Source organism: Bubalus bubalis, chromosome 4 (assembly GCF_019923935.1).
Source record: "Bubalus bubalis isolate 160015118507 breed Murrah chromosome 4, NDDB_SH_1, whole genome shotgun sequence".
Lineage (NCBI taxonomy): Eukaryota > Metazoa > Chordata > Mammalia > Artiodactyla > Bovidae > Bubalus > Bubalus bubalis.
Window position 1 is genome coordinate 62,379,287 of NC_059160.1, and position 66,938 is coordinate 62,446,224.

Below are 66,938 nucleotides of genomic sequence, written 5' to 3' on the forward strand. Positions count from 1 at the left end.
AAGAGTTGATAATATGACCTGATTCTGTTGGTTGCAATTAACTTCATTTTTCCTAGCCTGAGAAACTCCAGTTTTGATCACTGACCTTCCCTTTTCCCTTTAGATCTACTAGAGGTCACTAATGAAAACCAAACCACATTTACTGAGTTTATTTTGTTGGGCCTCACAAATCAACCTGAACCCAGGTGGTGATATTCACCTTTTTGTTCCTCGCCTACTTGCTAAGTGTCCTAGGAAATCTGACTATCATCATTCTCACTCTGGTAGACCCTCACCTCAAGACTCCCATGTGTTTCTTCTTCCAGAATTTCTCCTTCTTAGAAGTTTCCTTCACATCCATTTTTATTCCCAGGCTTCTGACCAGCTTGACAACAGGAAATAAAGTTGTCAGCTTTGCTGGCTGCCTGACTCAGTATTTTTTTGCTATACTCCTTGGGGCAACAGAGTTTTACCTCCTGACTTCTATGTCCTATGTCCACTATGTGGCCATCGGCAAACCCCTGCATTACCTGACCATCATGAGCAGCAGAGTCTGCATACAACTTGTGTTCTGCTCCTGGCTAGGGGGAGCCCTGGCTATCTTGCCACCAATTATCCTGATAAGCCAGATGGATTTTTGTGCCTCCAATGTTCTGAATCAATATTATTGTGACTATAGACCCATCCTAGAGGTTGCCTGCTCAGACACAAGCCTTTTAGAATTAGTAGTCATCTTCTTAGCTGTTTTGACTCTGGTGGCTACTCTTTTGCTGGTGACACTTTGTTATACATATATTATCAGGACCATTCTGAGGATTACTTCTGCCCAGCAAAGGACAAAAGCTTCTTCCACTTGTTCCTCCCACATGATTGTCTTCTCGCTATCTTATGGCAGCTGCATCTTTTTATATGAACCCATCACCAAAAAAAGGAGGGAATTTCGACAAGGAAATATCTCTGCTCATGACTTCAGTTAGCCCTTTGTTGAACCCCTTTATTTATACCCTAAAGAATTAACAGGTGAAGCAAGCTTTTAAGAACACCATAAAAAAAATTACAAAATTTTAATAATCATAATTTATTCTTTTAATTAATAAAATTAACAAATAATTGAGTCAATACATATCTAATAAGTGTTGACTATGTTTCAAGGGATATTCTGGGCACTGAGAATAGAAATACAAGAAACATAGCTCCCAAATTTCTAAGAACCTCCAGGCCAGTATCATAGAGAGATATAAAAACATATAAATTATAATGAAACTAAATAAATTATATTACAAAGAAATAAATGAGATGCATAAAAAATGATTTGAGACAACTTTGCTCTTGATATTATGATTTCTCGCTTTTGAGACATTTGATTTCTCACTTTTGAGACATTTGAGAGGCAAAAATGGTGTATAATGGAAACAGTAGGAGGATATTAATTTAGAGTGAATGGTAGGAGCCCAGTAGTGAAGATATTTATTGCACATTTAAGAGTTAACTAAGTATTACTGAGCCAAGAGAAATTATAAGAAAGTAATATATCAATTTTGCTTTATGAGGAATATAATAAAGCCGTGAATACATTAACTTTTACATACAAGATGAGTGACAAGCAATTACTCAAGAATAGCATTCAAGCAAACAATAATGAAGGTTTCATTATGGTCCATAAGATAGAGAGAAAGGACACAATTACAATCTCAATTCAAGCAATGTAGTGGACAGAGATGAGAAAGTTTTCCAGCTTGGAAGACTGCATGGTTGATAAAGCCATAAATCAAATGAAGGATTCAAGAGAAAAACATGTCTCAGCTTAATACTCACAAGTTATATTTAATCAAGTTTGTTTTGAAGCACAGATGAAAAAATAAATGTATGAGAAGTATTTGTTTATCAGTGTGCCAATGGACTCAGCTTTAGGAAATGTAAAATGTAAGCTTAATTTAAAGGTAAATTTGAGCAAGCTATCCAAGGAACAAGTGAGGCTTGGACATAAATGTCTGGCTTTTATCTCAGAGTGATTGAAGAGCACAGACTTAGGAAACAGTCTGAAAAATAGTTTCTAATCAAGGATATTCTGAAATAAAGTCTGCCAATAGTAGCCATCAGAGAGATGAAAGAGGAGGAAGAGGAAGGAGACAGTGGAAAGAGAAGAAGGGAAGGAGAAAGGAAAGAAGGGAGAAAGGAAATAAAGAGATATAGAAAAGGAAGTAAAACGTCCCCCTGGAAGTCAGAAATTATAGGCTTAAAAATTGTCAGAAGTGGAAGCAAAGCAGTCAAATTGACAGTGCTAAAAAGGTTCACTATATTTTCAAAGTTTTATAAGTCAAGTTCAAAATTATTTCAATCTAGTAATGCCAGACAACTAGAGGTCATGTAGAGAAGGAAAAGACTGTCATACCTAATTTTAAAATAAATTAAAGTCTTAGACATGCAAGGTAGACACTGAAGGAAATAATGAGAACAAGAAAAATCTTGAATCTACTTGCCTGGCAAGTGGAAGCATTTCACTGTGCCTCTTTTCATAATAATAATCCACCATATGTGCTGTTTGATATTTTCCCTAGAATTAGTGTCTTATGATTTCTTCTGAAAAGCTTCCTCAATTGTGTTTTTTAAATTTATTTCTAATTGGAGGATAATTGATTTCTGCCATACAACATTAACCAGCCATAAGTACACATACGTCCCCTGCCTCTTGAATCTTCCTCCCCTCCACCTCCATCCCACCCTTCTAGGTTGTCACCTAGCACTGGGTGACAGATCCCTACGTTATACATCAATTGTATTTTAAATGCACAGGTGGGAGACTTTGAACATTTTAAAGCAATTACCTCCATCACTCGGTCGTGTCCAATTCTTTTGCAACCCCATGGACCGTAGCCCGCCAGGCTTCTCTGTCTATGGAATTTTCCAGGCAGGAATACTGGAGTGGGTTGCCATTTCCTTCTTCAATAAATACAAGTGGTACCATACAATTACATTATTTTCTTGAACAGCTTTTTTAATTGTCTAGTGACACATAATTACCTTTTTATTTAACACTATTTGCCATATCTTATTTTCAAATGTTTGTCTGTTAAACATTCTATTGAGTCCTCTTTCATCCTAAAGACCTCACTTCTAAGGCTTCCATCCTCCTACTCCATCTGTATGAGTGGCCTTCTGTGTATGTTCAACAGTTGTCCTATATTCACTGTTGGTTAATGGATTAAAATGTGAAATGAAATGTAACTTTTAAGAGTAAAATGGGTTATAACCACTCAACAAGAATTACAACAATGGGAGAACATTACAAAAAGATAATAAATCAAAAACCAAGACTCAAAATACATTTGTATATCATAAAATTAAACAATAAGATGTTTCAACATGTAGGAACAATTCCTGAGACCCACAGATAAGGGTTATTCTTGGATAAGGATTATCTCAGATGCTACAAATACAGCAGGTATTATTGTCCAGAAAAAATGCCTTAAGATGAAGTGAGTTGTACCCACCAACAATTGAGCCTTTACCTAGCATATATCATCAACTGGGAGACTAGGTAATGTGAAATTTTGGAAATCTTTTATAATCATTCCCATAAGCTTATAAAGATTGGATTGTGGCAAACCAGTGAATGTCTGGTCCCCTCAAAGTAAGCAGAGTACACATACAAAATGTGTACATATCAATCCTGGAATGTTCTATGATTGCTACAAGAGTCCTCCAGTCATTTTGATCCACAGGAGAAAAAGTTTGCTTTGTGTAGTTGAACAATTTTTATAGGACAAGCTTGAGAGGTGGAGATTAAAATAAATAAACTAGTGTTCATATAATTGGTCCCATATTTGCCTCTTCTTCATTGGTTAATCCTGAGTTTTGAATTTGTCGAGCTATTTCCTCAATGGTATTATGTTTACCTAGGAGGACAAGAATGTTGCAAGGATGGTGCATAATGTGATTTCCTATTATATCTTCCATGGTTGGCCTTAAGACTTCTTTGGATTCTGGTTTTAGAAAGTATTATAAAAATTGGGAAAGATATTTAAACAGATTGCTCTGAACCTCAATAGGCTCAGCTCCAATCATGGTGCCAATGTCAGTGGAATGCCTGATTAATAAGGAATCTAGGGCTTCATGGAGCTCCTCCAATGTGTTTTACTTAGACATAAGGACAAACTATCTCAACTATTAAGGCAAAACAACCTTAGATTTCCTTCAGTCAAGAGAATGTATGTACCATTGTAAACACATCCTGCTGTACAATGACAAATTATTCTTACAAAATTAAACAATCTACATCCATATTTTAAAATATATAGTTATCTAAGGTAGAACCAAATAAATAAAAAAAACAAAGACATACTTTTGTAGCCCAGATTTAGAAATCCAGGACAATGACAATTTGCAAACTTTAATAGTAACCTTTATCTAAGTTTGTCTGCCTTACAGTACCTGATATGTGGTCTTCAGGATTGTAAAAGTCATGCAGTATATGCCATGGCAAGTGATTCAGCAACTGGATTATCTAATATAAAGAAATCAACAAGATCTATGCAGCAGGATATTGAAATGACTACTGTTGAAAACAGTGTATGATCACAGCCCACTCAACAGCAATACAGAACCAGCTGATCACACACACACACACCAAAAAAATGATCTATTTTGCATCACAGGCTGGAAATTAAATAGTGTGGATGCTACAGTTTTGTTATTCTTTTCAAAATTGTTTATACTATCCGAGTTTCTTTGCCTTTCTTTATATGTAAGTTTTAAAACCAACTTAGAACAGAACAGTCTTATGGACTCTGTTGGAGAGGGAGAGGGTGGGAAGATTTGGGAGAATGGCATTGAAACATATATAATATCATGTATGAAACGAGTTGCCAGTCCAGGTTCGATGCACGATACTGGATGCTTGGGGCTAGTGCACTGGGACGACCCAGAGGGATGGTATGGGGAGGGAGGAGGGAGGAGGGTTCAGGATGGGGAACACATGTATACCTGTGGCGGATTCATTTTGATATTTGGCAAAACTAATACAATTTTTTAAAGTTTAAATATAAAATAAAATTTAAAATAAAAAAAATAAAACCAACTTATCTATAGCTACAAAAAATCCTGCTAGAATTTTGACTGGATTGCTTTTTCTTGGTAAATATTTATTTACTAATTTATTTATTTGGCTGCACTGAGTCTGAGTTGTGACATACAGGCTCTTCGGGCTCTTTAAGTTGCAGTATGTAGAATCTAGTTCCCTGACAAGGAATCAAACCCAGGTCCACTGCATTGGGACCTCGGAGTCTTAGCCACTGGACAACCAGGGAAGCCCCAATGGAGTGCTTTAAGTCTAGAGATCACACTGAGAAGAATTTATTTCTTAACAGCATTAGAACACCTTCCCACTAGAGTTGTTATAGAGGGCTGCCACTACAGAAAATTGTGGTTCCCCAAAGGCCAGGACCCTTTTCCCCAGGATCACAGCAGAGAGTGCACTAGTCTGAGGGGGTTGGCCTTCAGACCTGCTGCAGGATATTGAAGACAGGAGCAGCACACCCCCAGGAGGTAGCAAATCAGCAAGGGTCCCCAGTACATGATCACCAGCATGTGAGTATTAGAACAAGGATCATTTTCTTCTCATCAGGTTTTAGAGAACTGAGAGCTAAATAGTGAACAGCAGTATACAGATTTTGAGAGCTGGCAGCAGCAAGAAGTCGGCCCAGATGCAATGGACCACAGGATAGCAACCATGCTGAAGCAGGGGCAGAATCTGAAGTCTCAAGGACTGTGGTCACCATCAGTTTAGACTCTGATGACCTAAATGGCTTCAATATTTAGGCTAACAACATGGGAAAACATACTCAATTTGTGCTGAATATCAGAGAGACCATTCTTATCATCAGTAGAACAAAGAAATGTGTTGGGCAACATTGTTCTGGGTCAGGCTCCCTTGAGATCATTCATTAATGCATGTATTTTCTAGCATAGTCTCTTGACAAACTACCAAGAAGAGCTTTAGTTCATTTTAGTAAAAGTATAAGAAGAGCCTCATTGAGGTCTGGTATTGTGGCTTCAATGGTAGCATGTCTGGAAGGAGAGGGGAATACTATTTCCAAGTGTCTACCATGATCCAAGAATAGTAACTAACAGCAGAGGGAGTCAGTATCTTCATAAATCTATTTGCCTCTGGCTAAGGGCCATCCCCCAGGGAGATAATCTTCCATTATATAGGCAGGGGCACGTTTTCCCTCATAAGATGCATGGGTTAGTCACTGTGTTATCTTATGATCCCACTGGAAAAGGGAAGTCCCTTTAATTCTTCTCAGGCCTTGAAAGCAGAGGCCATACTATGGACTGGCATTTCATGGGCCCACCAGAAGAGATTACTGGCATCAGATCTGAGACTGTACCAGTGTGTGTTTCAGAAATCCAAGCTAATTCTATCAGCCTGTGCATTGTAATGAGGCTCTGAAAATTGAATTTTAGTATGCAACCTTGATTTGCATTTTGGGTATCTGTGATGCAAGAAATTCCTGGAGTTCTTTACCCCAAAGGAGAGTGTGAAACAACTTCAATAAGGGATTGTTGTTGCTGCCATTAGCCAGACCATATGACCACATGGTCGGCAACAGACCAAGAGTCTATAAAAATGTGAAGGGGCCAATTGTTGGCCATCACATCCTCCAATATTAAGATGACTGTGCTGTGGTGCACTGGGATGACCCAGGGGGGATGGGATGGGGAGGGAGGTGGGAGGGGGTTTCAGGATGCGGAACACATGTACACCCATGGCTGATTCATGTCAATGTATGGCAAAAACCACTACAATATTGTAAAGTAATTAGCCTCCAATTAAAATAAAAATAAATAAATAAAATGACTGTGCTGACCCCTGGGTCCCACCTTTGATTAGGGATGTCCTAGTGCAGAAGATTTTCAGTGGGCTTCATCCCGTGTGATGTTGGTGCTGAATCTGTAAAGTATACAAATTCCATTTCCTGATCACTCAGTTAATCCCAAGAGGCTTCCCAAATGACCAATGGATATGGGGGAGGGGTGACCTCTTCAGGCACCACTGCATCTAGCAAAGGATTGAGGACATGAAAATCATTTCCTCCTGTGGGTGAGATTTGCCAGAAGGCCCAGGTTTGGCTCTCTAAGTAGCATTTTCATTTGAATAATGAGGCCTCTGTGGCCATGCCAAGTTTGTGGGGTGGTGCTTCAAAGACCCAAGGCATAATGAACAACTGGGTGCAGAGTCAAAGGTTCAAGAATTGTAAAAGCTCTTATTCCAAGAAAGATCCACTATCCAGCCATTCTAATGTTGTGAAATGTGCAGCCAGAGAAGGCAGTTTTTTGCGGCAGAAACCCATGAACAATGACTGATTCAGGGACTTTAAAAGGAACAAGGTAAGGTAGCCAAAGCCTCTCTAGTGAAGAAGTTTAGGGTGTTGGGACGGTTGAATGACACTGATAGAAGTGCCTGTTTTATTGCAATTTAGAGCTTTTTGGTTTGGGGTGGCAAGACATTCAAAGCAAGCCAATTTACATTCAGCCACTATGAAAAACAGTATAGAGTTTCCTCAAGAAATTAAAACTAAAAAAATCATATGATCCATCAATTCCACTTCTGGGTATTTATTTGAAGAAAATGAAAACACTAACTTGAAAAGGTGCCTGTGCCCCCACATTCATTGCAGCATTATTTACAATAGCCAAGATATGGAAACAACCTAAGTATCCTCTAACAGATGAATGAATTAAGAAAATATGATATATATAACTATTTAGCCATAAAAAAGAAGAAAATCTTGTCATTTGCAACAACATAGAGAGACCTTAAGGGCATTATGCTAAGTGGAATAGATCAGACAGAGAAAAACAAATAATGCTTGATCTCTCTTACATGTGTTCGCTGCAACACTGTTTACAATAGCCAAGATATGGAAGCAAACTAAATGTCCATTGACACAAGAATGAATAAAGAAGATGTGGTGTATATAGATAGATAGAAACAATAGAATATTACTCACCCATTAAAAAGAATGAAATTATGCCACTTGCAGCAATATGGATGGATCTAGAGATTATCATACTAATTTAAGTAAGACAAGCAGAGAAAGACAAATATCATATGATACTCCTTACGTATGGAATCTAAAAATAAAGTACAAATGAACATACTTTAAAAAACAGAAATAGAATCACAGATATAGAAAACAAACTTACGGTTACCAGGTGGGGTAAGAGGGAGTGGGATAAATTGGGAGATTGGGATTAATATGTACACACTACTACTATATATAATATAGGTAACTGCTGCTGCTAAGTCGCTTCAGTCATGTCCGACTCTGTGCAGCCCACCAGGCTCCACCGTCCCTGGGATTCTCCAGGCTAGGACTTACTATATAGCACAGGGAACTCTGTTTAATGTCATGTTTCAGCCTGGATGGAAGGCAAGTTTGGGGTAGAATGGATACATGTGTATATATGAGTATATATACATATATGTATGTGTATATACATATATGTGTATATGTGTATGTGTGTGTATATATATGTAGCTAAGTCCCTTTGCCTTGGTCTACCTGAAACTATCACATTAATTGGATATACGCTAACACAAAACAAAATATTTAATAAAAAGTAAAATAGATGACCATTAAGGACTTACTGAATAGCCCAGGGAACTCTACTCAATACTCTGTAATGACCTGTATGGAAAAAGAATCTAAATAAGAGCATATATGTGTTTATATATAACTGAGTCAATTTGCTGTACACCTGAAACTAACAGAACTGTAAGTCAACTATTCTCTAATAAAAATTTTTGTAAATCAATAAATAAAATTAAACTCATAGATACAGAGAACGGACTGGTGATTGCCAAAGGTGGGGGATGGAGCTAAGAGAAATGGGTAAAGAGAGCCAAAATATACAAACTTCCAGTTATAAAATAAATTAGTTATGGAGATGTACTATATAGTATGGTGACTATAGTTATTGGTACTGTATTGTATATTTGAAAGTTGCTAGGAGAGTCTATCTTAAAAAGCTTTTATCACAAGAAAAAAAATCTATAACTATGTACGGTGACAGATATTAATTAGACTTATTGTGGTGATCATTTTGTAATATATATATAAATATCTACTCATTATCATGTATTAATACAATGTTGTATTCAATTATGCTAATTCTGAAATTAATTAATTTTTTAAAGCAAAACAAAGTGACTCCATTTGTAAGAAGCAGCATAATGGACTGAAATCAAATTCCTAAATGAGGAGCATGTTGCTTCTGAGAACCAATTAAGCATGTAAACACTGAGACTCCTTTAAAATAGCAAATGCGGATAAAACTGGAGAATTGGTTCCTTACTACATCAGGTATAAATCATTCCTGGGCTGAGGAGTATTGTTCAGAAATTTTAGTGCAGTAGTGGGGCCTTGAATTTTATACGATGCAGTGGACCAATTCTGATTAGAAAGTTCTATGAAAAGTTTTGTTTAGCCCATGTGAGAGCATTGTTTGAATTTCCTTGCAGAAGGATGTTGTCAATATAATGTCACAGCTGTATTCCTGGAATAAGTTGGATGTGGTTAAGATCTTGCCTGCAGAGTTATGTGCAATAGGCAAGGTTGTTGGAATATCTCACAGGGAGGCAAGTGAAAACATACTATTCCTTCATAAGGTGAAGGCAAATAGCTTCTGCAAGCCTGTAGAACTCTAGAATGTATACATAAAATCAAATCTTCCATAGAAAAATATTTTCCAGGTGCTGACTGGATGGAGTATTAATTTCAGAAATAATAAGCATGCAGATCTTAATGGAGGATACCATGGCATTAAAGTTGTTGTTGTTGTTTAGTTGCTAATTCGTATCCAACTCTTTTGAGACCCCATGGACATAGCCCTCCAGACTCCTCTGTCCATCGGATTTCCCAGACAAGAACACTGGACTGGTTTGCTATTTCTTTCTTCAGGGGATCTTCCCAACCCAGGGATTGAACCCACATCTCCTGCATTGGCAGGTGGGTTCTTTACCACTGAGCCACCAGGGAAGCCCCAAGGTTGTGATAATCCACTGTGAAGTGACACTCATTTATATCAAGTTTGAGCACTGGCCAACTAGTTTATTAAAGGGAAAAATAATGGGAATAATGACTCAGGCAGACGCACCAATCCCCTGGGTTCTCACTCCATCACTCTCAACATCACAAACCTCATGACCGTGGCAGATTCTTTCATGACACCCTTATGGTCTCTCAGGAACTTCTCTCCTCAGCCACATGTTTACAACTTGTTCTCCAAGCTGTCAAATGAGGTTTATTTGCACCTTTTATACTTGGGTCCACAGGGCATCTTTAACTTCTTTAAGAAATTGATCCCCATGTGCCTGCTCTAAAAAGAGCAAATAAAATCCATGTCACTCTAATGAACACAGAAACTGCAAAGAAGCCCATCCATATCCTGCCTTCTAAGGACTCTGCAATAATCTTTCTTAGAAAAGAAACATTTTCAGCTTATTAAAGTCCTCTTTTTTAATTCTATTATTGCAAGGAGAAGGAGGTGGTTATTTGCTCTTTTTTTTTTATTATACATGTGAAGGACTCTATGTCTCAGAAACTGTGATTTGATTCTGATTCAGCTTCAAAGAATGGAAGTAATACACTTCCTTCCCAGTTAAGCCCTAAAAATTGGGTGCTTTCATTGAAAGAATAATTGAATGTGGATGGGAAGCCAATTTTTAAAAACACTAAATTTTATACAACTCAGAGACTCACATGGCACATCTCACCTTTGATTTACCTCTTGGGGACAACAAGGTAAACAGCCCACTACAGTCAATCAGATCAATGAGGGTGAGAATACTGAATGTTTTAAGTAAATGATGTTATTATTCTATAAATATGGATCGATTAAATCCTCCAACTGTGAAAATATGGATGAAAATGAAGCATTTGCCAAAGACCACAGGTTAGTACAGACAAGGAAGGCAGGGTTGTAGCAGGATACAGGTCAATACCTCCAAAAGCTATATGGAATAATGAGGAGGTTGACAAAAATGATTATCAAGGTCTAATTTTTCTTACTCTTACACTTGTGAATTAGAGTGGCATTTTACATTGTTTCTGCTTCTTAATCAGAAAAACCTAAAGAGGCACACAGGATACCACCAGTAAAATTTCCTTCCTTGGGGATTACCAATTTATGTACAAGGACTCAGTGTCAGAAACATGAATGTTCTTCCTGGGTTCTGTATGCCAAGAAAATTTGAAGCATGATAAATTTATCATCCTTGGTTTGCCACTGAGGACTCTTTGAGGCTTTGAGCAAAATCTACTCTGAGATGCTGTCTGTGGATCTCTCAAGATTTCTATTCTCAGAAATATAGTCCAAATCAGTGTATAGGAGACTTTGAAAATGGCAGAGAAATAAAAGTAAATGCTAATGAATATGATTTATTAATGCCTTAAACTTGCTCATGTAGTCAAAATAAAATGATAGAATATTGAACAAAAGGTCTTTAGGTCCAAAAGCACTGTTGCAAATGCACCCTACAAAAGAACTGGTATGTGCATGCTGTCATGACCAACTCTTTGTGACCCCATGCACTGTAGCCCACCAGGCTCCTCTGTCCATGGAATTTTCTGGCAAAAATACTGGAGTGGGTTGCCATTTTCTACTCCAGGGAGATCTTCCCAAACCAGGAGTCAAACCCGTATCTCTTGTGTATCTTGCAATGAGCAGGCAGATTCTTTACCAAATGCACCACCTGGGAAGGGGAGAGAGTCTAGAAATATCAGTTATGCATCAATATCTTCAGAATTATCTACTTGGGGAAATTTCTTTTTTAATTAAATTTATTTATTTTAATTAGAGGCTGATTACTTTACAATATTGTATTGGTTTTGCCATACATCAACATGAATCCGCCACGGGTGTACACGTGTTCCCCATCCTGAACCCCCCCTCCCACCTCCCTCTCCATACCATATTGGTTGCTGGAACAAGGGAAGTCAGAGATTTATATAGTAATGGAGATGAGGATCTGTGGCAGGTATCCATCTAAACATTAAATAGTACAAGGAGGGGGAATATTACAGGGAAGGGGAAACAGTATAGGAAAAGCACCAGAGGGAGAGGGAAGCACAGAAAATAAAATCAGATAGAGATATTTCTACCAAGTGCCCAAAAGTATGAGATTAACAGAGTCAGAGAAATATGACTTCAATACGGAGACTTTGTGAACATTTTAGAAGGAAAAGATGGGTACAAAAATGTATTCTTCTGAAAAAAATTAAGCAATTATTCTGTAATAATTCTCTTATGTGTGCAGGAATAGATCAACTTGAGGAATTACAAAGACTTTAGGAATAATGTCATTTACATGAGCAACAGGGGGGTTCCATGGAACAAGTCTAGTCCAATGAACACTGGTTTGGGCCAACTAGATGGAGAGCTATATATGATCTGATTCTGTTGATTACAATGAGCTTTATCTCCCCAGCCCCAAGAAACTTCAGTTTTCATCATGTTCACCTATTCCCTTTAGATCTACTGAAGGTCAACAATGAAAAACCGAACATTTACTGAGTTTATTTTTTGGGGGCCTCACAAATCAACCTGAGGTCCAGGCACTGATATTCATCTTTCTGTTTCTCACCTACATGCTAAGTGTCCTAGGAAATCTGACTATCATCATTCTCACTCTAGTAGATTCTCACCTCCAGACCCCCATGTATTTCTTCCTCCAGAATTTCTCCTTCTTAGAAGTTTCCTTCACATCCATTTTTATTCCCAGATTTCTGACCAGCATGACAACAGGAAATAAAGCCATCAGCTTTGCTGGATGCTTAATTCAATATTTTTTTGCTATATTTCTTGGAGCAACAGAGTTTTACCTCCTGGTTTCTATGTCCTATGACCGCTATGTGGCCATCTGCAAACCCCTGCATTACCTGACCGTCATGAACAGCAGAGTCTGCATACAACTTGTGTTCTGCTCCTGGCTAGGGGGATTCCTGGCTATCTTTCCCCCAATCATCTTAATGAGCCAGGTGGATTTCTGTGCCTCCAATGTTCTGAATCACTATTACTGTGACTATGGGCCCCTCCTGGAGCTCGCCTGCTCAGACACAAGCCTCTTAGAACTGATGGTCATCTCCTTGGCAGTTGTGACTTTGGTGGTTACTCTGGTGCTGGTGACACTTTCTTATACATATATTATCAGGACCATTCTGAGGATTCCTTCTGCTCAGCAAAGGGCAAAGGCTTTTTCCACTTGTTCCTCCCACATGATTGTCATCTCGCTCTCTTATGGCAGCTGCATGTTTATGTACATTAATCCTTCTGCAAAAGAAGGTGCTTTCAACAAAGGAATAGCTGTGCTCATTACTTCAATTACTCCCTTGTTAAATCCCTTCATTTACACTCTAAGAAATCAGCAAGTGAAACAAGCCTTCAAGGACACCATCCAAAAGATTGTAAAGCTTTAACAAAACAAAATACACTTCAAGGAAAGATATACTTCATTTAGTAAATATGTATTGAGTGTCTATCATAATTCAAGTGCTGACCTGGCACTTAAGGATAAAAATATGAAAGGTATATGTCTTAATTTCAGGGAATCTATGGTGTGATGTGATAGAAATGTATATAAACTGTAAATTGTCAAGTTTGCAGTTTACTTATAAGTCATAAGCTTGCGCGTGTGCATGTGGGCTAAGTCGCTTCAATCTTGTCTGACTCTTTGTGACATTATGGACTGTAGCTTGCCAGGCTCCTCTTTCCATGGGATTCTCCAGGCAAGAATACTGGAGTCGGTTGCCATGCCCTCCTCCAGGGGGGTCTTCCCCACTCAGGAATTGAACCAGCATCTCTTATGTCTCCTGCATTATCATATGGGTTCCTTACCCCTAGCTCTACCTGGGAAGCCCCAAGTCACAAGTTTACAAAAAAATAAAAGAATATGGTAAGTGTTAATAGAGAAGGATGAATGAGAAAGTCTAAAAAGAACAACTGGAAAGAATTAGCTGTTTTCTGGAGTAAACTGGACACTGGTGAGCCAAGAGATGTTTTAAGAAAGGAAGTGATGCTATGAGCATTGTTTCTAAAGAAATCTCGTGTTACTGTTCTTCATTATGGACCTGTGGAGCCACGCTTCTATTAAAGGGAAAATATTTTTTATTCTGCTTCTCTTTTTCATTTACCTTACAAATGTAGCCATTGAGACTACCATCCTCCTGTAAATTAGGTCCACTTTTCTCCAAATGAGGCAAAAACTCTCAAGATTTTGTCAACTTACACATTCATTTTCTAGAAGTTTTGGTTAGAGTTCTAGAGGCAAGGTTTCCATCCTCTTACCTGTTGTTGCTGATCATAGTTGACATCTTTCTAAGTTAATGACTGAGTTACCCACTCTGTCTCTCTCTCTCTCTCTTTGGTAGTCTTTGAAATTTTTTTTTTCAATCACAATTTAATTTTCATGTTTTTGTTTACTTTTGTTAGGTATTATAAAGGACAAATTTTGTGATATGGCTTCATTCTTTCAACTTTCTCCCAAATTTTTGCTTTTTTTATATAACCCATGGATACCTGTTTCATAAAGTGAAAAAGTATAAAGTATCACACAGTTTTATATCTAGAATGTTCCAAATTATGAATCTTCACAACCAACTGGGAACAGACTACCCTACCAGGAATTCCACACATGGATTTTAGGTAAAAACAAACTGAATTTGAAGAGGTGATGGTAGGAACTCAATGTCAATGGAACTTAGGACATTTTGGAAAGCTGATTATTTATACATAGTTTAGTAACACCCTAATTCATTGCAGAATGCTGATTGAGATGCAAATGGAGCATCATCTCATGTATTCACATGTTTTATATGTGGTAATAATATTGAGTGGAATGATGCTTCTTAATCACTTTAGGAAAAAACTGTACCAGCCTGACCATGAGAGAAAATTTCCAAAGCCACAGAAGATAGTGAAGAGTGTATGATACTTTTAATAAATGACCTTTTTTGTAAGCCATGGCTATTTTGAATATCTGGGTTTCCTTGATGGCTAAGCTAGGGATTGTGACTGTAGCCCCACTGACTGTAGCCTGCCAGGCTTCTCTGTCCTTGAAGTTCTCCAGGCAAGAATACTGGAGTGGATTGTCATTCCCTTCTCCAGAGGAACTTCCCGACCCAGGGATTGAACCCTGGTCTCATGCATCACAAGGAGATTCTTTACCGTTTGAGCTAGGGATTAATAATGCCTTTTAATTTACTCCAAATATACTGAATTATTAATTAATAGAGAAATGTTCTCAAATGATCACACCTGAATCATCAACCTCCCCCATATCCACATTTCTACCAAAGCCCATGGTGAAATGGAAGACAATGCCATATAGTGGTTGAAAATACAGGCTTTAGTTCAAATCCCAGATTTTCAACCTTCTACCCAAGTCTCCTTGGAACACTTTTTCACCTGCCTAAAGCTTATTTTTCTCAACTCTAAAATGTGGATTATATAGTGTCTATCTTATAGGGTAGTTATGAGAATTAAAATAATAGACATAAAATTTGTAAGTCATTATTATGTTTAAGAAATGACATCCATTATAACAATATGGATGTCAATATAATCAATGTCTTTTTCAAGAAACTCAGGCTTAACTAGTAAGAATAAGCACTAAATTGATTGGTTTAACATAAGCAGGACTGTAAAAATGCTGGTCATTCGATTTGAAATCCCTGTGCAACAAGACCAGTTTATTTCCATTCCTCTTATGTCCACTTGCATCCTTGGATAGCTAGATTATTCACACATTTGATAAAGCAAGGCAGAACACTTGGCAGCAGATTGTTAGGACTAGGCTGCCATCAAGCCCATGTGACCTGGATATCTCTGAGTATAAATGAGATGAAGAAGAAGAGTACTTGGTGTAAATCAAAGTACAAGGACACTAGCCAGGGCTTCACTCTGCCTTCATAATATAAACATTTAGAAATGAATTTTGGAAGGAATGTATCACCTTTTAAATGTACTTGTTCAAAAAAGAGAGAAAGAAAAATAAAAATACAAGTCATGCCCTTCTGAAACTGTTCATCTTGCTAGCTTTATGTCAATACTTACTGGGTATGTAACTCAAGTCACAAAGCAAAGGAATGAATTTACTGATTCTGCAGCTGAACTTTTGGAATGTTCAATGTCTAAATGTGTAGGTTGATAGGCTTTATCTCTCCTGTCACCACTATAGACAAGAATCAAAAGAAACAGCTTTACCTACCTAGTATTCTCAAGCTAATATCAGAGCAGTGCTAGGGTAAGGAGATAATAAAAACACTGGGTGTTCATTCCTCTATCCTCTCCCCAAAATCCCCAAGGTTGTGGGCTTATGAATTACAAATCTAAACAGATGGTCTTTTCTGAATGCTGCTTCTTGCAAAGAGTTTAAAATAAAACTTAGAAATTTTCTGAAGAACTTTTTAAGAAGCCAAGTAAGGTAAGAACTGTTCCATAATGACTTGGACATTCTGACCTGAGGATCAGCTTTGTTGTTTCTTTAAATTCATCCAGAAGGTCACAGACCAGGGCTTAAGCTTCAGCCCACACATCACTGGGCAGGATAGCTGAAGCTATGCAGAGGTCATGAGTTCAGAAGCCAAAAGAACTACCCATCTGAGGAATGCATCCACTGTGGTGTACGGTAAGGGCTGGGGACAAGATTACACAAAAGACAATATATGGTCCAAAGAACAAAAGCATCAAGAGCTTAAAATAAGTATAATTTCCTCAAAAAGATAGGAATGATACTGATTAAACAAAAGATAAAACATTATAAAATAGGTAAAAAAAATACTGCTGAAAAACATAAATGAAATAAAGATGAGACTAATACCAGGAAAGAAAGAAATAAAACAAAAATAATGAGCTAGAAGATCAGATCTGATAAACCTTTCCATAAAGCAGTAGATAAACAAAAGACTGGTTCCAAATCGGGAAAGGAGTATGTCAATGTTGTATATTGTCACCCTGCTTATTTAACTTATATGCAGAGTATGTCATGTGAAATGCCAGGCTGGATGAAGCACAAGCTGGAATCAAGATTGCCAGGAGAAATATCAATAACCTCAGATATGCAGATGACACCACCCTTATGACAGAAAGTAAAGAAGAACTAAAGAGCCTCTTGATGAAAGTGAAAGAGGAGAGTGAAAAAGTTGGCTTAAACTCAACATTCAGGAAACTAAGATCATGGCATCTGGTCCTATCACTTCATGGCAAGTAAATGGGGAAATAATGGAAACAGTGAGAGACTTTATTTTGGGGGGCTCCAAAATCACTGCAGATTGGTGACTTCAGTCATGAAATTAAACGATTTTTGCTCCTTGGAAGAAAAGCTATGACCAACCTAGACATATTAAAAAGCTGTTTTTTTAATAAGTAATGTCTCTGATACAGAAAAGTAAACAAATATATTTTGCTGACAAAGTCCCATATAGTCAGAGTTATGGTTTTTCCAGTGGTCATCTGTGGATGTGAGAGTTGGACCATAAAAAAAGCTGGGCACCAAAGAATTGGTACTTTTGAACTGTGATGTTGGAGAAGACTCTTGAGAGTCCCTTGGACTGCAAGGAGATCAAACCAGTCAATCCTAAAGGAAATCAGCCCTGAATATCCATTGGAAGGACTGATGCTGAAGCTAAAACTCCAATACTTTGGCCACCTGATGCAAAGAACTGACTCTTTGGAAAAAACCCTGATAAGATTGAAGGCTAGAGAAGGGGACGACAGAGGGTGAGATGGTTGGATTGCATCACCGACTTGATGGACATAAGTTTGAGTAAGCTCCAGGAGTTGGTGATGGACAAAGAAGCCTGGCATGCTGCAGTCCCTGGGGTGGCAAAGAGTCAGACACCACTAAGTGACTGAACTTAACTGAACTGAAAGCAGTAGAAAACAAGACATTAAGTTGATAATGGAAACCAATAGATAGGTAGATAGATAAGCACCACAAAACAAATGCAGATGCCAAATCTAGATAATAAGTGTTACAGGTGGAGAGAAGATTAACAGAAGGAAATGATAGTATATTCCTACACTAGAGAAAGATGGATATCTCCAAGAATGCTGAAACAAGATGTGCTTGGTTGCTCAGTCGTATCTGACTTTGTGACCCCATGGACTGCAGCCTGCCAGGCTCCACTGTCCATGGGATTTTTCAGGCAAGAATACTGGAGTGGGTTGCCATTTCCTTCTCCAGGGTTCTTCCCAACCCAGGGATTGAACCTAAGTCTCCCGCGTCTCCTGCATTTCAGGCAGATTCTTTACCCACTGAGCCAATGTGGAAGCCCTGAAACAAGACAGAAAACCAAATTTTACATCTTGAGAAATCAGACATTTAAATGTGATCGTAAAATAAAAGAACACCTCAGAAGCCTTGCCACACAAAAGACAAATTTGAAGACCCTTTTAAAAGATATATTCAAATGCTTGTGTCACTAAGCAAATTAGAAGGCAGTAAACTAAAATAAATGGTGAAGACAGTAAACAAAATATTAATCATACAACAGTCTGCTACTTTATTAAGAATATAAATTTTACTTTCATGTACTCTGGTAATTATGAAATGAAAGGAAAGAAATGGTAATTAAGGGTAAGGCTTAAAAATAGCACTTTGGAAGTTTCCTGGTGGTCCAATGGCTAAGACTCTGCTTTCCCAATGCAGAGGTCTCAGGTTCAAATCCTGATCCGGGAACTAGATCCTCTATGCCTCAACTAAAGATCAAAGATCCCACATGCCATAAACTAAGACCCGGCACAGCCAAATAAATAAATAGTACTTTGGTCCTACAAAACAATTTAGATGCTACTATCAAAGTTTCAGAAATGTGTTCAAAACTAAGACATATTAATCAAAATACAAAATGTCATTCATATCTATTTGTATTCTAAAGCAGTTGTTGCTTGAATGTAATTTATGAAATGGAGTGGAGAAAAAGTGCTATTTTGGTGATATGTTTCTTTTGAACTGGGTGGGGTTGGGGGGCGAGGGGGGGCTTCCTTTGTGGCTCAGCTGGTGAAGAATCCACCTGCAATGAGGGAGACCTGGGTTCCATCCCTGGGTTGGAAAGATCCCCTGGGGAAAGAAAAGGCTACCCACTCCAATATTCTGGCCTGGAGAATCTCATGAACTGTACAGTCCATGGGATCACAAAGAGTCGGACACAACTGAGGGACTTTCACTTTTCTCTAGAACTGAATATTTCCTACCTTGTATTGCAAAGGAAATGCCTGAACTTCATTTATCACAATGAATGAATGATAAATACCTCCCTCTATCAAAGAAAGGAAAAAAAGACTAACTTACTTCATTGGAGAGCAGTCTGTAAAATTAATTGATTTTCTTGAGCACTTTTGCTTTCATTTATATTTGTTTATTATATGCACCAACCACTTGAGAGGTCATACACTCAGGTTATGCACTCATCTCATTACCATTATCCAAATGGTGGGAGTTGCTTACTGGGAACATCCCGTATAAATAGTAGAAATATTTCACCTATTTAAAACATTTAGTTCCAAAGACGAATGTCAGCTATAAACACTTGAGTATGTAAAATGTCCATCACATATTTTGATTACCAGCTGATTACTGGGTGGCTTTGTGTCAAAAGGTGCACAAATGTCAACTGCAGATGGTCCAAAATCCTGACAAAATGACAGTTAATTTCAAGGATCCCAGTTGTGGGGCTGTTGTAGACTGATCAACCATTGTCACATCACTTCTACTACACTCTCATCACAGATTATAGACTAGCAGAGTATAAACCCAGCCAAGCCAAAAAAGAGAAAAGAAAACTTTTGTGCCCTGAGGGAGAGGCTGACATTAAATAATGTGAAGCAATCTTTAATCCATCACAGCCATGAATCTGAAAATGCCTCTAAGGGCAGAAGTAGCTGCATACAATCAACTGCCTCTTCAACAGTTTCACCATTTGCAGAATCTTGTTTCAGTAGCAACCTGAGTACTTTAAGCCAATGGTTTTTGTGTTGTATTTTGGCTTTTCTAGTTGTTCTTTGAGCAATTACTCTTCAAAGGCTATACTGCAACATATTGACAAGTCTGGTCTGAGGAAGAAGAGAGCTTTACATTTCCTGAAAATTCACATATTTTCCTCTTGAAAAGGGAAGACTCCTCAAAACAGAATGTATAGCAAAAATGGGAAAGAAGTGATAAATACCAAAAGTGACACACAAGTCTCATGACAGATGCATATTTGAAATGACTAAGAAGAATTGGCTGAATTCCAAATTAAGAAGAGAGAGGTTTTAGCAGTTTCAGAGAAGAAGAGAAACGTTCATGCCCTTATGCTGGGTCCTTCAGCATTCTTTCTTCTCAACTCTGTTTCATGCCTATCAAAATATGTCATTCTCATGACTTCAATTTCCATCTATATTCTCATGATATAGCTTTGATTTTCTTTTTTTTTTTTTCTTTTTTTTCTGGCAAGGCTCTATTAGGGACCCTGCTGCAGCAGGGGGAGTGACAGCATGATTTGACTGAATTCCCAGTATGCTGTTCTACTACTTCTTTGAATGAAGTGCAAATCTTTTAAGAATGCCAGAAAAGAGCACTTCACTTGTTTATTTCTCAGGGGATAAATGAGAAATTTATTTCTCAGAGGCAACAATATAGTGAGCAGAGAAACTCCCTTATTAATGGCCACTTCATCCTTAGCTGAAGGTTTCACATACATAAAAATGCAACTGCCATAGATAATGGAAACTACAAGCATGTGGGAAGAAACATGGAAAAAGGCTTTTTTCCTTTCCTGTGCAGAAGATAAACTTAGAATTATCCAATGATACATATGTAGGACAGAACTACACACACAAGGGTCACTATAAAGGTCAACACAGCACAGAATAAAACCAGCTGCTCTAAGAACCATGTATCAGAACATAAATTCTTCAGTATTGGAGAAGCATCACAGAAAAAAGGGTCAATAACAGAGTCACAGAATTCCAGGTAGGGACTCAGGCCAAGGGGTAGAAGGATAATCAAGAAACCAGATACTCAACAACAGAGGATAAGATTTCCAAGACTCTGCTCTCATGATGGTCATATAATGCAGAGGTTTGCAGATGGCTACATAGTGGTCATAGGACATCACAGCCAAGAGAAAAAATTCTGTAGCCCCAAAGAGGACAATAAAAGAGATCTGGCTGAAGCAGGCATTGGTGGTGATGGTTTTGTTCCCACTTGATATGATGTAGAGGTATTTGGGCACACAGCCCATTGTGAATGAGATTTCTAAGTAAAAGAAATTTTGAAGAACAAAATACATAGCTGTTTTAAAACAAGAATCCACAAAGATGAGAGAAATTATGGTCAGATTCCCAATGACACTAAACATATATGTGACCAACAGGAAGATAGAAACCAAAATCTCTAGTTGTAGGTCATTTGTCAAACCCAGTATGATGAATATTGTTATTGCTAAATAGTTTCTCATCACTGACTCTGTATATTGCCCAATCTTCAGATAAAAAAACACAGAAATTGAATATGAAGAACAATTTCAAAATATCACAGGATCAAAATAACTACAAATAACAATTAAACCAATCACATGCACTTCCTTCTATAACCTGAAAATTCATCTTTCATGATATGATGACCCCAAACTCCACTGAATGGACCACAGAAGAGCTGATACACCACATGGAAGCTAGCAGCACTTTTTGTGGTTTCAAACATATCTCTGTCATCTACTATATGAGCAACATTGGGAAAGTCACTTAACCAATCAGTGCTCCCAATTTTCCTCCTTAATAAGATGAGTTTAACGATAATACTACATTGTAGTGTTATTGTGAGAGTTAAATGAGATAAGGCATAACAATCTTACAGTGATACATAGGAGATGATAAGCACTGTATAAGTGGAATTTTTTTATTTTCTAAAGCCAATTTGATAATCTCAAAAACGTATTTAGCTTTTTTATACATTATAATTCAGGGTTAATAAATTTTATGATTAGAAATGGTCTATGGTCTGTAAAAACGTAGATATCTAAATGTCTTTAGAAATAAAAAATTTAAATACTGTTAATTAAAATAAATCTAAAAACAGCATCAAATTTTTTTTTCCTGCATGAGAAACACATGTATCAGTTTCTCTCACACATAAATTGTAATTTTTTTTAAAAAAATTTGCCTTACTTCCCAAAACTGGACCAGGAAGAAATAGATAATCTTAACAGACCCATCACAAGCACGGAAATTGAAACTGTAATCAGAAATCTTCCAGCAAACAAAAGCCCAGGTCCAGATGGCTTCACAGCTGAATTCTACCAAAACTTTAGAGAAGAGCTAACGCCTGTCCTACTCAAACTCTTCCAGAAAATTGCAGAGGAAGGTAAACTTCCAAACTCATTCTATGAGGCCACCATCACCCTAATACCAAAACCTGACAAAGATGCCACAAAAAAGAAAACTATAGACCAATACCACTGATGAACATAGATGCAAAAATCCTTCACAAAATTCTAGCAATCAAAATCCAACAACACATTAAAAAAATCATACATCATGACCAAGTGGGCTTTATCCCGGGGATGCAAGGATTCTTCAATATCCACAAATCAATCAATGTAGTACACCACATTAACAAATTGAAAAAAAAAAGCCATATGATTATCTCAATAGATGCAGAGAAAGGCTTTGACAAATTTCAACATCCATTTATGATAAAAAAAAAAAAAACTCTTCAGAAAGCAGGAATAGAAGGAACATACCTCAACATAATAAAAGCTATGTATGACAAACCCACAGCAAACATTATCCTCAATGGTGAAAAATTGAAAGCATTTCCCCTAAAGTCAGGAACAAGACAAGGGTGCCCACTTTCACTATTACTATTCAACATAGTTCTGGAAGTTTTGGCCACAGCAATCAGAGCAGAAAAAGAAATAAAAGGAATCCAAATTGGAAAAGAAGAAGTAAAACTCTCACTGTTTGCAGATCGCATGATCCTCCACCAGAAAATTACTAGAACTATTCAATGACTATAGTAAAGTTGCAGGATATAAAATCAACACACAGAAATCCCTTGCATTCCTATACACTAATAATGAGAAAATAGAAAGAGAAATTAAGGAAACAATTCCATTCACCATTGCAATGAAAAGAATAAAATACTTAGGACTATATCTACCTAAGGAAACTAAAGACCTATATATAGAAAACTATAAAACACTGGTGAAAGAAATCAAAGAGGACACTAATAGATGGAGAAATATACCATGCTCATGGATTGGAAGAATCAATATAGTGAAAATGAGTATACTACCCAAAGCAATCTATAGATTAAATGAACTCCCTATCAAGCTACCAATGTTATTTTTCACAGAGCTAGAACAAATAATTTTACAATTTGGATGGAAATACAAAAAACCTCAAATAGCCAAAGCAATCTTGAGAAATAATAATGGAGCTGGAGGAATCAACCTGCCTGACTTCAGGCTCTACTACAAAGCCACAGTCATCAAGACAGTATGATACTGGCACAAAGACATAAATATAGATCAATGGAACAAAATAGAAAGCCCAGAGATAAACCACACACCTATGGACACCTTATCTTTGACAAAGGAGGCAAGAATATACAATGGAGAAAAGACAATCTCTTTAACAAGTGGTGCTGGGAAAATTGGTCAACCACTTGTAAAAGAATGAAACTAGAACACTTTCTAACACCATACACAAAAATAAACTCAAAATGGATTAAAGATCTCAATGTAAGACCAGAAACTATAAAATTCCTAGAGGAGAACATAGGCAAAACACTCTCCGACATACATCACAGCAGGATCCTCTATGACCCACCTCCCAGAATGTTGGAAATAAAAGCAAAAATAAACAAATGGACCTAATTACACTTAAAAGCTTCTGCACAACAAAGGAAACTATATTTAAGGTGAAAAGACAGCCTTCGGAATGGGAGAAAATAATAGCAAATGAAGCAACTGACAAACAACTAATCTCAAAAATATACAAGCAACTCCTGCAGCTCAATTCCAGAAAAATAAATGACCCAATCAAAAAATGGGCCAAAGAACTAAATAGACATTTCTCCAAAGAAGACATACACATGGCTAACAAACACATGAAAAGATGCTCAACATCACTCATTATCAGAGAAATGCAAATCAAAACCACTATGAGGTACCATTTCACACCAGTCAGAATGGCTGCGATCCAAAAGTCTTCAAGCAATAAAATGCTGGAGAGGGTGTGGATAAAAGGGAACCCTCTTACGCTGTTGGTGGGAATGCAAACTAGTACAGCCACTATGGAGAACAGTGTGGAGATTCCTTAAAAAACTGGAAATAGACCTGCCTTATGATCCAGCAATCCCACTGCTGGGCATACACACCGAGGAAACCAAAATTGAAAGAGACACATGTACCCCAATGTTCATCGCAGCACTGTTTATAATAGCCAGGGCATGGAAGCAACCTAGATGTCCATCAGCAGATGATGGATAAGAAAGCTGTGGTACATATACACAATGGAGTATTACTCAGCCATTAAAAAGAATACATTTGAATCAGTTCTAATGAGGTGGATTATACAGAGTGAAGTAAGCCAGAAAGAAAAACACCAATACAGTATACTAACACATATATATGGAATTTAGAAAGATGGTAACAATAACCCTGTATACGAGATAGCAAAAAAGACACTGATGTATGGAACAGTCTTTTGGACTCTGTGGGAGAGGGAGAGGGTGGGATGATTTGGGAGAATGGCATCAAAACATGTATAATATCATATATGAAACTAGTCACCAGTCCAGGTTTGATGCATGATACTGGATGCTTGGGGCTGGTGCAATGGGATGACTCAGAGGGATGGAATGGGGAGGGAGGAGGGAGGAGGGTTCAGGATGGGGAACACGTGTATACGTGTGGTGGATTCATGTTGATATATGGCAAAACCAATACAATATTGTAAAGTTAAAAAATAAAATAAAAATTTAGCCTTTACTCCATGCATTACTAGATTCATTACTTAACGTTGGTACTATAATCTTAACAAGGTACATGTTTATTAATTAAGTTCACCAGTGAATATACATGCAAAACTCAGCCTTCACAAGAAATCAGAAATGCCTTTAGCTTTTCAGGTAGATTTGTTCCATCAGAATTTTCTTCCACACCTCAGGATTTTCATGAACATACAAATTTTTTATGGTTTTCCACATACGATTTTTATCATACATTTATCATACATTTCTATCATAATGTTTCATATAGTTTCACAGAGATTTGCTACTTAGAAACATGTTAATTTAGACATTCAGAAACAAAAACAATTTCAGTCAAGAAAGATGGGAGGAAGGACGTAAAACTGAAAGCAATTTGAAAAAAAATTAACCCATTTCTATCTCAAATAAATACCTTAACTGTTACAATGACAGAGAAGAAAAAGAACTAATCCAAATTTATCAACATTTTGTTTTGGAGGAAGAATAAAACTGAGATTATGCCTTCAAATTTATGCTGTTGTTCACTTAGACTGTTACAAGTGTAAGTATTTTTTTATAAGTATTAGGGTAAACACAAAGCAAAAACCTGTAATAGATACACAAAAGAGAAAGACAAAGAAATCTAAATATATCGCTACAGAAAATCATCCAGTCACAAAGGGAGGGAACAAGAGAAGACAAAAGGCAAAAAGAATTTCAAAACAGAAGGAAACATATAACAAAATGGTAATACTAAGTTGATACTTATCAACAATTGCTTTGACTGTCAGCAGACATTTCTCCAATCAAAAAACAGTCAAAAAACAGAACAGAAACAAACAAAATAGAGTGGTATATCACCTATACCTCAATTTAAAAAATAAAGTGGCTGAATACATCTTAAAAACAAAAAGCCCTAATTGTATGTATGAGGCCTACAAAACTTTCACTTCACTTTTAAGGTCAGCCTGAAAGTATTAGAGGATGATATTTCATTAAAATGGAAACCAAATGAAAGCAGAGGTATCTACACTTACATCAAACAGACATTAATAAAAAGTGTGTAATAAGAGATAGATGTTTATATATTGATAACAAAGCAAATCAAATAAAAGAATATAACATTTGTAAATATTTATGAACCCAACGTGGGACCCAACAAATAACAGACCTAAAGGGAGAAGTAGACAGCAATACAATAATAGTAGGAGATTTTAATTCCCCACAATCAATCATGGATGGATAGATCATCATGACTGAAAATCAATACTGAAACATTAAACTGAAACTACACATTAGACCAGATGGACTTAATATTTACTGAAGCTTCCATCCCAAAGGGGCAGAATACACATTCTTTTCAAGCAAAACTAGAATATTCTTTAGGAAAGATCATATTTTAGGCCACAATTATTAATAAACTTCAGCACATTGAAATCATATCAAATATCATTTCCAACCACAATGAAATATGGAAAAAATGTGAAGTGGTAAACTTGACTAAATTTATGGCAATCATTTTATAATATCAAATATGCAAAATATCTTCACTACATTATATATCTAAAACTAATACAATGTTATATGTCAATTATATCTCAATAAAACTGAGATAAGAGAGAGAGAGAAATTACTTAACCATACATCTTCAGTCTAAGTCTGAAAGGAGGGCAGGAAGAGTTGTAAATAAATTCTGAACTATTTTTAGTAAAAAAAAGTTCTAAGTTTGAGATTCTGGTGGTAAAATCAAACTTTTGGGAAAAGTTAGGCTGACATTATTTTATATCTATTATAGGAATAAGCAAATAAATACAAGTTGATTGTCGGAGTTGGACATCAGTCTTTTAGAATCACTTAAGACTGAATCAGGCAAAAAACATCAATAAATGCAAAATTGAGGGGAAATTTTTGTTGAGAAGTAGAATACTTGCATGGTCATAAGGTATATTCCCATAGACTGCTTATTAGTTAAGGGAACTGTTATGATTATACAATGGAAAAGGCAACTAGGAATCAGACAGAGTGATCAGAAGTGTCTCCTTGAGAACAATAAAATACCATGGGTGTAGTACTCTAATGGTGATAGACAAGTGATGGCGATGGACAGAGAAGCCTGGCGTGCTGCAGTCCATGGGGTCACAAAGAGTCGGACACAAGTGAGCGACTAAACTGAACTGATAGTACTCTGCTGCTGCTGCTGCTGCTGCTGCTGCTGCTGCTGCTGCTGCTAAGTCGCATCAGTCGTGTCCGACCCTGTGCGACCCCATAGACGGCAGCCCACCAAGGCGCCTCTGTCCCTGGGATTCTCCAGGCAAGAATACTGGAGTGGGTTGCCATTTCCTTCTCCAATGCATGAAGGTGAAAAGTGAAAGTGAAGTCGCTCAGTCGTGTCAGACTCAGCGACCCTATGGACTGTAGCTTATCAGGCTCCTCCGTCCGTGGGATTCTCCAGGCAAGAGTACTGGAGTGGGTCGCCATTGCCTTCTCCGGTAGTACTCTGGCCGAGGATAAATAACCTGAATATAACTATGAAGGATCATCAGAGAAAAGCAAACTGAGGAAATTCTATTGAAAAAAGGAGGTGACAAGAGACTGCTTTCTACAAAAATGTACATCTTTAAAATATATACACACATGATGCACCAAATATAAGCAGCCAATCATGACAACTAAATCCAATATTTTATCTAATGTGGATAGTAGGTAAAAGGGAACAAAAAATTATAATATTGGGTTAGTGCAAAATGGAAATATGGGTGATGAATTAGGTAAAATTATTTTATCTAAGTGTTAAATTTACTGAACAGTACTATGACTTTGCAAGTAAATCTCTCATTTCTTTGGACTTACACAGTAAAATGTCTAGGGAATGCAGCAGTAAAGTGCAATGATTAAAATATTTTTCCTGCACATATATCATGAAAAAATTATTATGAAGAGAAAAAGCAAAAGTGTTAGGCACTCAGTCATGTCCAACTCTTTGTAACCCCATGGACTGTAGGCCACCAGACTCTTCTGTCCATGGGATTCTTCAGTCAAGAATACTGGAGTGGATTGCCATTCCCTTCTCCAGGGGATCTTCCCGACCCAGGGATTGAACTTGGGTCTCCCACACTACAGGCAGATTCTTTACCATCTGAGCCATCAGGGAAGAGAATTAAGAAGAAAATTAGACAGCAAATAGCAAAGTAAATGGGGAAAATATTAACAATGGGTACACCTGGATATTCACATATTCTTGACATAAGTGCTAATTTTGCAAGTTTTCTGTAAATTTAAAATAATTTCCATGTAAGAATTTAAAGAAAAACCCTCATATTACCTTACTGCCTATCACTCCATATTTTTCTTTCCTCCATTTTACAGCAAATTTCCTCCAAAGAATTTTCAGTCTGTTTTCATCTCTTTGCTGCCTACCTGCTCTTTTTTTCTCACAGGAAGTACTTGGAGTTTTTAGAAATTAATGTTTCCTACTCCTCTATTTAGATTTTATATTCTGGTAAGAACACAAGATGAGATCTGCTCCCTTAAATTTTTAAGTATTGCTGACTACAGACACTATATTGTACAGCACAGGTCTATTCTTTCTACATCAATCTTGCCTTCACAATCTTATACCATCAAATATTCTTTTATCAAAAGAAACAGTCACTTCCTTGATATCAAATGCAGTAACCACTCATTAATCTTCACTTATTTCAAACTCAATTACTCTTAAACAGGTTCTCAAAAACTCTTTTTCCTCCTAGCTTCTTTATTACCACACCGTTGAAATCCTTAGCTCAGTGCTCCCTCCTTCTCAGTGGAGTGGGTTGCCATTTCCTTCTCCAGGGGATCTTCCCAACCCAGGGATTGAACCTGGGTCTCCTGCATTGCAGGCAGATGCTTTAACCTCTGAGCCACCAGGGGAGCCACCACTTCCCTTATACAAATTATCAAAAAATAAAGGACCATACTGCCCTCTTGCATTTATATTACATACTGTCCCAAGGTGACCTTACTAATCACATTATTTCAGTGACATCTAAGTCTTATTGAGGCTCAGGTGATGTAATGATTATGGTGATGCAATAGATAGAATATATATATGAATTCCTTTTGTATGTCAAATGCCTCTTTTAACATTCACAAAATGAAATTCTTCAGTTGCCCACCCATTTTCCTCCCCTTGATCTCAGTTTTAGCAACACTGTCAACCAGATATTCAATGTAAAACTTAAGAAATATATTTGGCTCCCTATTTTCCATCTTCCTCACACCAGTACATCAGCAAATACTGTATTTTCTACATTAAAATACATCTATAATCCAACACAGCTTACCAGTACCAGCACAGGGAGCAAAATCCCCATCTTCTCTGTCAACTGATCTTCAGTGTACCCTCTCATCCCCTCTCTAAACACTTTCCTTTGTGGAAGCTGGAGAGACATTTTTAAAAGGTAGATTAGTCCATGTCTCTCCCTATTAAAATGCAACAGTACCTTCTTATTACTCATGAGCCATCACTTCCTAACCATCTCCAATCATTCTCTCTCTGCTGCTGTTGCTGCTAAGTCGCTTCAGTCTGACTACTCCCTAATCATCTGGTTTTCTCTCTGACCCTCAAGGAAGCCCTGCTCTGAGCCATTGTACACACTGAACCATCTTTCTAGATTATACTTCTCCTGTCTGCATGCTCCTGGATGCCTCTTGTCACTGTGGGCTTGGCTCAAAGGTCACCTATTTCTAGGTCCTCCCCTGATCATCAGTGAGGCCCCTCATCATTTAGTTACTGAAATTTGCACCAGCTGTTTTTCATCTTATTCCTAATAATCAACAAATTCTGAAATTATCTGTCTTCTCTTCACTTACCACCAACTGTAAGTTCCACTTGGGAAAGGAACTCAAATACCTTGCACTCTCCCCTATACCCATCTCTGAGGACAGTGTCAGGCATAGAGCTTTGCATGACAACTTTTGCTGAAATACTGACTTTTATACTTTTACAAAGAGAATCATTTAAACAAACATTATAATGTAAGCAAGGAAATTACAACAGAAACTCTAAGAATATTTTTAGGAGCTACTTGGCAAAGGAAAGTCTCTCATGAGATGCTTTTTGCCAGTATCTATTAAATAATATTTTATAATAATAATAATGATGATGAACATTAATGTTTTCATACTCATGCTAATGAGGAGAAAAAATAATCAAATGTTCTGGATTTATCCTCCCTGCCATAACTTCCAAGCAGATAATTGATGTTTCTTTTCTTTATTTTCTAATTGGCACACAGTTGATTTACAACATCATATTAGTTTCAGGTACACAGCAAAGTGATTTAGTTATGAATATATATATATATTCTTTTTCATGTTTTTATTATCATTTATTAACATCATTATGAATGTATTATGCTAAATATATTGATATAAACAAAATATGCAATTTAAATTCACTTTTCTTATTTTATTTCAGTTTTTGTAAGTACTACTACAAAGCTTTAAATTCCGAACTTGGCTCCATTTTACTCCTATTGACTAGAGTTGTTAGAAATTCCAAATCCTTTCTATTAGACGATATTTATGTACAGTTTAAAAATAAAATAAAATTTTAAAAAAAAGAAAAAAGTGAACACCAACATTTTAGGAGTCAGTGAACTAAAAAAAAAAAAAAAAACTCACAGGAACTGATTACGTTGTTTCCTAATTAGCTTTTCCACTTTTAATCATTCCCACAAACATCCCTGAAGGGTATGTTCCCTACACCAAGGATATGAAGCTATCCTTTCTCCTTGTGAAGTGTTTAGATCCCACCAGATGGACTCCCCCAACACAGCAAGTTTGCCAAATCATGAAAAATAAAACAAGGAGACATTAACCTGGGTTTCTGAGACAGATGACATGCAGAGAGGTGGTGTTGTTGCTGCCGTTCAGTCACTAAGTTGTGTCTGACTCTTTGTGACCCCATCAACTGTAGCCTGCCAGCCTCCTCTGTCCACGGAATTCTTCAGGCAAGAATACTGGAGTGGGTTGCCATGCCCTCCTCCAGGGGATCTTCCCAACCCAGGGATCCAACCCATGTCTCTGACATCTCCTGCATTGGCAGGCAGGTTCTTTACAGGAAACCCATATATATACATCTGAAATAACCAAAAGAATTATTTCTTCAGAAAACATAAAATGGAGTTATCATATGATCCTGCAATTCCACTCCTCAACATATACCCAGAGAAGACCATAATTTGAAAAGACATATGTTCCCTGATGTTCAGAGCATGACTATTTACAACAGCTAAGACAAAGGAAGCATCCCAAGTGTCCATCTACAGACACTTGGTCTAAGAAGATATATATATATATATATATATATATATATATATATATATGAAATGGAATATAACTCAGCCATTAAAAAAAGAATGAAATACTGCTATTTGCAGCAACATGGGTGGACCTAGAGATTATTATACTAAGTGAAGTAAGCCAGACAGAGAAAAACAAATTTCAAGTAGTATCACTTACATGTGGAATCTACAAAGAAAAAAAAAAAAATACAAATGAACTTATATACAAAACAGAAATAGAAGGTCCTTAGCAGTTCCTGAACCTTTGATATGGCTCTATATTCTCTCATCATCTTCTCTGAAGATGAAGGAACATCACCAGGTGTGGGCTGGTGGCAATCTGAGGCCAGCAGGGACTGAGAATGGGCTGCCTGATAACAGCGGACTGCGAGTTGTGTGGCAGGAAAGCAAACAAAATAGCAGTCAGGGAGATGGGGAGCAAGGGGATCCTCCAGAGCTACCTTTAGGACTTCTAGGGGAGGCATTTGTGCACTGAGGAGATGGCTGAGGAATCATTTGCTTGAGTTATTTTATGACAGGAGTCCTAATAAGGAACACGGAACTAACAAGGCACCGCACACCAGAAGAGTTCAGGAAAAGTCAAAAGGAGATACCATGTGTCCTGCCACCTTCCAGAATCCTCCTTGCTGGAATACATCTTGGCTAAACAATAAGTGTGCCACCAGGAAGGACCCTGAGTCAGAATGATTGGCCAAAGATAACCCAGAAACTAATCCCACCTCCATAAAACTCGAGACTACAAGCCACATGGAAGAGCAGTCCTCCTGGGTTCCTCTACCCTCCTGCTCTCCACCTGAGCACCCTTCCCAGTAAAGTCTCTTGCTTTGCAAGTGCATGTGTCTCCTCAGATAATTCATTTCCGAGTGTTAGACAAGAGCCCGTATTTAGGCCCTGGAAATAATCCCCCTTCCTGCAACACTTCTCTTTCCCCATTCCCTCACTCCCTAATTAGTAACTTCTCAAGTCTGCTCTTTGGAGCTCAGTGAAGCTCTAGGAGATCAGGCCTTTTTCTACAAACAAGAAACATGGAACACAGAAAGGCTTTGACCCTGGAGTGTTCCCTTGGGGTCCTGCTTGTCCCCTTTTCGTTGCTACTCTTCAATCCCAAAGTGAACAAGGGTGAGAAAAGAAAGGAAATAAAGTTTTGGATAGAGAGTTTAATCATTAACTTGGCAAGGGAACTCAGTTTTAGGGGGACACAGTTTCAGATCTCACTTGAGTCTGTCATTGAGCTGTAATCAGACAATAAGTTGGGTTGGAATGACACGAGGCTTGCAGTGGACTCTTAATCAAAAATGGCATTCAAGTGTCTGACACCGCAGCTGAGAGGCCTGGAAGAGATGGGCTGCCCAGGCATCTTCTTATGGTCTTTCCATGAGGCTAGCTTAGGTTTCCTCACTGCTTGGCAAGATTAGGGTTTTCAGACTTTTCATTTGGCACCTGGATCCCCCGCAGGGAGGGTGTTCCCAAAAAAGAAGGTAGAAGTTGCAAAGCTTCTTATCTCTTAAGTCATACAACTTCACTTCTACCACACTCTCATGATCAAAAACAGACCCGGGCAAGTTAAAAGGAAGAGGAAGTAAATTACATCTCATGATGAGGAAATGAGATTGAAGAATATGAAACAACCGTTAACCCACCACAGCCATGACTCTGAAAATACCTCTAAAGGTCAAAAGTAGCTGCATACATTCAGCTCATGCTTCAACAGTTCTGCCCTTTGCAAATTTCTGGACTTTCAGATCCTTACTGTTTCACCACCATCTGATGCTTTAAGCCAATGATTTTTGCTTGGTATCTGCCTTTTTTAAGTGTTCTTACAGAAGTTACTAGAGGAGGAGGAAATATAGCCATAAACTCTAAAGACTATGTAGTCACAATTTTTATATATTGCCAAGGGGGTGGCCAGTTGTTTCTATCTTCATTTTAGTACATTCACATAGGAAGGGATATTAAAATATTCTAAGTTATACAAATTAACATATTATTTATTGCAAAGCAACATTGACAGGCTTAAAGTTAAAATTAAGGCTGCTTACATTTCCTGAAAATTTACGTACATCTCTTGAAAAATAAAGGCACTTCAAAACAGATTTTATTGCAAAGAGGAAAAAGCAGTGATATGTCCAGAATAGGTTACATGTGCAAAACTAATGAATTTGAGAATGCTAAGTGGAATTGTTAAATTGCAGATTGGGCAGATATAGAAAGTGTTAGCAGTTTCAGAGGATTAGAAAAATGCTCAACTACATAATGTTAGTCCCTTCAGGATCCTTTCTTAGATGTTCTCAGTTTTCTTTAATGCTTGCCCAAATTTGTTCACTCTCATGGCACAAATTGCCATCCACATACCAATGACATATATGTTACTTTAGAGTTTCTGGTGTACTGTTCTGCTACTTTCTTGAATAAAATATTAACCTTTTAAGAATGTCATGGAAAGACCTCTTTACTTGTTTATTCCTCAGGGTATAAATGAAAGGGTTCAACATAGGAGCAATAGATGTAGTCAGTAGAGAAACTCCCTTATTAAGGGCCACTTCATCCTTAGCTGAAGGTTTCACATACATAAATATGCAGCTGCCATAGGTGATGGAAACCACAATCATGTGGGAAGAACACGTGGAAAAGGCTTTTTTCCTTTCCTGAGCAGAGGGTAATCTTAGAACTGTCCTAATAATGTATATGTAGGACAGAACTATGCACACTAGGGTCGCTATAAAGGTCAACACAGCACAGAATATAACCAGCTGCTCTATGAACCATGTATCTGAACATGCATTCTTCAGTATTAGAAAAGCATCACAGAAAAAATGGTCAATAAAAGAGTCACAGAATTCCAGGTGGACACTCAGGCCAAGGGGTGGAAGGATAATCAAGAAGCCAGATACCCAACAAGAGAGAATGAGGCTCCTGCAGACTCTGCTGTTCATGATGGTCATGTAGTGAAGGGGTTTGCAGATGGCCAAGTAGCGGTCATAAGACAGCACAGTCAAGAGGAAAAATTCTGTAGCTGCAAAAAGGACAATAAAAAAGATTTGGCTGAAGCAGGCATTGATGGTGATCATTTTGTCCCCACTTGATATGATGTAGAGGTATGTGGGCACACAGGCCGTTGTGAATGAGATTTCTAAGAAAGAGAAATTTTGAAGAAAAAAATACATAGCTGTTTTTAAATGAGGATCCACAAAGATGAGAGAAATTATGGTCAGATTCCCAATTACACTTAACATATATGTGACCAACAAAAAGACAAAAATCAAAATCTCTAGTTGTGTGTCATTTGTCAAACCCAGTATGATGAATGCTGTTATTGCTGAATGGTTTCTCATCACTGACTTGGTAGTATTGTCTGATCTTCACATGAAAGTCACAGAAATTGGATCTGAGGAACAATTTCAAAATAAGACAGGATCAAATGATGCCTTTAAATGACAATTAAATCAGTCACATGCATTTCCTTCTATACCTTGATGATTCATCTTTCATGAAATGATGCCCTCAAAAGCCACTGAATGTACCACAGGGAAGATAAAAGCATTTTGTGTGGGCTCAATCATATCTCTGTCCTCTACTGCATGAGAAACCTTGGGAAGGTCATTGAACCGATCTGTGCTCCCACTGTCTTCCTTAATAAGATGGCTTTAATGATAATAGTACATCATAGGGTTATTCTGAGAGTTAAATAAGCTATGCCATATAACATCCTTATAATAGTAAATAGGAGACAATAATCTTTGTATAAATGTTATTTTCTTATTTTCTGATGCCAATCTCTCATAATCTCAAAAAAAAAAATTTTTTTAACACACATTTAGTTTCTCAGGTAGCATCTCTCCCTCTCTCATTATTTTCTTCCTCATCTCTAGATTAATTTCATCAGCATATAAACTCTCTCTGGTATTCCACATATAATATTTTAAATCTTTCCCATTGTGGAGTAACATTTCTATCATAATTTTAATGTTTCCTATAGCTTTGACATGGTTTTGACATTTAGAAACACATTAATCTGAATATTCAAAAATAAAAGCAATTTATATCAAGAAAGATGAGTGGGAGGATATAAAACTGAAAGCAGTTTGAAAAAAAAATCAACCCATTTTTACCTCAAAAGATATATAACCATACAATGACAAAGAAAAAAGACCTAACCCAAATTTATGAACATATTTTTTTGACAGAAAGAGTAAAATGGAGATCTTCATTATGCATTCAAACCTAAGTGTTATTCATCTTAAAAATATTGCTACAAAGCTATTTTTATAAGTCTCATGGAAAACACAAAGCAAAACTCTCTAATACATACACAAAAGATAAAGGAATCTAAGTATATCACTACAGAAAAATCATCCAATTACAAAGGAAGAGAAGAAGAAAGAAAATAAAGAATTACAAAACAGAAAGAAGCATATAACAAAATGGCAATAGTAGATCCATGCTTATCAACAATTACTTTAAGTGTAAATGGACATTTCTCCAATCAAAAAACACAGTGGTAAATCAACTGTACTATTAAAGTTTAAAAATAGAGTGGTGAATACATCTTAAAAAAGAAAAAAAGTCCCAACTGTGTGAAGCCTACAAAAATTTAACTTCACTTTTAAGGACATACACAGCACAAAAGTGAATGGATGAAAAACAATATTTCATGAAAGTAGAAACCAAAAGAAAGCAGGGGTATCTATACTTAGACAAATAGACCTTAAGGAAAAAAAAAAAAAACCTGTAATGAGAAATAAAAAAGGTCAGTCCAACAAGAGGATATAACCATAGATATTTATGCACCCAACATCAGTTCAGTTCAATTCAGTCCCTCAGTTGTGTCCAACTCTTTGCTACCCCATGGACTGCAGCATGTCAGATTTCCCTGTCCATCACCAACTCCCAGAGCTTGCGCAAACTCAGGTCCATTGGAGTCAGTGATGCCATACAACCATTTCATCCTCTGGCCCCTTCTCCTCCTGCCTTCAGTCTTTCCCAGCATCAGGGTCTTTTCTAATGAGTCGGTTCTTCACTTCAGGTGGCCAAAGTATCGGAGTTTCAGCTTCAGCATCAGTCCTTCCAATGAATATTCAGGACTGATTTTCTTTAGGATTGACTGATTTGATATCCTTGCCATCCAAGGGACTCTCAAGAGTCTTCTTCAACATCACAGTTCAGAAGCATCAGTTCTTCGGTGCTCAGCTCTCTTCATGGTCCAACTCTCATATCCATACATGACTACTGGAAAAAACCATAACTTTAACTAGACGGACCTTTGTCAGCAAAGTAGTGTCTCTGCTTTTTAATATGCTGTCTATGTAGGTCATAACTTTTCTTCCAAGGAGCAAGTATGTATTAATTTCATGGCTGCAGTCACCATCTATAATGATTTTAGAGTCCAAGAAAATAAAGTCTGTCACTGTTTCCATTGTTTCCCCATCTATTTGCCATGAAGTGATGGGACTGGATGCCATGATCTTAGTTTTTTGAATGTTAAGTTTTAAGCCAGCTTTTTCACTCTCCTCTTTCATTGTCATCAAGAGGCTCTTGTATGCTTATATCTGGGGATATTTTTATGCTGTAGTATAGTATATGTGTATATGCTTCCATATATTTCTAAATAAACAACTAAAATGGCTGAGAAGAAAGATACCACAGTACACTGAGCTCACCTACAGTCCATATTTGTGTCTCATTAAAATGAACCAGGACTCCCTAAAACTTTGGCCAACTAGGTCTGAGTGCAGGAGGTAAAAAGTAAACATGTAACATCTTATTATGCCAGAAGATAAGGAAATCCTTAGATAATAAATGGGAACTTGTCTCAAGGCCTACAGAAGTCAGCTTAAACATGTCTAATTGAGAAAATGGGAGACCTTTTGAGGATCAGGATTATTAAATACAACAATGAATTATAACCCACTGAAAACTTGGAATGCATGAGTCTGTACAAATGAACAATCAATGGATCAAGTAAAAGTCAATGAAAAGGAAAAGCTTTTGCTTATAGTAGAATGCCAAGGACAAGCTGGTAGATGAGAAAGAGGGCTGGCATTGGAACAGTCTTTTGCAATCACTAAAGATGAAAACATCATTAAGAACAAAGCTAGTGGAGGTGATGGAATTCCACTTGAGCTATTTCAATCCTGAAAGATGATGCTGGGAAAGTGCTGCACTCAATATGCCAGCAAATTTGGAAAACTCAGCAGTGGCCACAGGACTGGAAAAGGTCAGTTTTCATTCCAATCCCAAAGAAAGGCAATGACAAAGAATGCTCAAACTCCCACACAATTGCACTCATCTCACATGCTAGTAAAGTAATGCTCAAAATTCTCCAAGACAGATTTCAGCAATACATGAACCGTGAACTTCCAAATGTTCAAGCTGGTTTTAGAAAAGGCAGAGGAACCAGAGATCACATTGCCAACATCCATTGGATCATGGGAAAAGCAAAAGAGTTCCAAAAAAACATCTATTTCTGCTTTATTGCCTATGCCAAAGCCTTTGACTGTGTGGATCACAATAAACCGTGGAAAATTCTGAAAGAGATGGGAATACCAGACCACCTGACCTGCTTCTTGAGAAATCTGTATGCAGGTCAGTAAGCAACAGTTAGAACTGGACATGGAACAACAGACTGGTTCCAAATAGGAAAAGGAGTACATCAAGGCTGTATATTGTCACCCTGCTTATTTAACTTATATGCAGAGTACATCATGAGAAATGCTGGACTGGAGGAAACACAAGCTTGAATCAAGATTGCTGGGAGAAATATCAATAACCTCAGATATACAGATGACACCACCCTTATGGCAGAAAGTTAAGAGGAACTAAGAAGCCTCTTGATGAGAGTGAAAGAGAAGAGTGCAAAAGTTGGCTTAAAGCTCAACATTCAGAAAACTAAGATCATGACATCCAGTCCCTTCACTTCATGGCAGATAGATGGGGAAACAGTGGAAACAGTGTCAGACTTTAATTTTTTGGGCTCCAAAATCACTGCAGATGGTGATTGCAGCCATGAAATTAAAAGACACTTACTCCTTGGAAGGAAATTCTGACCAACTTAGATAGCATATTAAAAAGCAGAGATATTACTTTGCCAACAAGGGTCTGTCTAGTCAAGGCTATGGTTTTTCCAGTAGTCATGTATGGATGTGAGAGTTGGACTGTGAAGAAATCTGAGCGCCAAAGAATTGATGCTTTTGAACTGTGGTGTTGGAGAAGACTCTTGCGAGTCCCTTGGACTCCAAGGAGATCCAACCAGTCCATCCTAAAAGGGACCAGTCCTGGGTGTTCATTGGAAGGACTGATGATGAAGCTGACACTCCAATACTTTGGCCACCTCATGTGAAGAGTTGACTCATTGGAAAAGACCCCTGATGCTGGGAGGGATTGGGGGCAGGAGAAGAAGGGGATGACAGAGGATGAGATGGCTGGATGGCATCACCGACTCGATGGACATGAGTCTGAGTGAACTCCGGGAGTTGGTGATGGACAGAGACACCTGGCGTGCTTCGATTCATGGGGTTGCAAAGAGTCAGACACGACTGAGCTACTGAACTGAACTGAACTGAAAGATGGAAACAGACAAACAAAAAACGCCAAGAATGCACAATCAAGGGGTATTTTTTGTTGAGAAGCAGAATACTTGCATGGTCTTAAGGTATATTCTCAGAGACATTTAATAGCCAAGGAAACTGGAATGATTATATAATGGATAAATGGAATAATGATCAGACCTAGTGATCGGACTTGTCTCTGTGAGAATAATATAATATCATCTGTTTCATACTCTTGCCAAGGATAAATAACCTGAGCTTAACTATGATGGACCATCAGAGAAAATCAAACTGAGGAAATTCTATTGGAAAAAGATGATGAAGAGAGACTGAATTCTGCAAAAATGCCTATCTTAAAAAAAAATACACATATGATGTTCCAAATAAAAGAGAATAAAGAATCATGACAAATAAATGCAATATTTTATCCAGTTTGGATACTTGGCAAAAGGAAGGGAAAATTACATTACTGTGTCAGTGACAAATGGAAATGTGGATAATGAATTAGATAAAATTATTTTATTAGTGTGAAATTTACTGAACAATACTGTGGTTTTCCAAGTAAATATCTCAATTCTTTGGACATACACAATGAATTGCTAAGGATCAGTTTAGTTCAGTCACTCAGTTGTGTCCAACTCTTTGCAACCCCATGGACTGTAGCACACCAGGCATCCCTCTCCATCACCAACTCCTGGACCATGCTGAAATTCATGTCCATCCAGTTAGTGATGCCATCCAACCATCTCGTCCTCTGCTGTCCCCTTCTCCTCCTGCCTTCAATCTTTCCCAGCATCAGGGTCTTTTCCAATGAGTCAGTTCTTTGCATCAGGTGGCCAAAGTATTGGAGCTTCAGCTTCAATATCAGTCCTTCCAATGAATATTCAGGAATGATTTCTTTTAGGATTGACTGGCTGGATCTCCTTGCTGTCCGAGGGACTCTCAAGAGTCTTCTCCAACACCACAGTTCAAAAGCATCAATTCTTCAGCCCTCAGCTTTCTTTACGGTTCCACTCTCACATCCACAAATGACTATTGTGTCTAGGGATACAGCAGAAAAATTCATCAGAAGGACTGATGCTGAAGCTGAAGCTCCAATACTTTGGCTGCCTGATGTAAAGAGCTGACTCATTAGAAAAGACCATGATGCTGGGAAAGACTGAAGGCAGGAGGAGAACGGGACGACAGAGGATGAGATGGTTGGATGGCATCACGAACTCAATGGACATGAGTTTGAGCAAGCTTCAGGAGATGGTGAAGGACAGGGAAACCTGCCGTGCTGCAGTCCATGGGGTCACAAAGAGTCAGACACAACTGAGCTACTGAACAACAGCAACAAAGTACACTTAACATGAGATTTGCTCTCTTATATTTTTAAATGTACCATGTCTCTAAGTGTCTCAGATGGTAAAGCATCCATCTGCAATGCAGGAGATCTGGGTTTGATCCTTGGGTAGGGAAGATCCCCAGAGAAGGGAATGGCAACCCAAACCAGTATTCTTGCCATGGAAAATCCCATGGACAGAGGAGCCTGCTAAGCCACAGCCCATGGGGTTGCAAAGAATCAGACACAACTGTTCGATGAACACTTTCACTTTCACTTTCTTGCTCATTATAGGCAGTATATCGCACACAGATCTCTAGATTATATTCTTTTTGCATAACTGAAACCATACCCATCAAATAGTGACTCTCCATTTCACTAGTCTTTCTGCATCAGTCTTGCCTCCACCATACTGTCCCATCAAATAGACTTTTATCAAAGCAATCAGTCACAAGGCTGGATACTACAAAACTGTTAGAGGGAAGCATAGGCAGAACTCTCTGTGACATAAAATGCACAAGACCCTTTTTGATCCATCTTCTAGAGTAACGAAAATAAAAACAAAAGTGAACAAATAGGACCTAATTAAACTTAAATTTTTTTGCACAGCAAAAGAATCCATAAACTATATGAAAAGACAATCTCAGAATGGGAGAAAATATTTGAAAATGAAGCAACTGGCAAGAGATTAATCTCCAAAATATATAACCAGTTCATGGGAGGTCAATATCCAAAAAATATTACCCAATCAAAAAATGAGAAGAAGCCCTAGATAAGATATTAGTCCCTGTACCTGGGACTCCACCAAGTTAATGATGCATAAGTGAAAACTACCCATATTTTCAAGCTAATGAAAGTTCATCACTCTAGAAATAATCTCAGAAATTAGTGGTTTTCTTAGTGAAATATCAAAGACAAATTTTGAAACTAGTACAATTTTTTTTCTTTTTCTACAATAAAACATACAGAGTAAAATGTTTTATATAAATAAAACATAAATATCTTCTCCATCAGTTACAAATGGAAAGTTACTCAACTAATAAAATACTCAGTTCTTACCTTTGACATTCTTCATTGTTTTGTCTGGAAGCTGTACATCTGATGACAGAAGTGAATCTCCATTTCAAAAAATACATTCCAGTAGGAGAAGGCAATGGCACCCCACTCCAGTACTCTTGCCTGGAAAATCCCGTGGATGGAGGAGCCTGGTAGGCTGTAGTCTGTGGGTCGCTAAGAGTCAGGCACAACTGAGCGACTTCACTTTCACTTTTAACTTTCATGCATTGGAGAAGGAAATGGCAACCCACTCCAGTGTTCTTGCCTGGAGAATCCCAGGGACGGTGGAGCCTGGTGGGCTGCTGTCTATGGGGTCGCACAGAATCGGACACAACTGAAGCGACTTAGCAGCAGCAGCAGGAGCATCTAAATGCATTACTAGCCCCTTGCTGTTAGAAACACATACACACTCATTGCTAACATATATTGGCTTCTAAAATACAACATAGACGATCTTATTTTTAAATTAAGAAACATTTCTCTGCACACTGAGGAACTGAAAGATAAAAAATTCAAAACAAAGAGAAATTGAGATGCTTTCAAGCAAACAGATTTTTACACTAAAGACCTCCTTTATAACCTCCATCTGCAACAGATTCCCAGGGGGAAAAAAGGGGTGGAGTGAAGGTCCTTGAAAGACCTGATTCAAAAGTCTCTAATCTATCTAATATAATTCATTTTGTCAAAAGAATCTCAATCCAGCACCAATGGGATTAATGTCCTTCGAGAGAATAAGATGCAATAATAACAAATTCGATCCAAGCATAGAAACTAAGATACTATTTATAAATCAGAATCTATTCTTTATTATTTGTTAACAGTAATGATAAACATATTTCTTCCCATTTAGTTAAAAAGAGATGTAAACTACAATTTTATACTTAACTATGATATTTGCTGTAGGTTCTGATTTAAAGAAATCAAGAAAGTGCATATCTGCTCTTGGTTTGCTTAGATATAAAAATTGTTGAATAGACACAGAATTTTACCATATGTCTTTTCTACATCTATGAATATCATCCATTTCCTTTTAGGTTTTGAATATTCAAATATTAAACCAAACTTGCATCTCTGGGATGAATTCATCTTGCTTGAACTACACTATACTTTTTTTTTCCAGTTTAAATTTTTATTTAACTTTATAATAAAATTACAAATCATTTACTTAATTTTAAATTACTAAAAAGAAAAGAAAATGTATATTTGAAATTATGATTGGGATATTTTAAAGACATGGAAAAATCAACAAAGAAAAATAAAATTTCACCACATAAAGATGAAAAATTCCCAAGCATCTAACAATAATAGTTGAAATTTATTTTTAATTTTATTTTATTTTTAAACTTTACATAATTGTATTAGTTTTGCCAAATATCAAAATGAATCCGCCACAGGTATACATGTGTTCCCCATCCTGAACCCTTTTCCCTCCTCCCTCCCCATACCCTCCCTCTGGGTCGTCCCAGTGCACCAGCCCCAAGCATCCAGTATCGTGCATCGAACCTGGACTGGCAACTCATTTCATACATGATATTTTACATGTTTCAATGCCATTCTCCCAAATCTTTCCACCCTCTCCCTCTCCCACAGAGTCCATAAGATTGTTCTATACATCAGTGTCTCTTTTGCTGTCTCGTACACAGGGTTATTGTTACCATCTTTCTAAATTCCATATATATGCGTTAGTATACTGTATTGGTGTTTTTCTTTCTGGCTTACTTCACTCTGTATAATAGGCTCCAGTTTCATCCACCTCAGTAGAACTGGCTCCGTTTATTAATACTTCTTTCAGGATTTCTGCAAGTATGTTTAAGAGAGAGAGATCACTATCATTTTCTATTCTTGACAGCCCTTATCAGGTTTAGCTATTGACCTAATGCTACAATGACTTTAGGATACATCTCCTCTTCTCTGGAAAGGTTGTAAGTTATCAGTTTCCTTAATAATTGGTATAACTTGCTATTTCAAACAACCACCTGGGATGTTTTATGAAATTTCTTGACCATATTCATCCCCTTATAGATTATGACAATTTTTCTATTTTGAGATCAGTGCTAAGAGTGAGGTAAGCACTCTTAGGTAGCCCCTAAAACACCTCCCCATCATCTCCAATTCCTGTTACTCAAGCAATACCCTTTCATTAAGTGTGAGTTAAACACAGTGACTTGCAACAAAACAGAAAATATCACTTCTGACATTAGGTTATAAAAAGTATGTGGCTTTCTTCTCATTTCATTTTCTGTCAAAGCCCTCACTTTGGGTGATAACAGCTTCCATGCTGTGAGTATCCTGTAGAGAGGTCCACGTGGCACGGGACTGATATCTCTGGCCAAAGCAAGTGAAGACTTTGTTGTTGTCCTGGTTGCTGTTGTTGCTGTTCAGTCCCTAAGTCATGTCTGACTCTTTGCAACCCCATGAACTGCAGCACATCAGGATCCCCTGTCCTGCACTGTCTCCCAGAGTTTACTCAGACTCCTGTCCATTGAGTCAGTGATGCCATCCAACTGTCTCATCCTCTGTCACCCCCTTCTCCTCTTGCCCTCAATCTTCCCAGCATCAAGGTCTTTTCCAATGAAGACTTGGGGGCTGCCAACAGTTATATGGGGCTTTCCTGGTGGCTCAGTGGTAAAGAACCTGCCTGCAATAAAGATTATGCAAGAGATGCAGGTTCAATCTCTGGGTCAGGAAGATCCCCTGGAAGAGGAAATAGCAACTTACCCCAGCATTCTTGCAAGGAAAATCCCATGGACAGAAGAGCCTGGCGGGCTACAGTCCATAGGGTCCCAAAGGGGCAGACATGACTGGCCATGAGTATACACACATGTGCGCACATGCACACACACACACACATGCACAATAGCCATATAAGTACAGTTGGAAGCAGATCCTTTCACAATCAACCCTCGAGCTGAGACAGTCCTGGATAATACTTTGATTGCATCCCTAGAAGAGCCGTGTGAGTCCCCGGCCCCAGTTAAGCTCTGCCTAGACTCCTGACATAACAGAAACTGTGAGGCATCTGTTGTTTTAAACTGCTATGTTTGGGGTAATTTGTTACACATTACAGATAACTAATTCAAAGAATTTATCCACTCTCTAAGTATCCAAACATATTGAGATGATGTTTTCCATGATATCCTCTTGTTATCTTCTAAGAATTCCATCTATGTTAATATCCACATTTTTCATAGTAGTTTTCTGTTATGAAAGAAATGGATTTAATCTCCAAAAATGAACAGATTTCAGAAGCTGGACTGATAGAACTGAGAATGAATCTTGACAATGTTGAATTTGGAGAGAAGTGCACATTTTAAGGCTGCATAAGGATAACTTTTTTGATATCGAAGAGGAATTCAGGATCTAATATTTTGACTTTGACACCTGGACATGTTAAGATATTGCTGGCATGACTCTCTGAATGTGTAAAATAATGAACTTAGATTTTAAAGGTAGAGATGCTAAAACTGTCATGTCGGAATAAGGAATAAAGATTCAAGGAAACCAAAAGATGGGATGCAGAAATAAAAGAATTTATTATCCAAAACTAGGGAAAGCATCAACTGACTATTTCCCAAAAGGATCCTACATTCTTTAGAGCACTAAATCATGCATTGATGAGAGGAGAATTGGCATCACAGAAATACTCAATGTTGGCTGTCCATGAGAGTCCTCTACTCTCATGAAGGAGTAGTAGAGGCCATTTTAGAACTGGACTCCCTGTGGACAATAGAGACAATAGGATTCCAATACAACAGACACCAGATGGTGGAACTTCAGTGTCACAGACATAAGGTTACATAATTATTGTGACTGGAAACAAGACCAGAAGAGAAAGTAATGCTCAAAAGAGTACCCGATCTGCCGGATATATGGTAATGGTTAATGGACTATACTGGTACTAAAAGTAGGATAGATAGGAAGCCACCAAGGATACTGATTGATTATAACCAAAACTTACCAAGAGTGTGTCAACCAAAGACTGATATCAGCTGCCAGTCTCGTTAGAATTAACTGTACAGTCTTTCAGGTGGTTTTCTTATTCACCGCTGCTTTTGCCAGCTTACTAATCAGTTTAGTAATTGCTTTCATACTTCTGTTCTGCACTGATTTATGATAACTACGTAACTGGACTGGGGAAGCCTATGGACATGCATTTGTACATGTGACCCACTACCACTGTCCTATTTTTGCTAATTCTGTATTGGAATATTCCTTACGGTCAGGAGAAATATCCCATGTACTTAAAATTTGTGGTCCCGCAATACATTTAGCAGTATTGTAACCAAGCAAGACCCTATGGGGCCTTTCTGGGACAGACCACACACACACACACACACACACACACACACCCCTCCATGTCCTCTGCTTGCCTCTTTGTAGAAAAACTTTAGCCTCCTCAGCCTTCCCCAAGTTCCAAGAGCAAATTTAACTAGAGGAGAGAGAAAATGCAGAAACAAAGGAAAACAGTCAAGCAAGGCAAAATAATAGTTCAGCCATTTAAAAAGTCAAGGACTTTTAGTTCCTCCTCAAGGACTATAGATAATATTTTAAACTATATCCTTGAGCTGTTTTCCAGATACTGACACTCCCACCCAGTGAAAGAAGTTAACTGTGTGCTACACTGGTAACAACAGTGACATATAAAGCAAAGTATCTTCTTAGGTTAGAGCACAGGGCCCAGCAATTGTCTACCAGGGAAAGCAGAGTCAGCAATATTCCCACCAGAGAAATCAGAACTGAAACCCCTTTGGCCCCACCTCTACCCCTCACTCCCCTGACATCCGTCAGCCCATTGAGCAGAATGGAGTTTGTACGTCTCTCTCTATTCAACAAAACTGTTTTCCTTAGGTTTTTTTATTTTTTCAAGTGTAGTTGATTTAAAATGTTGTTTCAGGAGTATAGCAAAGTTATTTGTATATATACGCATGCATGCACGCTAAGCTGCTTCCCTCATGTCTGACCCTGTGTGACCCTATGGACTGTAGCCCACTAGGCTTCTCTCCCCATTGATTCTCCAGACAAGAATACTATTGTGGGTTGCCATACCCTCCTCCAGGGGATCTTCGAGACCCAGGGATCAAACCTGCATCTCCTGCAGCTCCTGAACTGCAGGTGGATTCCTTACCGATGAGCCACTGGGGAAGACCAATGGAATGTTACTCAGCCACAAAAAAAGAATGAAATACTGCCATTTATAGCAACATGGATGGACCTAGAGATTATCATAGTAAGTGAAGTAAGCCAGACAGAGAAAGACAAATTTCATGTGATATCACTCATATATAAAATCTAAAAAAATAAATAAATAAATAAAAATAAAGCCATACAATTGACCCTATATGCAAAACAGAAACAGAAGGTCCTTAGCTCTTCCTGAATCTTTGACATGGCTCCATATTCTCTCACTGTCTCTTCAGTGCACAAAGGCCTCCCCTGGAAGTCCTAAAGAGAGCTCCAAAGAATCCTCCACTCCCCATTTCCCTGCCTGTTTTTTTGTTTGCTCTCCTGCCACACAACTCTCAGCCTGCTGCCATCTGGCAGCCCACACTGGGTCCCTGCTGGCTTCAGATTCCCACCAGCCCTCACCTGGTGAAGTTCCCTCACCTTCAGATCCTCCGTGCTTTCCTTACTTTCCCTCATCTGGCTGCCCCTCACCAACTGCCTTCCCCTCACCCTGCTCCCCTCCTCATGTACTGGTTTCCCTTCCTCGGCTGCCTCATCTGACTTTCCTTCATCTTCAGTCTTTCCCTGCTTTCAGCTCTCCTTCATTTTCATTGTAGAGTTTTTCCTTGTGGAGATTTTGCTCCTCCTCCTGTCCTGCAGGGATTCGCATGCTCTAGCCTTGCAAGTAGGGGAAACACATAAGCCCCAGACCAGGGCAGCTGTGCCTCCTGTGCCTCCTTGCCCTTCACCCACCTCTCCCTGGACCACAGGAGCTATAGAGGCCAAGACCAGACCACAGAGCAGGTGTGCGTGGATGAACGTCCTGGACTTCTCCATGGAAAAGTGCTCTGAAATGTTGTGACCTTGTCATGATTTCTACTCTGTTTGTTGCGATTTGTGTAACTTTCAATAGGTGAGCTCTTCACTGTATCATCTGCTGAAGGAAATGTGTTTCTCTGAGCTACCACCACATACTGCAATTAATACTGCTTTGGTGTTGCATAAAAGTGGAGTCCATCCATTGATCTGTCACTCATAAAACTTGTTAATTCCATGAGCCTCATTTTCTTTACACTTTAAATGGGATTTTAAAATTATCGCATACAAAGTAATTTTAAGGATTCATAATAATATACAAGATGGCAAACTCCTAATGGTCTGACTGAAACAAATAGCCTCACAACCACTTTAGAAACTCACCATAATAGATATTTCCTATGGGCTCCAATCATTTTTAACATGTTCTTTGAAAATGAAATATATTTTCAATGGGACTGGGTTCATTTTTCTCTCCAATATTTATATATCTAAATTTTAGTGTTTTTCTAGATTAAATATATGTTCTAAAAGGAGCAAAGTCGAGAGTATACAGCTTAAAGAATTTGCATGGGATTCAGGCTCCTCAAAGTCCAAGAGGTTTCCTGAGCCCTGGAAACCACCAAAATTCTAGTGCCTCTTTCTCTGCACTCATTTCAGTCATCAATTGAAGTGAAGTGAAGTTGTTTAGTCATGTCCAACTCTTTGCGACCACATAGACTGTAGCCCACCAGGCTCCTCCATCCATGGAATTTTCTAGGCAAGAGTACTGGAGTGGGCTGCCATTTCCTTCTCCAGGGGTTCTTCCCAACCCAGGGATCAAACCCCGGTCTCCCAGATTGTGGGCAGACACTTTACCGTCTGAGCCACCAGGGAATCCCAACTCATCAATTGCTGTGCAACAAATCAGCCCATATCTTAGTGTCTTAGAACATCAGATTGTTACTATTTCTGGCTCTAGAGGTTGACTAGGGTCAAGTAGGTGGTTCTGTTACCAAAACAAGACTGGGACCCCTGGCCTGTCACACAGCAAAGTCAGTTTACTGACACAAGCTTGTGGTGAAGGAGACTACAGTGTTAGTGCAAGGCCAAGCAACAGAAACGGGCAGCTCGTGCTCTGAAGACTTGACCTCCTGGATGACTTCAGTTCAGTTCAGTCACTCAGTCATGGTCGACTCTTTGTAACCCCATGAATTGCAGCACACCAGGCCTCCCTGTCCATCGCCAACTCCCGGAGTTCACCCAAACCCATGTCCATCGAGTCGATGATGCCATCCAGCCATCTCATCCTCTGTTGTCCCCTTTTCCTCCTGCCCCCAATCCCTCCCAGCATCAGGGGTCTTTTCCAATGAGTCAACTCTTCGCATGAGGTGGCCCAAGTACTGGAGTTTCAGCTTTAGCCTCAGTCCTTCCAATGAACACCCAGGACTGATCTCCTTCCGAATGGACTGGATGGATTTCCTTGCAGTCCAAGGAACTCTCAAGAGTCTTCTCCAACACCACAGTTTAAAAGATTCAATTCTTCAGCGCTCAGCTTTCATCACAGTCCAACTTTTGCATCCATGACAACTGGAAAAACCATAGCCTTGACTAGACAGACCTTAGTAGGCAAAGTAATGTCTCTGCTTTTGAAATGCTATCTAGGTTGGTCATAACTTTCCTTCCAAGGAGTAAGTGTCTTTTAATTTCATGGCTGTAATCACCATCTGAACTGGTTTTGGAGCACAAGAAAATGAAGTCTGACAGTTTCCACTGTTTCCCCGTCTATTTCCCATGAAGTGATGGGACCGGATGCCATGATCTTCATTTTCTGAAAGTTGAGCTCTAAGCCAACTTTTTCACTCTCCTCTTTCACTTTCATCAAGAGGCTTTTTAGTTCCTCTTCACTTTCTGCCATAAGGGTGGTGTCATCTGCATATCTGAGGTTATTGATATTTCTCTCAGCAATCTTGATTCCAGCTTGTGCTTCTTCTAGCCCAGCTTTTCTCATGATATACTCTGCATATAAGTTAAATAAGTAGGGTGACAATATACAGCCTTGACGTACTCCTTTTCCTATTTGGAACCATTCTGTTGTTCCATGTCCAGTTCTAACTGTTGTTTCCTGATTTGCATCCAGGTTTCTCAAGAGGCAGGTCAGGTGGTCTGGTATTCCCATCTCTTTCAGAATTTTCCACAGTTTACTGTGATCCACACAGTCAAAGGCTTTGGCATAGTCAATAAAGCAGAAATAGATGTTTTTCTGGAACTCTCTGGCTTTCTTGATGATCCAGCAAATGTTGGCAATTTGATCTCTGGTTCCTCTGCCTTTTCTAAAACCAGCTTGAATACCTGGAAGTTCACAGTTCACGTATTGCTGAAGCCTGGCTTGGAGAATTTTGAGCATTACTTAGTAAAGTGTGTGTGTGAGACTATGGTTTTTCCAGTGGTCATGTATGGATATGAGAGTTGGAATGTGAAGAAAGCTGAGCACCTAAGAATTGATGCTTTTGAACTGTGGTGTTGGAGAAGACTCTTGAGAGTCCCTTGAACTGTAAGGAGATCCAACCAGTCCATTCGGAAGGAGATCAGCCCTGGGATTTCTTTGGAAGGAATGATGCTAAAGCTGAAACTCCAGTACTTTGGCCACCTCTTTTAAAGAGTTGACTCATTGGAAAAGACTCTGATGCTGGGAGGGGTTTGGGGCAGGAGGAGAAAGGGACGACAGAGGATGAGATGGCTGGATGGCATCACTGACTCGATGGATGTGAGTCTGAGTGAACTCCGGGAGTTGGTGATGGACAGGGAGGCCTGGCGTGCTGCGATTCATGGGGTGGCAAAGAGTTGGACATGACTGAATGACTGAACTGAACTGAGATGAGTGCAATTGTGTGGTAGTTTGAGCGTTCTTTGGCATTGCCTTTTTTGGGGATTGGAATGAAAACTGACATTTTCCAGTCCTGTGGGCACTGCTGAGTTTTCCAAATGTGCTGGCATATTGAGTGCAGGACTTTTATACCATCATCTTCCAGGATTTGAAATAGCTCAACTGGAATTCCATCACCTCCACTAGCTTTGTTCATAGTGATGCTTTCTAACGCCCAGTTGACTTCACATTCCAGGATGTCTGGCTCTAGGTGAGTGACCACACCATCGTGATTATCTTGGTTGTGAAGATCTTTTTTGCACAGTCTTCTGTGTATTCTTGCCACCTCTTCTTAATATCTTCTGCTTCTTGTAGGTCCATACCATTTCTGTCCTTTATCAAACCCATCTTTGCATGAAATGTTCCCTTGGTATCTCTAATTTTCTTGAAGAGATCTCTAGTCTTTCCCATTCTGTTGTTTTCCTCTATTTCTTTGCATTGATCGCTGAGGAATGCTTTCTTATCTCTCCTTTCTCTTCTTTGGAGCTATGCATTCAGATGCTTATATCTTTCCTTTTCTCCTTTGCTTTTCACTTCTCTTCTTTTGACAGCTATTTGTAAGGCCTCCCCAGACAGCCATTTTGCTTTTTTGCTTTTCTTTTCCATGGGGATGGTCTTGATCCCTGTCTCCTATACAATGTCATGAACCTCTGTCCATAGTTCATCAGGCACTGTATCTATCAGATCTAGGCCCTTAAATCTATTTCTCACTTCCACTGTATAATCATAAGGGATTTGATTTAGGTCATACCTATGGTCTAGTGGTTTTCCCTACTTTCTCCAATTTCAGTCTGAATTTGGCAATAAGGAGTTCATGGTCTGAGCCACAGTCAGCTCCTGGTCTTGTTTTTGCTGACTGTATAGAGCTTCTCCATCTTTGGCTGCAAAGAATATAATCAATCTGATTTCGATGTTGACCATCTGGTGATGGCCATATGTAGAGTCTTCTCCTATGTTGTTTGAAGAGGGTGTTTGCTGTGACCAGTGTGTTCTCTTGGCAAAACTCTATTAGCCTTTGTCCTGCTTCATTCCACATTTGCCTGTTACCCCAGGTGTTTCTTGACTTCCTACTTTTTTATTCCAGTCCCCTATAATGAAAAGGACATCTTTTGGGGGTGTTAGCTCTAAAAGGTCTTGTAGGTCTTCATAGAACCGTTCAACTTCAGCTTCTTCAGCCTTACTGGTTGGGGCATAGACTTGGATTACTGTGATATTAAATGGTTTGCCTTGGAAACAAATAGAGATCATTCTGGTTTTTTTTTTAGATTGCATCCAAGTACTGCATTTCAGACTCTTTTGTTGACCATGATGGCTACTCCATTTCTTCTGAGGGATTCCTGCCCACAGTAGTAGATATAATGGTCATCTGAGTTAAATTCACCCATTCCAGTCCATTTTAGTTTGCTGATTCCTAGAATGTCGACGTTCACTCTTGCCATCTCCTGTTTGACCACTTCCAATTTGCCTTGATTCATGGACCTGACATTCCAGGTTCCTATGCAATATTGGTCTTTACATCATCGGACATTGCTTCTATCACCAGTCACATCCACAGCTGGTATTGTTTTTGCTTTGGCTCCATCCCTTCATTCTTTCTAGAGTTATTTCTCCACTGATCTCTGTAGCAATTTGGGCACTACTGACCTGGGGAGTTCCTCTTTCAGTATCCTATCATTTTGATTTTTCATACTGTTCATGGGGTTCTCAAGGCAAGAATGACTTCAGTGAAAGACTCTTTTTTTTTCTTTTTCCTTTTATTTTTTTTTATTTTTTTAATTTTATTTTATTTATAAACTTTACAATATTGTATTAGTTTTGCCAAATATCGAAATGAATCCACCACAAGTATACCCGTGCTCCCCATCCTGAACCCTCCTCCCTCCTCCCTCCCCATACCATCCCTCTGGGTCGTCCCAGTGCACCAGCCCCAAGCATCCAGTATCATGCATCGAACCTGGACTGGCGACTCGTTTCATACATGATATTATACATGTTTCAATGCCATTCTCCCAAATCATCCCACCCTCTCCCTCTCCCACAGAGTCCAAAAAACTGTTCTATACATCAGTGTCTCTTTTGCTGTCTCGTACATAGGGTTATTGTTACCATCTTTCTAAATTCCATATATATGTGTTAGTATACTGTATTGGTGTTTTTCTTTCTGGCTTACTTCACTCTGTATAACAGTCTCCAGTTTCATCCACCTCATTAGAACTGATTCAAATGTATTCTTTTTAGTGGCTGAGTAATACTCCATTGTGTATATGTACCACAGCTTTCTTATCCATTCATCTGCTGATGGGCATCTAGGTTGCTTCCATGTCCTGGCTATTATAAACAGTGCTGCGATGAACATTGGGGTAAACGTGTCTCTTTCCCTTCTGGTTTCCTCAGTGTGTATGCCCAGCAGTGGGATTGCTGGATCATAAGGCAGTTCTATTTCCAGTTTTTTTAAGGAATCTCCACCCTGTTCTCCATAGTGGCTGTACTAGTTTGCATTCCAACCAAAGCCACAGTTATCAAGACAGTATGGTACTGGCACAAAGACAGAAATATTGATCAATGGAACAAAATAGAAAGCCCAGAAATAAATCCACACACATATGGACACCTTATCTTTGACAAAGGAGGCAAGAATATACAATGGATTAAAGACAATCTCTTTAACAAGTGGTGCTGGGAAAACTGGTCAACCACTTGTAAAAGAATGAAACTAGAACACTTTCTAACACCATACACAAAAATAAACTCAAAATGGATTAAAGATCTCAACGTAAGACCAGAAACTATAAAACTCCTAGAGGAGAACATAGGCAAAACACTCTCCGACATACATCACAGCAGGATCCTCTATGACCCACCTCCCAGAATATTGGAAATAAAAGCAAAAATAAACAAATGGGACCTAATTAAACTTAAAAGCTTCTGCACATCAAAGGAAACTATTAGCATGGTGAAAAGACAGCCTTCAGAATCGGAGAAAATAATAGCAAATGAAGCAACTGACAAACAACTAATCTCAAAAATATACAAGCAACTCCTACAACTCAACTCCAGAAAAATAAATGACCCAATCAAAAAATGGGCCAAAGAACTAAATAGACATTTCTCCAAAGAAGACATACAGATGGCTAACAAACACATGAAAAGATGCTCAACATCACTCATTATCAGAGAAATGCAAATCAAAACCACTATGAGGTACCATTTCACGCCAGTCAGAATGGCTGCGATCCAAAAGTCTACAAGTAATAAATGCTCGAGAGGGTGTGGAGAAAAGGTAACCCTCTTAAACTGTTAGTGAAAGACTCTTAAAGGCCACATAGGGTTGAGGGCTGAAGTTCATGGACTTTCTTCTGACTATTTTTGGTGAGGTAACATGCTAATGTTGATCCTCAAGAATCTTGATCCTCAAACTCCTAGTTCCAGCCAGTCTGGGGTCCGCACACTTGTGCTCAGCAGGTAGACATGATCTCCCCTGAGAGGGATGAGGGGAGGGGCTTAGTTGATGCAGAAAAACTCAAAGATGTATGTCACATTGTCATGTATATCACCGGAAGAGGAACCAAGACGGTTTTGTTGCTGCTGTTTTTCAGTCGCTCAGTTGTGTCCAACACTTTGCAACCCCATGAACTGTAGCACACCAGGCTTTCCTGTCCTTCATCTCTCCTGGAGTTTGCTCAAACTCATGTCCATTGAGTTAGTGATGCCATCCAACCATCTCATCCTCTATTGTCCCCTTCTCCTCCTGCCTTCAATCTTTCCTAGCATCAGGGTCTTTTCTAATGAGTCAACTCTTCACATCAGGTGGCCAAAGTATTGGAGTTTCAGCTTCAGCAACAGTCCTTTCAATGAATATTCAGGGTTGACTTCCTTTAGGAATGACTAGTTTGGTCTCCCTGCAGTCCAAGGGACTCTCAAGAGACTTATTCAGCACCACAGTTCAAAAGCATCGATTCTTCTGTGCTCAGCTTTCTTTTTTTTTTTTTTTCTTTTTCTTTTTAATTAAAAAGAATAAAACATGTGTTCCCCGTCCTGAACCCTCCTTCTTCCTCCCTCCCCATACCATCCCTCTGGGTCGTCCCATTGCACCAGCTCCAAGCATCCAGTATCATGCATCGAACCTGGACTGGTGACTCGTTTCATATATGATATTATACACATTTCAATGCCATTCTCCCAAATCATCCCACCCTCTCCCTCTCCCACAGAGTCCAAAAGACTGTGCTCAGCTTTCTTCTGGGTCCAACTCTCACATCCATACATGACTACTGGAAAAACCTTAACTTTGACTAGACAGACCTTTGTCAGCAAAGTGATATCTCTGCTTTTTAATACACTGTTTAAGTTTGTCATAATTCCGAGGAGCAAGTGTCTTTAAATTTCATGTCTATAGTCACTGTCTACAGTGATTTTAGAGCCCAAGAAAATTAAGTCTGTCATCATTTCAACTTTTTTCCCATCTATTTACCATAAAGGGATGGGACCAGATACCATGATATTAGTTTTTTGAATACTGAGTTTTAAGCCAGCTTTTTCACTCTGTTCTTTCACCTTCATCAAGAGGCTCTTTGCTTTCTGCCATTAGGGTGATGTCATCTGCATATCTGAGGTTATTGATATTTCTCCCAGAAATCTTGATTCCTGCTTGTGTTTCATCCAGCCCAGCATTTCACATGATGTACTCTGCATATAAGTTAAATAAGCAAGGTAACAATATACAGCCTTGACATACTTCTTTTCCAATTTTGAACCAGTCTGCTGTTCCAATCCAAATCTAACTGTTGCTTCTTGACCCGCATATAGATTTCTCAGGAGGCAGATAAGGCAGCCTATTATTCTCATCTCTCGAAGAACTTTCCACAGTTTGTTGTGATCCACACAAAGGCTTTAACATAGTCAGTAAAGCTGTAGATGTTTTTCTGGAATTCTATTGCTTTTTCTACGATCCAACGCATGTTGGCAATTTGATCTCTGTTTCCCCCTTGAACATTTGGAAATTCTCAGTTCACATACTGGGGAACCTTGCTAGGAGAATTTTGAGCATTATTTTGCTAGCATGTCAGATGAGTACATTGTGCAGTAGTTTGAGCATTCTTTGGCATTGCCTTTCTTTGGGATTGGAATAAAAACTGACATTTTCCAGTCCTGTGGCCACTGCTGAGTCTTCCAATTTTGCTAACATGTTGAGTGCAGCACTTTCACAGCATCATCTTTTAGGATTTGAAATAGCTCAACTGGAATTCTATCACCTCCGCTAGCTTTGTTCGTGGTGATGCTTCCTAAGGCCCACTTGACTTTGCACTCCAAGATGTCTGGCTTTAGGTGAGTGATCACACCATCGTGGTTATCTAGGTCATGAAGATCTTTTTTGTATTAAGATCTTCTATGTATTCTTGCCTCTTCTTCTTAATATCTTTTGCTTCTGTTAGATCCATACCATTTCTGTCCTTTACTGTGTCCATCTTTGCATGAAATGTTCCCTTGGTATCTCTAATTTTTTTGAAGAGATCTCTAATCTTTCCCATTCTATTGTTTTCCTCTATTTCTTTGCATTGATCACTGAGGAAGGCTTTCTTAACTCGCCTAACTATTCTTTGGAACTCTGCATTCAAATGGGTATCTTTCCTTTTCTCCTTTGCCTTTCACTTCTCTTCTTCTCAGCTATTTGTAAGACCTCCTCAGACAACCATTTTGCCTCTTTGCATTTCTTTTTCTTGGAGATGGTTTTGATCACAGCCTCCTATACAAAGCTATGAACCTCCATCCATAGTTCTTCACGCACTCTATCAGATCAAATCTCTTGAATCTATTTTTGACTTCCTGTCTATAATCATAAGGGATTTGATTTAGGTCATACCTGAATGGTCTAGTGGTTTTCCCTACTTTCTTCAATTTAACTCTGAATTTTGCAATAAGGAGTTCATGATCTGAGCAACCGTCAGCTTCCAGTCTTCTTTTTGCTGACTGTATAGAACTTCTCCATCTTCAGCTGCAAAGAATATAATCAACCTGATTTCGGTATTTACCATCTGGTGATATCCATGTGTATAGTTATCTCTTGTGTTGTTGAACAAGGGTGTTTGCTATGACCAGTGCATTTTCTTGGCAAAACTCTGTTAACCTTTGTCCTGTTTCATTTTGTACTTTAAAGCCAAACTTGCCTGTTACTCCAGGTTTCTCTTGGCTTCCTACTTTTGCATTCCAGTCCCCTATGATGAAAAGGACATCTTATTTTAGTGTTAGTTCTAGAAGGTCTTGTAACTGTTTTCAATTCACTTTTTTCAAGTCTATTCTTTAGTTGGGATTACTCCTATTGGATCGGGATTTGGCCACTTTTGAGCTATACTTTGATGCGTCACGCTGCTGCTGCTGCTGCTACTGCTAAGTCACTTCAGTCATGTCCGACTCTATGCAACCCCAGAGAAGGCAGCCCACCAGGCTCCCCAGTCTCTGGGATTCTCCAGGCAAGAACACTGGAGTGGGTTGCCATTTCCTTCTCCAAAGCATGAAAGTGGAAAGTGAAAGTGAAGTCACTCAGTCCTATCCCACTCTTAGCAACCCCACGGACTACAGCCTACCAGGCTCCTCCACCCATGGGATTTTCCAGGCAAGAGTACTGGAGTCGGTTGCCATTGCTTTCTCCTTGATGCGTCATGGACCACAACTTTAAGCACAGGAATTTTAGAATTTAACTTTTCCTTACAGGTGTTTTGGAATAAGGAGAATTTATTGATGCATCATGCTGCTGCTACTGCTGCTAAGACGCTTCAGTCGTGTCCGACTCTGTTGGACCCCATAGACGGCAGTCTACCAGGCTCCCCTGTCCCTAGGATTCTCCAGGCAAGAACACTGGAGTGGGTTGCCATTTCCTTCTCCAATGCATGGAAGTGAAAAGTGAAAGTGAGGTCGCTCAGTCGTGTCCGACTCTTGGTGACCCCATGGACTGCAGCCTACCAGGCTCCTCCGTCCATGGGATTTTTCAGACAAGAGTACTGGAGTGGAGTGCCATTGCCTTCTCCTATTGATGCATCATAGATTCTCCTTATTCCAAAACACCTGTCCTGAAAGCTTAAATTTTAAAATTCCTGTGCTTAAAGTTGTGGTCCATGATAAAATGCAAATACATAAGGGATGGTGATTATGCCATAGGTGCATAATCTCTCCACATCCCACCTCCAGTGAATTAAGCATTTACTCTTTAGAGATCAAGTTAGATTTCTACCAGAAAATTGTCATTCATTTCTCCTGACTTCCTCTATTCTTCCCTTATTTTCCATTTCTGTTCTCAGGAGAGAAGTCTTTAATATATGATTATTTTAATATAATTGGAAAAACATGGGGTAAAAGTTTAAATAACTGAAGGAGATGAAGACACACTTTTTTTTCCCCCATTCATGACAACAGAATGTGATACATGTTTTAGTAATGCCCAGGGTAAAAGTGTCTGGACCTTGGAACAGCTCGTCTGGCATCAAGTCATAGCTCTCTCATCTACTAGCTGAGTGACCTTGGGCAAGTTATTTAATTTCTCTGTACTCCCTGTTTCCTAATGTGTAAAATAACACCTCCCTGGTGGTCCAGTGGTTAAGAATCTGCCTGGCAATGCAGGGGACAGGGTTCCATCCATGGTCTGGGAAGATCCACTTGCCACCAGGCAACTAAGCTCCTGCAGCACAATTACTGACCCCCATGAGCTCTAGAGCCTCTGCTCTACAACAAAAGTAGCCATCACAACTAGAAGCCCACACACCACAACTAAGGGTAGCCCTCACTGCAACTACAGAAAGATCAAATGCAGCAATGAAGACAGTGCAACAAAAATTAATTAACTAAACTAACTTCTAAAGTAGAGTCAACAGAAATTACTACATCATAGGGATACTGTAAGGCTGCTTTTAGTTGCTAAGCCGTGTCCAACTCCTGCGACCCCATGGGCAGTCTCCTCTGTCCGTGGGATTTCCCAGGCAAGAATACTGGAGTGAATTGCCGTTTTCTTCTCCAGGTAATCTTTCCAACCCAGGAATCAAACTCAGATCTCCTCTATGGCAGGCAGATTCTTTACCAACTGAGCTACGAGGGAATCCCTACTGTAAGGTTAAATGAGATAAACTATGCAACATGTTTACAATAGCACTTAGCACATAATTGGGCTTCCCTGATGGTTCAGAGGGTAAAGAATTTGTCTGCAATGTGGAGAATCCTAGTTCAATCCCTGGGTTCAGAGAATCCCTGGAGAAGGAAGTGGAAGCCTACTCCAGTATCCTCACCTGGCTAATCCCAAGGACAGAGGAGCCTGGCAAGCTACAGTCCATGGGGTCACAAAGAGTCAGACATGACTGACTGACTATTAATTTAACTTTTTTCACATAATTAATATTATACATATATTTGTATAATTAATAGTTTGCTATAATTAATATTATAATTTTATATTATTATTATATTATAATTGTAATTATCATATAATTAACGTTATACATATATTTTACTTTTTTTTATTTCTGAATCTCTCTCATCTCAAGAAGGCACATTGCTCTACAAGAAGCATCTCTCGCTCTCTCTCACACACACACACCCTCTGCATCATCAGTTTCATCCATTTTTCTAGATTTATTTCATGAGCATAAAAACATTTCCTGTATTCTCCTATATTTTAAAAAAGAGTAAAAGTATTATTAAGGAGTGCCACTTCCATCAGTATACACTTTATATAGTTTTGACTTTAAGAAACGTAATTCTACATATTTAAAAATAAAATATCATATCTGCCAAGCAGATAATTTACCCTCTTTTTATTAATACCATTTCTATTTTTACTCAGCTTTTCTTTCAATGTAATATTAAGACCAATGCCCAAATATTACATGGCCACTCAGGGTCTGGGAAATAGCCATACTAAATAGTTGTTCTTGAAATAACCTAATAGTTATATTGGTCTATTCAGCTATTCATGTTCATTTACTGTTCCAGGCCTCCACTACCCAATAGAGTAGCCACCAGCCATGTATGGCCATTGACCACTTGAGATGTGGTTAGTCCAAACTGAGTTGTGCCATAGCTGTAAAATGCACATCAGATTTCAAGACTTAGAAAAAAAATAGGTAAAATATACTCCTTCTATTTTATACTGAATGCATGTTTAAATGTTAATATTTTTGATATATGGAGTTAAATAAAATACATTATAAAAATTAAGCTCACCTGTCTGTTTTTATATTCTTAATGGTACAACCAGAAATTTTTAAATTACAAATGTGGCTCACATAAATTTTTGTTGCACTGTACTGTTTTAGGTTTTCAATTTTTTTCACATTGGGGAATTGTGAAAAAAAAAAAGGAACTACTCATGAGACAAATTAATTTGTTTTGTAAATATCTTTCACTCTCTTTTCAATAAAACCCTCAACTATGTTTGAAGCGTATGCTCCCTGAGTCTGAGAAAATGAAGCTCTTTTTAGTCTTTGTGAAGTGAATAGTATCAACTCTCACCAAATACATATTTGCTGGCATGCATTGCCAGGTATCATAACAGGAAAAAAGAACATTAACCTGGATTTATGAAGCAAATAGTGAAGATAGGTGATACAGGCACTGGAAGAGGGAAGATATTTTTTTAATGGAATGTTTACCAGTGGTAATTGAGATAAATGATTTAAAGATATAGATAGACACATATGAACATATAGATAAATGCGAGACAGACAAAGAGAGAGAAGGAGAGGTAGAGAGAGAGAAATTAGGAAGTTTTCCCCATGTGTCAATCAAATCATTGTACATGGGATTGCACCAACTCAATGAAGCATAAATGAATCCTGCCCACATTTTCAATTGGGAAAAGTTCATGAATTCTATAGATAATCCCAGAAATAACTAGTTCTCTTAACAAAGTATCAGAAACAAATACTGAAACTAGTAATTACTTTTTTTTTACTATATAAATAATCACAAGCATCTTCTCTATAAATTACCAATGGAAACATGCCTGGCTTGAAAACATCCCAGTACTTAACTTTGATATTCTTCATTATTTCACCAGAAAGCTATGCCACAAATGATATTTGTCAACTTCATGGTTTAACAAAAACATACTAGTAGGGTCATCTAAATGCATTCCTAGTCCCTTACCCCCAGAACCTATACTCACTGTATATACACATCTTTCTAAAATTATAAAGAAATACCATCCTATTTTAAAACTTGGATATATTTCTGTGCATTGTAGGTAGCTGAAAGGATGCTAAAGTTCAAAGAGCAAGGAGGAGTTAAGAAGCCTCTCTTGCTCTGCAAAAATGGGCACTCTGATTGTCACTGGACAAACAGGTTACTCTTTTATTTCCTTCATCAGCAACAGGAGTGCATAAAACAACTAAATAAAAAAGTCCTTAGAGGCCCTGACTCAATGCACTAGTGAATTCACTCGAGTGAATTTAAAATATAACTTACTCTGCCAAAAAAAAATCCCAAGCTAAGCACCAATGAGGATAATTTCTGTAGAGAGAAAAGCATAATATAATAGTAACAAATTCAGTTCAAGAATAAAAATAAGAATTCCATGGAGAAAAGACAGTCTCTTCGATAAATGGTGCTGGGGAAACCTGACAGGTACATGTAGAAGAATGATATTGAAACACTCCCTAATACCATGCACAAAAGTAAATTCAAAATGGATTAAAGACCTAAATGTAAGACCTGATACTGGCAGGCAGATTCTTTTACCATTGAGCCACCAGGGAAGCCCTTGATACCAGTAGATTGTCATAAGTAACATATGTGTATTGTAATACCCAAAGTAACCACTGAGAAAATTATACAAAATGATATGATCAAAAATCTTGAATTAGTAAAAACTGAATCTTAAAATGTGTTCAAACAATCTACATAAGTGCAGAAAAAGACAAACAAGAAGCAAAGGAAATAAACAGAAACAAATAAAAGACAGATAAATCTGAATACATAATTATCTTAAATATAAATGGTTTAAATACATCACTTGAAAGGAAGAAATTGGCAGAGTGGATTTATTCCTAAAAATTACCCAAATATGTAATGTTATTAGAAACTCAACAATATGCATAGATTGAAAGTAAATGATAAAGAAAAATATATCATGAAAAAATCAAGAAAAAACTGGCATGGCTATATTAATATTAAGCAAAGTAGAAGCAAATAAAATTGCAAATGGGAAGTAAAGGGAAATTACATAATGATAAAAGCATCAATCGACCAATCCACCTCGCTTTATTTATTATTGCATTTATCATCATCTCACTTATTTTATGGGCGTCCTGGTGGCTCAGATGGTAAAGAATCTGCCTGCAATGCAGAAGACCTGGGTTCAATCCCTGGGTTCGGAAGATCCACTGGAGAAGGGAAAGGCTACCCACTCCAGTGTTCTGGCCTGGGGAATTCCATAGACAGAGGAACTTGGTGGGCTACAGTCCATGGGATTGCAAAGAGTCGGACATGACTGAGTGACTTTCACTTTCACTTACTTTATATTTACCTGTGGATTCATTTATTGTCCCTATGCTACATCTAGGCAGGGACTTCAGTGGCTTTGTTGATAGCTGTATGTTGTCGTTGTTGTTTAGTAGCTAAGTCATGTCTGACTCTTTGTGATCCCAAGGATTATAGCCTACTAGGCTCCTCTGTCCATGGAATTTCCCAGGCAAGAATACTGGAGTGGGTTGTGATTTCCTTCTCCATGATAGCTGTACATCCAGTGCCTAAAATGTTAGTTGCACATGGTATTGAAGCTGCAGCTCCAATACTTTTTCCACCTGATGCGAAGAATTGACTCATTGGAAAAGACCCTGATGCTGGGAAAGACTGAAGGCAGGAGGAGAAGGGGATGACAGAGGATGAGATGGTTGGATGGCATCATCGACTTGATGGACATGAGTTTGAGCAAGCTCAGGGAGTTGGTGATGAACAGGGAAGCCTGGCATGGTTCAGTCCATGGGATCACAAAAAGTCAGACACAACTGAGTGACTGAACTAACTGACATGGTAAGTACTCAACAAATATTTGTTGAATTAATAAAAGGGTTAGCTTATTATCTATTGAGATCTGTTCTTTAAGATACAAGTCACCAATCACTTTAAGTTCAAGTGCTTTAAATGCTTAGTTACACTATGAACTAAAATATTCCAACATCAAGTTAGAAATGACCAAATGTTTTGATTCTTCTTACAGCTTCTCATGCAAACAGAAACTTCTGACATTTGGGAGAATGGCATTGAAACATGTATAATATCATATAAGAAACGAATTGCCAGTCCAGGTTTGATGCAGGATACAGGATGTTTGGGGCAGGGGCACTGGGATGACCCAGAGGGATGGTATAGGGAGTGGGGTGGGAGAGGAGTTCAGGATTGGGAACACATGTACACCCGTGGCAGATTCATGTTGATGTATGGCAAAACCAATACAATATTGTAAAGTAATTAGCCTCTAATTAAAATAAATAAATTTTAAAAAATAAATAAATAAAATGCTTCCTGAAAAAAAGAGTTACCATTTCCAAAATAACTGTCTTCCATCAGTCACATTTACCTCAATCACTTCTTTATCACACAATCTATCATACTTCTTTCTTAAACTTAAGAAAGAAATGTAGCCTTTCCAAATAATTCATTATTGAATAATTTCCTCCATGGATCACTTCCCAAGTAGATTTCCACCTCTTGCTCTCCTTGTCTTTATGCTGATTGTTGTTCTCAAATCCCAAGCCTGCACAATCTGCACCCTAGACTGACACATCGATGAGCTAGAACCTGTCCCTCAGCTTAACTTCCGCTCCCTCTGCTTTCTAGCTAAGAATGAATATCTAGGGAAGAGATTCCTTTCTTATTTTTTTTAACTTTTTATTTTGTATTGGAGTATAGCCAGTTAACAATGTGGCAACAGTTTCAGGTGAACAGCAGAAGGCACTCAGCCATACATGTACATGTATCCATTCTCCCCTAAACTCCCCTAGGAAAGAGATTCCCTCTGATCTAAGAGTATTTGAAATCTGTCAGGTCCAATGAGTTTCCAATGATAACTTTGGATTTCTTCTCTTTAAACACATTTGAAAGAAGCAACTGAACTGTTGCCAAATAGACTTATATAGTAATTCCCTCATCAGAGAAAAGAAAATGGGAAATATTCATGAGACATGTGTGCGTATGTTTTGTCACTCTGACTCTTTGCGACCCCATGGACTGTGAGCCACCAGGCTCCTCTGTCCACGGGATTCTCTAGGCAAGAATACTGGAGTGGGTTGCCATTTCCTTCTCCAGGGGATCTTCTCCACCCAGGGATCGAACCAAGGTCTCTTGCATTGCAGGCGGATGCTTTACCATCTGAGCTACTAGGGAAGGCCATATGTCAGACATATTATGTAATATGGTTGGATAGCATCACAGACTCAATGGACCTGAGTTTGAGCAGACTCTGGGAGATAGTGAAGGATGAGGAAACCTGGCATGCTGCAGTCCATGGGGTTGCAAAGAGTCAGACACAACTTAGGGACTCAACAAATACTATGTAACAGACACACTTAACAATGATCGTCCTATTTAATGGGCTTTATGATCCCCATTTTATAGTAGAGGAAAGTGAGAATCAGAGAATGAAGTTTCTTATGTTGATTATTAATAATCAAGATCGAGTTGATTATTGTGTTAGAGTTGGTGAGACCACATTCCTTCCCTTGGCCCCACAGTTTTGTGAGAATTATGCACAACCCAATACGAGCAGCCATGTGTAAGACATATGTGTAATGGGTAACTTGTCCCTAATTCTGGCATTTTGTTCCCAAGGCTAGCTTTGTTTTTTCTGGTGTTTGTTCAGTTCAGTTCAGTTCAGTTCAGTCACTCAGTCGTGTCTGACTCTTTGCGACCCCATGAATCACAGCATGCCAGGCCTCCCTGTTTGTATACTGATATTAATTAGTGATTCATCTGATGAATTAACCGCTACGAAGTTGTCTTTGGGTGGCAAAGGTTTAGCCCTCCCAGGTAATATACACATATTTTCCAAAGTTCCTCTCCTTAAACTGGACATTTGCAAGTGTGTTCTCAGAAGCAACCCACAGGTCAATGTGGGCTCTGCTCTCCCTCAGTCTGAGCACTCCATTTTTATCTGTTTTACATTTGGTTTATGCATACACTCCAAAAAATGAAAATTACTGCTTATTGTCTTCAGCCAGTAGTGTCTATAGGCTAATTACAACCAGGCTGATGGTGCTTAGAAAGTGTGAGTTTTCAGGACATTCATGACTTGCAAATGGTTCCAACTAGGCTGTTTGTCCATGGCCAAGTCCAGCTATGCCCACCCAATTGGAAAGTCAAATTCTATGATTCCATAGCCTCCCTCTTCCCTGAAGCTGATGAGAATATAGAAGAAAGAAAATTACGAACTATTCTAGAAGTTCAGAGGCAGCTGCTGGAAGCATTCCTTTAATAACTCATTCCAAAAGCTATTTAAACATCATCTATGAGGCATGTATTTATTTCATATTAGCACTGGGGAGAGTACCATGTGGGAAAATAATGACAACTTTTCTATGCAGGGCAAAAGAGACTGGCAAGGACCCAACACCATTCAGTTGGGCCACTGGGCTGGGTCATATTATCAGAGGAAAAGTTCATCTCCTTTCGTTTTTTTCAGATTCCATCTGTCCATTTCAGAGTTCCTCTTCCTTTATCACCTTTCATCACTATCACTTTTCTACATTGAGATAAACTTTTTCAGCAATGAAAAATAAAACTGTGTTGACTGAGTTCATCCTGCTGGGTCTAACAGATGTCCCTGAACTCCAGGTGATGGTTTCATCTTTCTGTTCCTCACCTATTTACTCAGCATCATTGGAAATCTGACAATGCTCATCCTCACCTTGCTGGACTCTCATCTTCAGACCCCCATGTATTTCTTTCTCCAAAACTTCTCCTTCTTAGAAATTTCCTTCACAAGCATCTTCATTCCCAGGGTCCTGATCAGCATCACAACAGGGAACAAGAGCATCAGCTTTGCTGGCTGCTTTGCTCAGTATTTCTTTGCCATATTCCTGGGGGCCACAGAGTTTTACCTTCTGGCTGCCATGTCCTATGACTGCTATGTGGCCATATGCAAACCCTTGCATTACACAACCACCATGAGCAGCAAAGTCTGCACCCAACTTGTCATCTGCTCTTGGCTGGCTGGGCTAATGGTTATTATACCACCAATCACTCTAATGAGTCAGCAGGACTTCTGTGAATCCAATCGGCTGAATCATTATTTCTGTGACTATGAGCCCCTTCGGGAGCTCTCCTGTTCAGACACAAACCTCATAGAGAAGGTGGTCTTTCTTGTGGCATCGGTGACCCTGGTGGTCACGCTGGTGCTAGTCATTCTCGCCTACACGTCCATTATCAGGACTATTCTGAAACTCCCCTCTGCCCATCAAAGGATAAAAGCCTTTTCCACCTGTTCTTCCCACTTGGTTGTCATTTCTGTCTCTTACGGAAGCTGCTTCTTCATTTTTATTAGGCCCACAGCAAAAGAAGTGGACACATTCAACAAAAGAGTAGCTCTGCTCAGTACCTCAGCTGCACCTTTGCTGAACCCCTTCATTTACACCCTAAGGAATCAACAGGTAAAACAAGCCTTCAAGGATACAGCCCGGAAGCTCGTGAATCTTAAAGAATTTCAGAATTAAAGCCTTAATGGATGAGTCCTTACTATGTACCAAACTCTCTGCCAATTACTAGGCTTCCAATATACAGTTAAACTACAGGCCAGTGAGAAAAACTGGAAAATAAATAAATTATAACCTGTAAGTGTTCATATAAAGAAACTATTACACTTTATCAATGAAAAAGCAGTTCCACCTGAATTAGTGAGTAGATAAATGTTTTCAGAGGGAGTGCCATTTTGAACTCAGTCTTAACAAGTAGGAACAGGTCAAGCAAGTAAAAATAAGAGGAAGAAACTTGAGTAGAAAGAATATTGCTGGTAGGAATACCAAATTTCAGTCCTATAAGATTGAGTAAACGTTGTCATTCATTTCAGTGAAATAAAAAGGAGAAGGAGAGAGTTGAGGAGATAATATACTTTGGTTTTGAATTAAGTTAAATCCCATTTTAAGTAAATTAAGTGCTCATAATGTTGAGTCATTTGGATTTAGGACAAGATTTTTGCTCAGGTGGTAAAGTATTCACCTGCAATGTAGGAGACAGGACTTCAGGAAGATCTTCCCTGGGTCAGGAAGATCCCCTGGAGAAGGGAATAGCTACCCACTCCAGTATTCTTGCCTGAAGAATTCCATGAACAGAGGAACCTGGCAGGTTATAGTCCATGGGATCGCAAAGAGTTGTACATGACTAAGAGACTAACACTTTTACTTCTATTTTTTATGGATTTAGCGATCCGTAGCTATTGAAATAGAAATTGATGTGAAAATTGAGGGTGTCATGAATAAAAGAAGGTGAGCAGAAGAGGCAGAGAAGATGATAAGAAGTCAATAGAGGAGTTCCCTGGTGGTCCAGTGGTTAAGAATCCACCTGCCAATGCAGGGGACAAAGTTGCAACCCCTGGGCCAGGAATATCCCACATGCCGCTGAGCAACTAAACCCATGTACTGCAACTACTGAGCCCACTTGCCTAGAGCCAGTGCTCTGCAACAGAAGAAACCACCACAATGAAGAGTAGCCCCTGCTTTCAGCAACTAGAAAAAGCCTGAGCAGCAACAAGGACCCAGCACAGCCAAAAATAAAATTTTTAAATAAAAAAAAGAAGTCAATATATCTGTGG

At 38.6% G+C, this 66,938-nt stretch overlaps 3 protein-coding genes and 2 pseudogenes across 3 annotated transcripts; 3 read left to right on the forward strand and 2 right to left on the reverse strand.

Moving 5' to 3' along the window:
* The window catches only part of LOC112584400, a 2,615-nt pseudogene extending 1,568 nt beyond the window's left edge, over window positions 1-1,047 (forward strand).
* Window positions 1,048-12,535: 11,488 nt separating this feature from the next.
* LOC112584344 (olfactory receptor 6C4-like) lies at window positions 12,536-13,460 on the forward strand. The gene is given in 2 exon segments (XM_025282448.2): window positions 12,536-12,571; window positions 12,573-13,460. Coding segments are annotated over 2 exon segments (924 nt in total).
* Window positions 13,461-20,483: 7,023 nt separating this feature from the next.
* Window positions 20,484-21,546, reverse strand: LOC123333097 (annotated as a pseudogene).
* Window positions 21,547-33,743: 12,197 nt separating this feature from the next.
* Window positions 33,744-34,751, reverse strand: LOC102409082 (olfactory receptor 6C2-like). The gene has a single exon (XM_006040147.4). The coding sequence runs from the start codon at window positions 34,677-34,679 to the stop codon at window positions 33,744-33,746; it is 936 nt and encodes a 311-aa protein (XP_006040209.2). The 5' UTR covers window positions 34,680-34,751.
* Window positions 34,752-64,900: 30,149 nt separating this feature from the next.
* On the forward strand, window positions 64,901-65,844 carry LOC102404307 (olfactory receptor 2AP1-like). The gene is given in 2 exon segments (XM_045165198.1): window positions 64,901-64,970; window positions 64,973-65,844. Coding segments are annotated over 2 exon segments (942 nt in total).
* Window positions 65,845-66,938: the final 1,094 nt, after the last annotated feature.

What these genes read in the sequence shown, in the direction of transcription:
- LOC102409082 (XM_006040147.4), bottom strand. Translation starts at nt 34,679, where the DNA reads ATGAGAAACCATTCAGCAATAACAGCATTCATCATACTGGGTTTGACA.